The 72,089-nt window shown below is 41.7% G+C and overlaps 2 protein-coding genes and 1 long non-coding RNA gene across 7 annotated transcripts; 1 reads left to right on the top strand and 2 right to left on the bottom strand.

Annotated features, from left to right (window-relative positions):
* Nucleotides 1-12,989: 12,989 nt before the first annotated feature.
* si:ch211-1e14.1 (UPF0606 protein KIAA1549) lies at nt 12,990-50,649 on the bottom strand. 5 transcript variants are annotated; one of them, XM_052061596.1, is made up of 24 exons: nt 50,432-50,649; nt 49,552-49,810; nt 36,880-38,868; nt 36,661-36,749; nt 35,904-36,063; nt 35,674-35,804; nt 29,092-29,281; nt 28,885-28,944; nt 28,627-28,772; nt 26,120-26,297; nt 24,753-24,937; nt 23,368-23,520; nt 23,005-23,247; nt 22,159-22,382; nt 21,044-21,153; nt 19,026-19,040; nt 18,529-18,725; nt 18,209-18,438; nt 17,992-18,136; nt 17,533-17,859; nt 16,522-16,574; nt 15,939-16,087; nt 15,250-15,404; nt 12,990-13,908 (listed from the first exon to the last, which is right to left on the bottom strand). In XM_052061596.1, exons 2-24 carry the CDS (start codon nt 49,682-49,684, stop codon nt 13,726-13,728), a joined length of 5,445 nt encoding a protein of 1,814 aa, XP_051917556.1. In that variant the 5' UTR covers nt 49,685-49,810; nt 50,432-50,649; the 3' UTR covers nt 12,990-13,725. The 5 variants fall into 5 exon arrangements, with proteins under 5 accessions (XP_051917556.1, XP_051917557.1, XP_051917558.1 ...); XM_052061597.1 differs by having other exon boundaries at nt 18,215-18,438; XM_052061598.1 differs by lacking the exon at nt 19,026-19,040.
* LOC127598204 (uncharacterized) lies at nt 38,265-45,433 on the top strand. Its single transcript, XR_007961871.1, has 2 exons — nt 38,265-38,402; nt 45,016-45,433. It is a non-coding gene; the product is annotated as an uncharacterized LOC127598204 (long non-coding RNA).
* A 2,440-nt stretch (nt 50,650-53,089) lies between the features above and the next one.
* On the bottom strand, nt 53,090-64,773 carry LOC127598137 (homeodomain-interacting protein kinase 2-like). Its single transcript, XM_052061749.1, has 5 exons — nt 63,869-64,773; nt 62,939-63,262; nt 62,199-62,446; nt 61,968-62,122; nt 53,090-59,153 (listed from the first exon to the last, which is right to left on the bottom strand). The coding sequence occupies exons 1-5, from the start codon at nt 64,012-64,014 to the stop codon at nt 58,689-58,691; spliced, it is 1,338 nt and encodes a 445-aa protein (XP_051917709.1). The 5' UTR covers nt 64,015-64,773; the 3' UTR covers nt 53,090-58,688.
* Between the last annotated feature and the right edge of the window lie 7,316 nt (nt 64,774-72,089).

Below are 72,089 nucleotides of genomic sequence, written 5' to 3'. Positions count from 1 at the left end.
TCACAAAATTCACAGTCATCACGGCCCTCCAAGGGAAACCATAACTCCAATGCGGCCAGCGACAAAAATGAGTTTGACACCCATGCTTCAAATGAATGAAATTAAGATATTGGATTAATTCCCAAATGGGTTTGTTTAAAAAAATAGCTTTTAATAAAACATTACATCATTTTTGATCAACTCAATCAGCTGTTTCAAGGTTGTACCAATAACTATTGTACAGTCATAGCTCAAGTCAGTGCTATAAATTATGCAAGCATATGATTCTATAGCTGTGACTGAGTACTGGTACTTGCATCAATAAAACATACACTGGCCTCTCAAATGCTATGTTGTCATAAAAACCAGCTTCGGTTTAAGTTGTGTTAGCATGAATAATAAACCATCTTATTACTTGTTTGCTGGACTAACCAGCAGTTGTAGAGATACAAAGGTTACACCTATTTATTTTTTTATAGTTTTTAATGTCCTTTCATCAAACAAGCAGAATAATTTGGGCTGGAAATCCCCAGTATTTCTTTTTTTCCCACCAAGCTATTGTCGTTGGTCCAAAGATGAGACAGATGGATTTCTCATTATTATCTGAAGTGCAAATTTCAATGCCGTTCTCCTTCATTTGAATATGGAAATCATCTTTGCTCTGGTTGGTTGAATGCTCTATCTTGATTATCTATGGTAAATTACCATCATGGTAGATGAGGTGGGGGAGGATGAATTTGTGAATTTTAATTGCATTGGAAAAGTTACCCCTGGGATAACTGATTTTAGTGCAGACACAAGTCTTGATACAACTCTTCAGGAATTTGTTTGATCTTCACTCACGGTCGTGAACGAAGCGGGGTTGAAGGTGGCCCAACTCTCTGCTTCACAGTGTAGCTCATTGATCTCTCTGGCCAACTTTACACTATCCACCCATGGAGGTCTGCCAGCAGTTCTTTTCAACGTAATTTATGCGTGTCAACCTCCCGCCGGACTCGAGCAAATCCATTTTTTCTTCCGCCACGTAAAAGACCATCAGAGCGCCCCTCACACACTCCATTTAGAGCAGGGGTGCCCCAACTTTTTGGACCAAAGATCGACTTTTCGATCAACCAGCCTCCCGCGATGGATCCTTTACCGCGCACACACATATACACACACTCTGCGATGAGCAACAGCCTGAAACAGAGGCATGCAACACATTTTTGCAGCCTGTTAACTATCATAGCTCACACGTACCGTTTTAAAGTGCTTCCCTCGGCCCTCGAGATTCCTATTCTTTGCCCGTGCCCTCGGTGAATTGTACACGAATGAGAATAATGATAAAAGATATAGCGCAACAGCTCTGATCACAAGCTGCAATTGCAAACGCAGGTCACGCGCCACTGTAGGTCAAAGATTTACCTGCCTTATTTTATCATACGTTTTGTGAAAATGAGACTGATAGGATGATTGGGATACAGTGTACATTAACACAAAAAAGATATTACTCACATGCACTAATGCACACAAATGGTTGTTTTTTTCTCTTCCTCACCCCTCTCGATCGACTTGGGACCAGTCCGCGATTGACCGGTCGATCACGATTGACATAATGGGCACCCCTGATTTAGAGGGAATGAGAGAAGCCGCTTTGATTTCTGGTGAATCAAGTCGGCGGTATTCATGGAGACAATGGCACAAACTACTACTTTTTTTAATGAATAGGCGCAGTCAGATTTACACGTATCAAGAAAATTGTGTTTTGCATCACTCCATCATGATTAAGTCATGCTATGTGTAGAATCTGTGGTTAAGATCAGTTTCTTTACATTGCACTTTGGTACAATAAACATTTTGCACACGGAAAAAGGGGTGTGGATTTGGTCAAGGACTCAAAGGGGCAGAGCGTGTAGTGGAGTGAGGCTATATTCAAATGTCAACTGCCATTAACCTACCCTTATCCACAAATTAATTCAATGAAGTCTTGGTTATGAAAACAGGTCAAATTACACTGCATTGATGAGGTCGACTCAGCGTTTCTGCACACGCCACACTTAGTGATGCACTGACACACTGAAGGTCAGATCGAGAAGACAGGCTTTTTACTTCCATCAGGCACCACAAGCTTTAGGATGTGATGGATGAGTACAGTGGTGTTCTTAAGTGATCTCATCATGTTCATGGTTGGCCGTCATTAGCTGTTATGGGCCAGTGGAGAGACAAAGTGCACTGGAGGACAGCAACAGCATCAACTCTGGCATCACTTTGCATGACTGCACCCAAAACATAGATTCGCCATTCTAATACATTATTCTCATCCAAAAGCCTTAACCTCCTGACTACCAGTAGTTCAAATTTGTCCTCTGTAGAGAACATTTGTGAACCTAAATATCTCCTACCCAGTGCATCCAATTGCATTAACTCCTTTTGTTACTCTAAAGAGGACATTCAGTCCTTTTCAATGATACCAAATTTGTAGGGGTTAGAAAAAGTAAGAAAATGGCTTCCCTTAGTGCAAGCACTTTTTATGGGAAGAGGAAAAGAAATACTTTTTATCAAACACATTTTGTCTTGAAATGCTGTTGGTATTTTATTTATAAGACTCTTATGTATGCGTTGAGTTGTTTTAAGTGTATTTAAGCCTAGTATTCAAGTGTTTTAAAAATGTAGTGGAATTTCAAAAATTTCTTTTGGAGTAGTCCAATTACTTCACATAGATTGGGGAATTTCAAAATAAATGTGATTGGACAACATTTTTTTCCTGGTAGTCAGGAGGATATCAAAATGGCTTTCCGGACAAAGCTAACAATGCTTAGTTTTGACTGACTCATGCACAATAGTCCCAACTCCAGTCGTGAAAGGGAATATTTTGTGACTGTTCAAATGAACACTGAAGGCCTTATTTTCCTAGACAGAGAGACGTGCCCTCGACATAAAAAGTGGCACATTTTGTTTTTCGTGCTTGGGCATGTCTAGTTTACCGTGTTTGGGAATTTGCCAGACCTCGGTGGGCCGAGGACATTTTTCTTTTATACTTCCTTGCCAAACCTGACAATTTGATGACTGAGAATTTTAGATGAGCTGAAACCAGATCAAAGTTGTGGTGCGGGTGATGTAACCCGATGTTGGTGAATTTAATCCTAGAGCAAGTAGGCAGATTCTGTGCTCTGCTGATATACATGGTGGATGTCAACATATTTCATAAATAAACAAATAAAATACACCTACATGCATCGAGCCCCCTGAATCATTGTAGAAATCATTTTATTGAATGAATACCTTTAACCCTTTCTGCGACAGCGGTTACTACAGCATGTTATCAGATTTTGGGGGCAGAGAAAGGTCCACCCAATTTGCCCTGGAATAGAATGCACTTTGTTGCTAGACTTGCGCTGGGCACGAAAATAAGGCCCGATACCTCTGTGTTTATAAAACGCATCAATTTCTATTACATATAGGTCTACAAATGCTTGAGCTGTCAAACACCAGACCTTGAGGTATGCAAACCTGCATGTTTTAGATGTTTTCCTGTTCCAACACACCTGATTCAAATCATCAGTGTTGCTATTAGGCTTCTCGGAGCTTGATGATGATCTGTTCATTTGAATCAGGTGTCTTGGAGGGGGGAAACATCTAAAACATGCAGGATAGCGGCCCTAGAGGACCAGAGTTGAACACCTGTGCAGTTTAGCTAGTACGCAACTTCATGTTGTGGCCACTAATTTCTTATAAATATTTAAGCATACTACAGACATTGCAGAAAAAAAAATCCCACCACAGCCATAACAACATATATCCTGGTAAAAAGGCACAATAGACTGGTTAATCAGCACACAAGCAGGACGGATTTTGAAGACTTTTTAAAAAGGAGTACGAAATGCCTCCCTCCAATCAAGTCATCTTAAAAAGGCTCTTCCCGGAAAAACAAAGTAATACTTTATAAAACACAAATCCAGCCAGTGCTGTAAGGTAACTGTTTCATTTCCTACAGAATGACAAGCACTAACCCTATGCAAATCACAACCAAACCAGGGATAATGGAGTGCTCCAGAAATGATTTAGAAGAGTCCAGAGCATTGGCAGCGTAGGGAATATAAAATTAGTAGACAGAAGTCACTTTGTGTACACCAAAAGAGGCCATGATAGGGAGAGCAGACATAAGAGCAAAGTCTATTAAAATGGAAAAGATAAACAGGTGTCCAGTTTTATTGTACGGTATTTGCTTGGCTTGTCATTGGCTTTCGTTTGAGTGTCGTGTTGATGTGATATATGGAAATCATTTCTGAAGTGTGGGTGTGGTAACTGTGAAACATCACACCTGATGAAGACTTGGTTCTCAATAGGGATGAATTGGAAATTCATCCAGCAAAAATTTGGGGCAGAAAATGTCCCAAAGTGCATTTTCATTTTCATTCTGAAAGACACATCGAAGCAAGATGGCCCAAACATTTATCTTCTTATTATAGACTGTGTGGACTGAAACAGTAACCGTGGTCAGGGTGCGGCCACACTGAAGTTCCATTTTCTGCATCCTTTAATTATTTATTAAATTATTAAAATGATTAATTAGTTATTGAGTAGGATTGAGCAGAAGCCGCAGGATGTGCACCGCTGCAACAGGAACGGGTAGAGGCAACAGGTTGTGCGCCGTCGGAATAGGAAGCAGTGAAGGAAAGAGAACCCTTCTGGTGTGTCAGAGTCTCAATTAGGCTTCCGTCAATGGCACTTATTGGTCGGTGTGAGTCCGGAGACTGGCTCCTGTAGTTCCAACGGGATTCTGTCTATGACTTGGACTCGCACAAGGAATTGGCCCTCCTCTCTGCACTTCCTCAAAGCAAGTTGATAACACAAGCCAACTGAGCGCAATCGTCCAAGTAGGTTGCTGTTCGAAGACAAAGGAACAGTTCAGCAGGAATCAGCCCATCTCCCTGGAATAATGTTCTGGTGACGGAATGTTTGGTCCCCAGTAAAAAGGCGAACCAGTAGCCAGTGAGTGACTCTCATACTGACTGGAAGTGAAGAGATGGGTTGGAGGAAGTGGTGACGTCTGCGGGAAAGCGCATGGTTAATGGCCGAATGACCATCGTGTTAACCATGGTGGAAAGGTTCTGAATAGATTTCATAACCTCCTCCAAGAGTTTCTCATTTCTGCCGAGCAGTGCTCCCTGACCGTGGAATGCTTGGGAAATTGTGTCCGAGTCTGCTGGGTCCATGTGGTGAGAACATATTGTCACATGCGGAGCAGAATGGGGACCTTTGATGGAGACAGGGCACGGAAGTGGTAGTAAGAGTAGTAAGAGAGTGGGGCTGGGTGCATGCAAGAAAGCTTGACAATCTAACCTTATGCCACTGATCCCATTTAGTTTAACTACTGTAGCACGGGGAGAGCATGCAAACTCCACACAGGGAGGCCGGAGCTGGAATTGAACCTGGTACCGCTGCACTGTAATGTGGACGTGCTAACCACTCGACTACCGGGCCGCCGGTATGATACATCTTTGCTGAAAACCTTGCGTTCGAATTACAGAATGCGTCATCTTGAATGGAAGCAACATACCATATTGTTATGAAAACATTTAAATTATCACGCACTTTTGAATAAGAAACAGACCAACCAAGAATGCAGCAATTCTCTGACAGTATTAGACGAGAAAATCACGTCAGGGTGAAGCTATTTTAGTTATTCCAGTTTGGAAGAATGATCTCAGTGAAGTGAAGAGGCCTTTTATGGTGTGTGTCTTTTCCTGATGAGCTCCTGAAGCACCGAGGTTATGAAGCAATTCTTGGATGTACAGAACCTAAGGCCAAATTGATTCTATCCAGCTTTTTATAATCATCAAGGACCACTAAAGCGCTGTGAAAATGTTTCCAATGAGGAAACCTCAACTAACCCATCGGTTTAACAGATTGGCTGCTGGGTTTCTTTTCTGCATAATAGTTAGCAGGCTGGTTCATGGGAAATGCCATTTGGATTGTGTTCCCTCTTCTTCCTTCGTGGAGTGCTCTGGTTTCCTCCCATCCTCCAAAGACATATTTTTTGCTTTAGTAATGTCCTCAAACACATGAACTGCTATTCTTTAATGCTGCACATCGGCCTCTTGTATGTGGATAAAAGTTGGATATGTATGCGTGCAGGAGCGAGTGCTTGGAAGGGAGACTATGCAGGCAATCGTTCTTGAATCTGTAAAGTTGATTTTAGTAACATGTTGAGCAGTGTGAACGTAGCCATAGCTATATAGATCGTGCGTGTGTGTGTGTGTGCGCGCGCGCGTTTACACGACAGCATTATAAAGAGGTGGAGTCGATCACTAAATACCGACAGAAGGCCCAGGTCCAAAACATAGTGCTCGTCATTACGCCTTCTGAGGTTTACTCTTTGACACATTCTTCATACAAATGAACGTAGCTTGCTATCACTGATATGTTATGAACAAAACACAGTCGATTGATTAAAACTGTCAGTTATTGTCATATGATAAAATGGGATAAATACAAAAGTAAATCACACAAAGAATCTGAATCTTTTTTTTTTTTTCCAAAAAAGCAACCGATATTACATTGAATTAAAATTGTCAATTGCTCACACCCACGACACAGAAGAAGATGAGGGATGCATTAATACTGTAATTATGTTTCCCACAGGAAATGATTCAAGCACAAAAACAACTTTGCTTATTGCTTCATACAAATAATCTAACCAGGGATGCTCCTCACTAGGAGCAACAACAAAACCAGTAAGAACAAACGCTCCACCCATGTGAGCATATTCCTAAATTATCCATCCATCTAACATTCTCTGTAGCGCTCGTCTGGTGGCTGGAGTCAATCCCACTGTGGACTGATCTCCCATTAATTTGCCGCATGAATATAAACAGCATATTCATTGGGACTATATTTCATGCCAGCTGAAAGAAAGTCAATGTGATGCAACTGCAATTTGATTGAATTACACTATCATTTGCATTTGTCCTAATTAGGGGCTGTGGGTGTGCTGGAGTTTTGTGTATGACCTCACACATTTGTTATTCTTCATCTTGATGAAAAGTTAGTTATCCTTTGTAAAGGAAGAAAATTGTGTGACAGTGTAGGCCGACAGGTGATTAAACAAAGAAAATTGATGAACAAAATAATACAAATGGCTTGGAATCCTCATTCTGTTCTATTCCATTACATTCCCTCTCTCAGTTAGAAGTGGCGATCAGCAGTCAGATGAAACCGACTCGAGTGGGTCTATCACCGCCCTTTAGGTCCCTTATTGCGGTTTGTGTGACATTGAGTCAGTCTTGCCAATTTCTTGAAAATAAGCATACTTGTTTTGCCTCCAGTAGAAGTTACAGTGCACAAGTCTGGATGTAAACCAGAGGAATGACACCACCATCGGCGTCAGCATGTATTTATCATCCGCCGTGGGTGTAGCGCAAGTTGAGTAAGTAAGTATATAAGTGGGGTGTGATTAAACGGATGACAGTGGACTGTGGATGTCAGCTTATTTTCATCCGAAATGTGGCTCCACAAGGTCTGCTGCAGGCTGCTATCACCCTGATGCAATGTAACTTGGAAATGTGCAGTACAGTCGGACACAGGGATCAGGGGATTGCTGAGGAAGAAAGAAAAAACAAACCGGACCACATACCGGATGTCCAGCCAAGACTTTAAAATATAACAGAGAAAATGAGATTCCCACAATCAAAGAGGGAGATGGTCCATGATTCCACTTTTCTCCTGCTGTGAACTGCCAATGTTCAGCTTTGCCCGTCCGTCAGGTGAGGAGTGCTGTTACGACAATGCTGGACAGTTTGGACACTACTGCGAGCTGAACCACAATAATAAACATTTTTACATAAATATCTTTCTGACAGTGTCACTCAAAATGCAACATTGGTCATTATTTAATAATCCATTTGTTACAAAGTGTAACCGACCGTGGTTACAAAGTGAAGGTTTGAAAATCCGCCGACAATTGTAACATAAAGACATCAGAACAAAGTTCTCCTAAATCAATCATGTTTCTTTAACAGAAGGATGAAACCAAGAAGATAGAAGCCACATATAGAATAATAGCCGTGCCTTGAAATAAACTACGCTACTCTACTGTATGTGTTTGTTTTCGTGGCTGATGTTTGTCGAACTGTACAGAGAGGTTCCCGATCTTGATGCAGTTTGTCTACTATTTGTCTTGGGAGATCACTTTTGAGAACAACAGAAAAGAGATGGTGAGCAACGATTTGCGCCTGTGATCTTTCACAAAGTCTTCTGAAAGTCTCCATATTCTGTTTCAATTCATGCAAAGTGTCTGTCTATCGACTTCAACAAAGAACCAAATCAGCTCATTACCACCTGATAAACAAGATCATGTTGTACTCAGAAAAGACCATCAGACAAAACGGCCTCCCGTAGAGTTAATCCACTGAACAAGTCATCATCATAGTTATACAGGATTATTTGCCCAGCCGAAGGGTTTGCATCAGAAAAAAAAACTTTGGTGTCAGATGATGGCTATTTAAATTCCGATTCAAGAGTTATGTGTGTACTCTCTCTCTATCTCTCTTTCTCTCTTCCTCTGTGTGTGTGTGTGTGTGTGTGTGTGTGTGTGTGTGTGTGTGTGTGTGTGTGTGTGTGAGCATGTTCACTGGCTCACTGAGAGGACAGCAAGAAGAGGGCTGGAAGCAGCTGACAATCAGTCGGGAGTCATTGAGTGAAGTCAGAGCAGAGGGCAGCTGCCCAGCAACCGGGCCCTCTGTTGTGAATGACAGCCATTCATCCCCCTACCCTTGTCTCACTCCAACATCACATGAGCTTAACCTCCTACTCAGCAGAGCCGAGTACAATCTCGCACTGTGCCCCCTGACACAGAGTATGGGGCGGAGAGGAGGGATGGAGATCACTTGTACCGTGACCTTGAGGATGGCAAGTGGACACACAACACAAGGGGTGAGTGACAGTTGTTTTACATGATGCATGACAATATGCTTTTTGGTTCTGAGTGCTGAAGTGAAGAAGGATTCAGTGGGGAACACCCATACAGATTTTTAAGCATCTCCATACTGCTTGAACCCTCGTAGTGCACCGCTTGCGATAAATGTAAAATGATGTCTTTGAATCAAAGGCAAAGGCATTCAGAAAAACACGAGAGAGCTGGAACTTATGGAGGGGTTCTAAAATGGCCTAAATTTCATGACATCACCGGCTGATAATTCTCAGGCATTGCAGCAATAATAAAAAAACGTTTTGATACCTTAATCTTCACAATTTACATTTTTGCACCATAGAGACCCATTATAATTCATATTTTTGAATGCATCGTAAACCTAATGTGTAAACATGCATTTAACGCGATTTTTACGTCAATCGCTTTGTTTTCGCTTGGACAGACGTATGCATGCCACATTGTTGGGTTGAGGTCATTCCAATTGTGCAACTTTTAGGTGGCGCCAGAGGATCACAAATGAGTTTGCCTTTTTGCAGGCGGCTTCAAACCAATGCATTTTACATGAACACGTCCGGTCGGGATTGTTAGTAGGGCTTGGTTGGGACCTCTAGACACAATTTTTTTTTCCTTTTGCAAAAAATAAAGAATAAAAAATCACAAAGAACTAATAAAAACTATATATGTATGGATAGCACAGATGCCTCTGAACATTTTGAGTGTTTGAGTTTGTATAACACAAAATACATAATTACAAAAATTGTAATATGCGTAACTTAAGGCCTTTTTAATTTGGAGCACACAAGGGTTAATCGGGGAGCACACGATGACAAACACAGAAGACAACACACATCTTGACATCTCTGCACATACATGCCCAAACAGATTTTAAAACAGCTGCTGCATGGTGCCAGAGGGCATCCAGACTGCCCGAAAAATACAAAGAAGAAAGGGCAGGACAGGACAATCACTCCTACCACAAATAGCAAAAAAACAAACAAACAAAAAAAATCCCGGAAAAGATTCATTCGTCTTATACAGTAGTTGCCACAATATGGCCAAGAGCATTTCTTTCCTATTAGACAGGGCTATGCGTTGCCTAAATGATGCTTCTCCCTTTACTTCAAAATAGTTCCTTCGCACCAAGATGGCTCCAAAGCAATCATTTTATTTCAGATAAAGTTCTGGCATGAGCACAAACACAGCAAATGTTCTATTTTTCAGCACATATGAGGATAGTTGTCCCCCACTGTCAAGCTATTCAAGGGCAGGAGTGTCCAATATGTCAATCGCAATCGGCCGGTAGACCGCAGACCGTTGCCAAATTGATCTCGAAGTGTGGTGCATATAAAACATCTGACTAGCATAACGGGTGATGCCAAGTACAAGATGAGTGTCAGGATGTGCTTTCCCAGAAGAGCATCTTCTCCTCTTCTAAAACGGGAACCCATCCAGTGGCAGCCGGCCAGCAGCTGGATACTGCTGAGTGTGGCCGTAGATGCTGCAGTGGCTCCTTTGACTCAACAGCACACAAACTAAACTGACATTTAGCCTCCACGGTAGCATTGTGTAATGCTGTGAGTTGTCAACAACAGGAATAGAATATAATACAAGAGTGCCAGCCATTGGAACTATAATATCAGAAGTCCAACATGCACATTAATCAAAGTGGAAGCCGTTTGCATTTCTTGTCAAGACAAATAAAGACAACCAAGAATGTCATATTTTGGATTGTAATGTCAAAAAACAAAAAACAAAACAAACATCCCTGTTAACGCAGTTTTAAAATCAGTTCCTATCGCGTTCATAACTCCATTGATAAGTAACTGACACACACACACACAATGAATCTCTACTTACAATGCTGGATTGTTGCTGGTCTGTTGACAAAAGCAAGAGCTGCCGAACTCTCGGCAGGACTTCACACCATGTAAATTCCTTCCTCCTTCCCCAAGCTTCCTGCTCCAAGGTCAGTGGCTGGAAGTGCTTATTGAACTCCTCCTTCCCACAGTAGACAACCACTAATGTCCTGGTCCTCCACCCTCTCTCCACCTCTCATTGGCCGGCCACCCAGGCTGTAATGACCATCATGATCCAGATTAACCCTCAAGTGTGTTTTTGTTGTGTTCCAGTATGAAAGAACTGGAGACCACAGATGGGATTAACCAAGGAGTCAGGGGTTGCTTGGTTTCAACAACAAAAAAAACAAAAAAGCACATAAATGTCACAACTGAGAACGTTTAGAGTTGTTAACTAAAAGGAGGATCCAATTCTTTGTTGTGTTCATATTTACCATAAAACACAAGAGGAGATAAATCCATATGGTCTTCACCTCCACTGTAATCCCTTGAGACTGGGCCCAGTCTGACACAGAGTCAAGAGGAAACAGAAGACAGGGGTTAAATAGCTTCAAAAAGTAGAGAGTGTAGACAGAGAGTTGCAGACACAAATAAATTATTTGACATATTTATATAAAGATCATTGAAATTAATTTCCGTGCACGTCATAAAATCGGGGGTAAAAAATCTTTTTGGGAGGCTTGACGTGACGTTCACAGCATGGCCCCTTGCAGAGTGGAGTTGGCTGGGATTTGCAGTGTTTAGTTGCATCACTCAGTGGATTTATAGATCTTCTAATGCGATTACAGGGAAGAAGCGTCTGATGGGATGAAATACAATTTGAAACGTGCAGAGAACATACACTTCACCATGAGGGCACACACACACACATATATATATATATCACCGAGGGGTGAGATGAGGATTTTTTTAATATATTCTTTTTTTTTTTAATTTCTCAACATGTAGTCGCCATACAGTACATACATAGTAAGTGACCAAAATTTATCAACTGAATTGTCCTTGATTTGTTACATCACAGAAGAAAAATGGAGCAGTCACTTTTTAGGATCGGCTTCCCCACCGTGGCCATTTGTGGTAATTACAGTAACTGGAAGTCATATGACGTCATGCTTTCTTTGTTATCGTCATCGTGTATTTCAGCGGACTAAAATTATCTGACGTTTTTGTTTATGGTTAAAAAATTGGCATTGACCATTTTTGTGGTGATGAGCATTTAAAAACACAATTTTGGGGATGTTCGTGTGTGTATTTTGATAGTCGTCCATTGTTACGATAACATCTACCACAAGGAGACAGCGAAGAATTGTTGCAGTAGGACCGTAACCTAAGTACACACGCAAAATAATATACAGTTGAAATAAATACATTACAAATACAATATAATAAAATACAGCAGATAGAGACAGAGTACGAGGTACTGAAAATAGAGGTCAAAATTAAACTGCCTCAGTCTACACACACACACACACACACATACACATATGGATGGATGTTTGGGCAGATTTTCCCATCCAAAGTCAGCAGAGCCACAATTACAAGTGTCTCTAAAGTTGATTCCATGCGATTATCGTCTGGTAGGTTGAGTGTTTTTGTTTCTATTTTGGTCCAGGCCAAATATTAATTGTCAAAATCAAATGATGAACTATGTACCTTTTAAAATGTGTTATTAGCCTGCCGAAAATTCAGGAATTGCTTTTTAAACCCTAATCAATGTTTCAGAGAAAAGTACAGAAAATCTTTGTTTTCTTCGTTGTTTATTATTTATTGTTATTTGTTTTTGCAGGTCTAAGTCTGGTACATGTGTCAACTTGACACATGTACCAGACACTGTCAATGCACCCTCCGGCCTTTTTATGTTCCTTATGGTTGAGCACAGCACACACTGTAAGAGCAGGAGGAAAACATACATTTTACATACATTTTTACTGTTTTGCTTTATTTAAATAGAACAAAATTTCAGGTCAGACATAATCTTGACGTGTAAGGGAAATAAACCAGTACTTCAACCTGTTCATGGTGCATACAAAACAAGGCAAGACCAATTTTTTTTAAATCCTTAAAAGCACATAAGCATGACATGAATTATAAATACAGTACCCTGTGTTTAAATGCCATTTAAAAAATCAAATACTGCAGGAAATAAAGATGGTGATTTAATAAACGCATTGCAGGCCTGTGTAACCTCCATCAACTGCGATCAACCGCTATTTTCTTGTTTTCTTCTTTTAAAAAAAAATAAAATAAATCCACCAGACCTGAGCATTATATCAAGTAGTCTAGTCGTCATTCAGTGCAGCAAAACACAAGCCAAGCACTGAGCACATGTATGACGCGTTGCCAAGTAAATATATTTTCTTCCGTTTGATCTACATTTGAAAATGGATGATTTCAAGGCATTTCAAAGCTTCACATCTCTAATCACAATTACTAAAACATACAAAACTTGAAGGACTTGAATGCAAATAGTCCAAAAAGGTCCAGGAGTAACAGCTCTGACTAATTCTGTCTCAGGTACATGAAATAGGTAGCATCATGGGTTGATGGTGTGTAAAGTATTATAGACTCCTTTGAGACTGGACTGATTCACTGGCTGTGAACTGCGACTTCACTATGGAGCCAGATCAACGTCTACAAAGTGTGAAGGCAAAGCATGGCTCAGATGAGATGGAGGTTTACCAGTTCTTTAAAACAATGTGTGCATGAAAATCACCACACTGAATATCTAAATCTAATGTGGGTGTGAATGCCGAATCTCATACTGTTCGTCACGTAAATAACACTGTCCCATAGTGACATACTGGAGGTGATTTCATTCTCAAAACACCCCCTGGCTAATTTCAAATCTCCAAAAGACCATCCAGAAACATGAATTAGCTACCTCAATAATGACGTGTAGCAGGACAATCTCTCTGCTTTGCTTCTTGGTGGGCTTCCACAGGAAGCATTGTCACATTAGCAGGTGGGGTCAGAGCTCCCTCAGCTATGGTAACTCTGTTTCTGCGACAGGCGCAAAAGTTCCTCACGGATGGCCTTGATCAAGGAGGCGGATGACTGGGTGGGAGGGCTCGCATCAAGTGAGAGTGGATCTGACGGGTAACCCGCCCCGGCTTCCAAGTGGGTGGGAGGAGCTGACGGCTCCCTGATGACACTTCTGGGAATCTGCGAGATAGACGAGGAAGAAGTCAGGACAAGACAGGAAGTGTCGGATACATATTAAGTTGGAGCGGCTCTCGGGCGACTTCCCATGCATTTAATAAAATGTTAGGTAGTCAAAAACAGTGTTTTTCAAACCCTGTGCCACAAGTGGACACAAGTGTGCCACGGAAAAATATCCAATCTGTATGCCTGTGCGGTCTATCGCCCAGAAATTAATCATGTAGTACCCTCCCATATCGCTAGGGGGCAGCACCAGATAGCCAATTGCCTTGTGTTAAAACGAGAGACAAGCAAATTTGTGACGCATGAATGCAGGACGACGGTGTAACAATAAATATGAAAGATGATAAAATACGTTTTTTTGTGTTCATTTGATTCCAATTCAAGCTGTTATAACGTCATTCTTCAATGTTAAAAATGGTTATAGTAACAATACAACACGTTAATTGTTAAAATAAGCAGGGTTTTTTTTCACATTTTCAGTTCGTGGTGTGCCGCGATATTTTTTCAATGACAGAAGTGTGCATTGGCTCAAAAAAGTTTGAAAAACATTGGTCTAAAACATATTTGTGGTTCACCAGTCACAAATTCACTCACAGTATTTGTGTCTTTTCATGTGGAACCGAAGCAATCCTAAGCAAAATGCTGACAAACTCACCTATTTGAACTTTTTGTTCTCTTTTTGTTTTTGTAATGAGGCACAAGATGGCGATAAAGCCCTGCCTAAATAAGAAAGCACAGTAATTATGTTGAAGTGACTCATCTCAACTGAAAGACAAGCTTCGTGGGTTGAGTTGAAGCCAAGGCTCACCTTAGTTGTTAAAAACACAGAGTTTTTACCAATGCGTTGTTTCAATGGCATACAACCTTGATTAAAATAACCAAAACGATCAAAACATTACCTCCACCCTCATGTGATGTACACTCGGCAAAGGTAATATTGCTGCGTTTATTATTGAAGTGCATTGCACCATACGAGCTGTCTCTAATACTTTGGTCACCCAATTTGGCTGCAATAAACATCTGTCAGTATGAAAAGGGAGGTTTAACAGTACTGTGCTCTACGCTACTGCAATGGCAAACATCTTTTTGTAAAAATAAATAAATAAATTTCAGGGAAATTCTCAGTCTAAAATAACAAAGTGCAGGAACCACTGAAGAAAAGTGTACAGCGTTTCTGTTGCAACGATGAAGATATCCCAGTGAAAACAACCAAACCCACTTCAAATGACAGTTGAGAAAAGGAATTGTGAAAGGAATATTGAAACATGCAACACACACACACACACACACACACACACACACACACAAAGACAAGAGATTTATGTAGGTATTTGCACTCACTGCACTGTTATCTGGTAGGGCTCTGCAATAAATGTCCTCGTGGTAGTTGTTCCAGCCGATGCCTCCATTCTGTCCTGGATAGCCCCTGACCCCGGCGGGATAACCATTCATACGGCTGGATAAGCCAACCTGTGTAAGTTGATGAAGCTGGGCGCCTGCACACGCATCAAAACAGACACATCAAGGCTTTATTATGTTACATCCTTCTTGTGTAATAAATTTTATTTTGTTCCAACGTTTGTTGCGTGTCTGTCTCTGGCTGCCTGAGATTCACTCGTTCCAGTAAATGCCTGACACCATTCATGTAAGCCTCACTCTCAACGCCTTTAATAATTGAAGAGAGTATCAGCCTTTCGGGTTGACTTGTAACCCCCCCAAGTCAGCAAAGGTCGCATCGTAATTCTGCTGTTGCCAGACTGGTTGTGCTAAGTGCTTGTATAACGTGCCTCTCATGTCATCTATCATAATATAATTGACAAAAGGTGTGTTTGTAAGTATTAGTGTAAGTATGTTGGTAAGCGTTTGCACTATGCAGTTTCCAGATAAGCTAACCGTTAGCGCAGCGCGTCCTAATATTAGTTCCGTAGACGTTCTTTGTATTTTATGGTCGTCTTGATGACCCTTGACTTTAATGATTAAAATGGATGTAAATATGAAACAGGGGATTTTTAAAAGGATTTTAACTGTACCTGCAGTGCCCCCGACTGGCCGCGGCCGAGCCGATGTAGGCAGCTCATCTGCGTAGAGTCCCCTACTGGAGTAAAAATTGTTGAGCTGGAGTTGCCCCCCGGGCCCTGGTGCCTCTTCTGGGGAAAGGTAAGTCAGACCACGATCCTGCCTGGAGAATACAAGACTTTCACTGAATCAAGCCTCCAAACATTGAGTCGCGCAATAGAACAAAGACTTTGCTGCAGTAAGAGTCCGACTTTTTTTCTAATGGAAAACATGACCACTTGTTAACTTATTTATCTCAAGTAGATTGGGCACAGTGCTCTACTTTCTCGGTGTGTATGTGTTGTATTCATTTGCTAGAGTGCCTGAGTGTTTTGGGGGCTAGCTAAGAGAGGAAGGCCGAGACCTGTTCCATTAAACCAAAAAAATAAAAATGATCCCTTAAATTATTCATAGTCTGACTGACTGGATGATGCAGGACACGAGGCAACGTGGGTATTTTTCAGCACTGATCAATATCAAAGGACTTTGTTGAGGACAAAAGAGAATGAAAATCCACATGTGCTCAAGTACATGGTTTCCAATGAACACTTTACTAACCTTGGCATTAAGCCTTGAACCAGAGGGGGAGACACACTCAGGTCGCCGAATCTCTGAGGGGAGCATAGAGAATGGAAGCAGTGATGAAAGACAACAACAGGAGACAATGAGCTTTATGAAGCAATGTTCTTAGATTTGTTCTTACAATTTTAAAAACACTGCTGCTGCTTATTAGCATAAATAAGATGTACTTGCTTTTCGTAATGACTGATTTCAACACCTTATACTCTTACAAGATGCCGTTTCGTATCCAAATTCAAATACAGGCATTGAAGTGTAAAAATTGAAATAAATTAAAAGGTGTCTCTGAACAACTTTATCCCCCTCTCCTCCCTCAGTCTTATTCCATTGTCTATGGCTACACAATGCAAGGAAATTTATATTCAAGTACATCTCAATAAATATGAATATTGTGGAAGGTTCAATTTAAAAAAAAAGTGATAGTCAAATGGAGATTATGGACATTACAAAGAATGAATTGTTTGATTTAATTTAAAATCAATGATGATATATCGAACAAATATCCCATATATACCATCTCAAGAAACTTCATAAGAAATCATTAGTATTTTTATGTTGTTGAATGAATCTTTACGTCTGAGTTTCACTTTTGATTTGAACAGTTGAAATAAATCCAATTTTCATCTACAGAATTATTTTTTGACAAAACATCACACAGAAAATAAGTATCACCTGTGATTATCTATACAACAGGCATCTATTTGGGCCGCCTCCGACAAAAAGAGCTCAAGATCAAGCCTATGCAGTGAACATTAGTGAAACGCCTTAGCCATAGAGAGAACTGACAGCGTTGTATTGAGGGCCACCAGATGGTCTTCTGTACTTAAGAGATTAGTTGAAAACGATTACACTTTGAAGCTATTGTACATACAAGTGAAGAAAAAATGAAAGGGAATCTATAGCATACACTTGTTTTGTGATTTCAAGACAGATCAATTATTAAAATTGTCATGTGGTGTTTTTATCGACCTCTAACAATAAGCTACTTACACCAGTGTAGGGGCCAAAACCTGGAAAGGATGGGCCCCAAGGTCGGAGGCCACGGCCCGCAGGACTGGAGTCAGACGTATTGGCATTGACCCCTGGCAGAGTCACCCCAGCGGAACTGCCCTGGGAAGTGGGTGACACAAGGGCAAAGGCGTCATCCAGCAGCGAATGCATTTGTTGCCGCGCCTCTTCGATGGAAGGCTGTGGAGGCATGTAGGTGGGCGGGGGAGGGGAATGTCCAGGAGGTGAGGAAGCGGGACCTAGGAAGACCTCATCTGTGGTGGGTGACGGGCATCTGTGGGTCAACCCTGGGGCTTGGTCAGGATCCGACTGAAATATACCACAAAAAAATGTATAAGCCACCAAGTAGTTCCATTCAGTCTGGAGGCTAAGGCTCCACGAAAAGTTGTGACCTTCCACGCACAGACGTCTTCATGACCAAGCCACCCACATTAAACTTACCACATAAGCCACATTGTTGACCCCAGGACATTTCCTACAAACAGCGTCAGTGTCTTCGGTGATGAGATGATCTTTGTCTGCATCTGTCATGCCTCCATTTGACTGCCCCTTAATCCTCTGTTTGGGAGAGCGCCTCCCTCGAGCACTGGATACAAAATGACATTTTATCTCATTACATATAAAAAAAGTTTCCACAATTAAAATAAATGAAACCTACACCAACTTTTTGGGGGGTTCCTTGAAGACTGAGGGAACCTGCACATTTTGATCTAAAATCTTATCCATTTGCAGCTGTGCTTTATGGTAAATGTGATCCTGGTCTTTGGGGTCCACAAGGTCGATGTCATTCATTGCAGGAAAGTCATAGTGGCCCTTCCTCTTGGCACGCAGGCGGATCTTGTTTCGATGATGCTCAATCTCTGATTTCTGCCTCATTGCTACTTGGATCTGATGCGAAGACACATCATTTCGAAAGTACATGTGAACTTTGGACCGATCAATCTGCAAATGTGAAAATGAGGATCAAGAAAGGCGAACCTCCTTGTTGGTATCGGGCAATTTGCCAGTACCAGGGTGGCTGTTCAGGGGTGGGACCGTCATGGGCTGCATAGCAATTAGCTGCACTTTGTTGGGGAGTCTTCGGCTTACATCTGTGGCCCGTGACATCCGATCAACATGTTCAAATATGGAAGCGGATGACATCTGTTCATTGAGACCATTTGAAGGAGGCGGCCCTGTAGGGATTGAAATAACAGTTTAAAAGTCTTGAACACTGCAGTTCATGAATGTAAATGACCTCATTGAGTCAAACTAGGTCGTCTTGTAGAAACGATGATTAGGGTCATGCCCCCCCCCCCCCAAAAAAAAGGTAAAGATTTTGTGGAGACCGTAACAACATTTCATTTAACTCATGTCGCTGACAGTTGGGCTGACAGTGATGAATGGTAGGAACAAGCAAAGAATAAAACTATCACAGAACCAAACAAAATAATTGGAGATTCACAGATGCGGATGGAAAGAAGACAAAGTCTTACCAATTATATTTTTGCCTGCACCGCAATAGAAAGGAAAGACAGTTTTAATGGAAAAGATCAGTCCTCGGTAAAGTTCAAAGACCACAAATCGATTGCGACAAAGGGCATTCAGATGTGATTCTAAATTGAGAACAGTGATGGTCAACTGGTGGGTCACACATATTTTATACTCTGTCATGAAGCAAGGATCCCCGCACACAGCAGTGAACAAATTAACATGATATATCAAGCATGCAACAGGCACATGCCGGAAATCTTACAACTTGAGAGGAGAAAGGTACATTTTAGGGCTGTTCACAAATCAGTGGAGATTTAAATGTGGATCTTTGTAAAGCTCAGCAATGCAACATCAAAAATATTCCCTTTCAGATTAATATGAACTATCAATGAACATAACTTGAATGACATGTCCTGCTTCCAAACAAAATTAATATTTGTCCCTGAAAATGTCAACAAACTCCTGAAAATGCAAGGAGTATTTAGCACTCCGGGTTACATGCCAGGTAGGTTTGAATCAAAAACATTGTTTGACAAGTACATATTGCATGGCCTGTCACAATTTCACCGCTACACTAAAAAGCATTTTTGATGAGGGCATTGCTGCTGTCATGTGCTGTTTGAACCTGCACATGATGAGTAAAATATCTGTAGTGTACTGATGAGTACAAATACAACAGTGTTAAACAGAACGCCAGTAAATGTGTGATTCATGTGGATAAGTTTATCACAAGAGTTTCACCCACTGCTGAATTAGATCAATGTCAGTATGTGGCTTTCTCACTGTATCAACGGCCAACTTTACATCCTGCGCAAGTGGGGATCTTTTTTTCTTATAAACGTATTTTGCATGTGCCAATCTCCTGCGCGGATCCAGGGAGTCCATGAACCTTTCAACCGCATGCCTCACCTGCGCTGAAGGGGAATGAGGAGAGCCACTTTGATTGGCCGGGAATCAAGTCGGCCGTGTTCAGTCCCATAATGACGCAAGCGCCCATTTCTAACTGTGCCCATGAATGTACGAAAATAGCAAAAGAAAGAAAACATCACCCATGTGCGCTGTTATACCATATAGATTTGGGCTGGGCATGAAAATAGGGCCCCACATGTTAAGGTCATTCATAGTTCCCATGAATGATAGCAGCTTTCCCACAGGTCATAATGAGTTCATTTAACCCTTTCAGGGACAGCTTATCATGTTATCAGTTATAGGGTGCATGAAATGGTTAAAAGTGATGAAAACTTCTTGTCTCTACTTCAAAAATACTGCGTCCACATTGTGGTCCGTGTTATCTCGTACACAACAGACTCTATTCACAAACACCATGCTGATCGTTACAGGAAAAGATTTATCAGTAAAAAAAAAAACCTGAAAAAACTGAGGTCAGTCGAGTGTGGGCGAGATCAGGCAGGCTGCAGTGTGGTAGATTAAGTTAGTATGCTTGAATGCTTCTGGCTTCAGTGCGTCTCAGAGTGGCGCTGCAACCTTCAATCTGTCGACATGCTGTCAAAATAACTTCCGCTTTTTGTTTCCCTTCTTTTTCTTTTTGGGACTAATTTTGGACACAAAATAAGGATCCTTCATGTGTCCCGTTTCTCCCTGTAATGCCGTACACCCTGCTCTTAAATTTAATAAGATGTTGTCCGAAAAGTAATGCCCTTTTCTGACAATTATAATTGATAAAATGTTTTGTTTTTCCAACAACAGAACATGCGATAACCATGCTACATATGCTAATCCCACACAATTTAACTCAAAATGTAGGAGTGCATGCTAAGTTGTTTTTTTTTGCCATATATTGCTAGAAAGTTTAATTTAACATTTTTGTACACTCTTTTTTTAGTTGGTACTTTTCCAACGAAATTCTCGTGAGACACAGAACATCATCTCACTTAGTCACATAGCCCGGTCAGTTCTTTCCAGTGTTTTTCTTCCCCTCCCCCTCTTTTGCTGTGTGTAGAAAAATGGCTTGAGTGTTGCCAGGGCCACTTGCCATTTAAAACATTGATGGGGATCTTACTCGTCTGTTTGCTGTCACTAGGTGTGGCCTGGGCTATCTGGTTCATCTCAGTTGACTCGCGCCCACTGGAGCGGTCACTCACCATGGAATCGCCGTCTGACGGAGAGATCCTAAGCACAAAATACACACTTGAATGAATAATTTAAGCATGAGGATGGAGTTGCGTGTTGGAATAGCGTGCATAATAAAAACTAACAGTTTAGTTTAGAGGTCAAAGCTGGGAAGTTTCTAAGATAATGTGTTTGGTTCAAAGCTTGTTAGAATAATGAAATTCTTAATGTATTCTTCTTGGCGAGATTGAATCCCCACTGGTGTATGGGGCCATATTTGGACAAACTGAGGACGAGGGAGACAAGAAATACATAAACAAATAAATAAATAAATAGCCCTCGCAGTCTCGTATATCAATTATTGATCAGCGAATCTTTGTGAGTGTTGCTGACTGAGAGAATTGAGTTTACTAATCTTATTGACTTTAGATTTTAAAGTAAAAAAAAAACAGCAACAAAATAAGCACAGTACAATCAGAATCAGTGGTGACATTATTATTAATACTGTTGAGCCTATTTCTGTTAACAGAATGCAAATGCATTAACATGACCACTTAACAACATTGCAACCTAAAAAAGATAAAAACACTCACTGGAGGTACAGTGTGTGTGTGTGTGCGTGTGTATAATGTAAAAATAACATGCAAGGAAAGCTGACTTTCTCGCAAGGAGGTATTCCTCTTTTTTTGTGCTTTAAATACAATCGCTAAACCTTAAAAATCAAACTTACACACTAGGATGGTAGTTTAAAAATTTATATCGATGTGAATTTATTTCTTTGGCTGGATAGAACCGATAACGGAAGAATATTAATCTTATTTTTAGCTGTGTGTGTTTTTAATGCACTGCATGTTTGGACTGTGGTTGAGAGGAAAGAAATTTCATCTGTGCTGTATGTCGTACACAGAGCATATTTGACAATAAAGCCGACATGGATTGGCTAATGGAGAGAAGTTTCGATCTGGTTCTATCATGCTATTTTCTTTCTTTGGTTTCATAAAACCTTGAACAGAAAAACTGTAGTGATAAAAACCCCTCCTCCTTTGCACTGCCAGGAGCACTGACCTTTCTCGTCTTCGAAAGCTGCGGGATGCTCTGGTGGAGGAGGCAGAGTTTTTAGATTTGGGGGTGGGGACATCCCCGTTCTGGGAAGAACTGGGGCCTTCCTTATCTGAGATGGGCAGAGGCCCCGCTGGGATGGATTCTTGGACCACCATGACATCATCTCTATTCTGCTGGCCGAGATGCAGCTTAGCAAAGTCAAAGCCTTTCACACTGGGGGCCTGTAACTGAAACAAGAGACATTTACTTTACGAGTCTGCTTTCAAAATGTGAATGCTTAAGTCAACATCAGGGTTACAACTTGGTTCTGGCTTGGCATGGATGCCTTGGAAAAAAAAGACTAAATTGTGTTGTCACATCTTCAAATCAAGTTATGTTGGATAAGAGGTTTGTATGACAGTGATGAGTCATGTGTGAAATTGAGGTCAAAGAAATTCTTTATGTTCTCAACCCTTGCCTGAGAAAAATACAAACACACCTACTGCTTGTAAGATGGGTGATGTTTATTTGATATGGTGTGGATATCTGTGCAGTGTGTCTGTCATACAAACACTGGCAGCCTTCCAGTGATCCCAAATGTACACGATTGGAAATATTGACCCTTTTTTTTTTGTAACCCACACCAAAACTGAATGATAGGATTGAGGAGGCTAATTGGTAAACTAAATAGCTAATTTTAGCCACAACAAACACACACTCTAAACATAAGCTCTAAATCTAATACTTCAACACAGAGATATTTTACGCCCCTACAAATCCAAAGAACAACAACTATTGGGGGAGACATGACACAGTTTACAGATGGCAAAGCATGAGCCAAACAATCTGTTTGGCTACTACAGCCTGTACCTCCTTCTTGACCCGCCTTCCCTTTGGGAACACTGTCATTCGCTCTTCTTTCTTCATCCCCTCTGTTCTCTTTTGTGTTGCTTTGTTTTTTTGTCCATGCTTTTCTTCTGCTTTGAATGGCTTTGTTTCAGGCTGCTTAATTTCTTTTTCTTCCTCCTCTTCCTCGTGATCCCCTTCTTCATTGCTTTCTTCCTCCTCCTTCTCACAGTTTGTACGGTCTTCGCTCTTTAGAGTGATTGTTCCCTGAGCAGAAGCAACAGTTGACAGGTGGATTCGTCCCATCTGTAGCTACGCAATCTTTTAATAGGAAACGTCTTTTAATAGGAAACGAATAAGTACTACTCTGCAACTCCTAAATGATACCTTTCTGTCTTTAACATCGATTTCCTCCTCATTCTCTTCCTCTTCATATTCCTCCTCTTCCTCCTCATAACACCACTCTCCTTCTTTGCTAAGCTCTTTACCCATCTCATGTTGAGGTAGTGCCCAGTGAACGGGGCTCTGTGAGGTAGCAGACTGTGAGCAGAGGGTGAGTGGTATTATGTGACAGATTATGAAGTCAAATTAGTCTCTTTTGTACATGTAACCAAATTACAGCAAGATGAGTTCATGAGCTTGAAAGCAGAGCATTTACTGGTAGAAGAGGGGAAAAACTTGACAAAGACACATCAAACACTGCCTAGTAAGACAGGAAGGCTAAAAATACATTTAAGTACCCTATAATGATGTCGGGAGATGGGACTTGCCTAAGGAATGAGCATCTGAGAAACAATATTGGTGTCTGGTGCTGTTTTAGGACCCATGCAAAATGCTAAGCTATGTGTTTCTTGGAAGAAAAGAAACAACTTTGTTGTACAGTAATTATCTATACAACTTTTTCTGTTCTGGCTTGCAGGAAGATGGAACCTATCCAAACCGATGTAAAGCCACAAGTGGAGTCCATTCAAGTCAATAATGTGTACATATAGGGACAGACAACCAGTTAACATTTGCATTCACACCTTCAGTGAGTGGGAGCTGCTGCTGCACATGCTGTCTGCATGGAAGTCAGGCCAGTGAACCATTCAACAGTGACACTATGTCATACTGTTCAAATATAAACCCAATTCCAATGAAGAAAGACGCGACGTCCACAATTTCCAAAAACAATTTGAAACGTGGACTCATCAGACCACAGAACACTTTGCATCAGCCCATCTTCGATGAGCTCAGGTCCAGAGAAGCCTGGTCCCACATGGCCTGTTCACCTGTTGGATGTTCCAAACAGGTGTTTGATGAGCATTCCTCAACTTTCGCAGTCTTTTGTGCCACCTGTACCAGCTTTTTGGAACGTGTTGCAGCCGTAAGATTCAAAGTTAATGATCATTTGCTAAAAACAATTTTAAAAAAACCTGATCTGATTTTCAATTTATCTTGTCTTTGGTTGATCATGATTTGGAATTCATTTTATTCTGTTTTTCTTTATGTTTAACACACTGTGCCTACTTTTTGGGAATTGAGTTTGTCCTACAGATAATATCGAAAAACGTGGAGAAAAAAAAAGTACAGTACTAAATGGTACAGTCCATTCCAATATTACATGACCAATCCAGCTCATGTTATTTCATAAAATCCCTGCTGAAATAATGCTGTCCTGACAGCTATAATCTCTTTCTTTGATTGTCATAAACAATAAGTAAGAGGACAACCTGAAATAGGTTTAAATAAGTAAATAAACCTTGATTCCAGAAAAGCGCTGCAGTATCTACCTTCTGTCTCTGCTGGATGGACGTCATGGCATCTGGCTGGAACTCCAACTTGTCTGACCGGCACAATTTCCAGTAGAGGATGGCAATAATGACAATGGCCACCAGTAGAGGAATCACCACTCCGATGATGATCCAGATTTTGGGGTTCTCAGTGTCAGAAGGTGACAATGGCACCTTCTCTACAGCTGAAGTGTAAAAGACAGGGGTTGCACAGATACTGTAAGCTTTCGATTCTATTTCTCTTAACTTATGCCTCACACACGATGGAGATGGCGTTTTTCGTCTGAGAATCGGTTCTTGTTTCTTAGCTGTAATTTTAACAAAACATACCTTCATTACTTGAAATTACCTTTTGCTTCATCCCTTGGGGAAGTTAATTAAGCAAAAAGAGTCAGCACGAGGAGGGAGTTCCCTTGAGGGACTCTCATTAGCCTGTTGTCCCTTCTTCGGAGTCAGAGTGTACATTGCACGCAAGGGAGAGTAATTAACTAACATGAAGGATCACATGGTTGGAACTTTGGGCCATTATTCTGTAGACATGCATGGACAAAATAAGATATTTATTTACGATGTGCTTTTTGTTAAAAAAAAAAAAGACAACCCCACAATGGTTGCTAATATCACTGATAAAAGTAATCAATTTAATTTTTTAAAAAAAATCACTGAAAATCATTGCTTTTTGTGGTCCGCAATAATTAAAAAAACTGATTGAAATGGCTTTGACAAAAGAACTTTGTTGCACAACATTTTGATGACTGTAATCAAACATTTTCGTAGACTTGAGACTTATGCACCTGTTGACCCAAATTTGTGTTCAATAGGATATAGGTCAAGGCTCAGAAAGCCACCTCACAATAATCCTGTGTTTTGTTCAGGGCCATTCTTGGATATTTTTAGCCGTGAGCTTTGGGTATTTATCTTGTTGGAAGACCACCGCGCTGCCCATTTTTTTTCCACTCCGGCATCGAGTGTTCATCGCACATGCACAGATTCAGAAACCCTGTGTCATATGAAGGAAAGCAGACCCAGAACATTAACAGAGCCTCCTCCATGTTTCACAGGAGGTACGATGTTCTTTTTCAGTCTCCCAGAAGCTTTGAGGCTTTTTAATATGCATTTGGCAAATACTACTATCGTCAGTTTTAAGTTATTTAAATTACCATGGCTAGAGATTTTCTTTCTTCAATGGAAAGGTCACAATAATTCATTTCATTTGTGTGTGTCGCTTCAAAACGATCATAAATAAGACATTTAATAATTATATACAGTGAAACAAACAATTTGGCTTTAAAAAAAAAAAACAGCTTGAAGTTAGCTTACTGGTAGGCACCACAATATCAGCAAACTGTCATGATGAAGATACTCACGTTGTGCTAAAACGCCCTCAACACGATAGCCCAAGATGATGGCGGCCTTTTGGACATCAAGGCTGTTGAGAATGTTGGACGTTTCAACAGCAGGGACCCTCTGGCCATCAGGACGCTCCACAAAATACACAACTTCCAAGGGATGGTCCACACCTACAGGTCGGTTCATGCTCACAACCTATGAATTGACATAAAGCAGAGTTCACTTGAAAATCAGCTAATTGTGCGATAATGCGAGGTACATCATGGGTGCATTACCGGTCAATCAAAATACTGAAAATAGGGCTCTGTTATTGTGGCCTGTGAAGCACTTTGTGTAAATCTGCAGGAAGCATATTAGACCCGGTGTTGGTAATTTTGCAACCACATGCAAGCCGACGCATTAAAAAAGGGCATTTTGTACCGTGGAAATGAACACAGCCTCTTCCATGCATTGACATTCAAAGCATCTTTTACATCTCACATGGATACGTCTCATAGCGACAAAGCAATTTGTGTGCAACCAGAACATTGTCACTGGGCTTGGCCGGTGTGGCAACAGACAATGCAAGCGAATAACACTCGTCAAGTGAGCAAATGTTAACCACTGGCAACTTAAATAATGTAATCCATGGCCTGAGGTATCACCACCCTTGATTGTTTGTGTGCACCGCACCCACACACAGCTGCATGCTGACTCGTGGGAACATTTCACAACTATAATAACAATATTAATAACAATAAACATAGGCGGCATGGTGAGGCACTGGTTAGCACGTCCACCACAATGCAGAGGTGCAGCGTTTGATTCCGGCTTCGGCTTTCCTGTGTGGAGTTTGCATGTTCGCCCTGTGCCTATGTGGGTTTTCTCTGGGTACTCTGCTTTCCTCCCACATTCCAAAAACATGGCAGGTGTGATTGTGAGCGCGGATGGTTGTTCGTCTACATGAGCCCTGCGATTGGCTGGCAACCAATTCAGGGTGGATCCCGCTTACTGCTCAAAGACAGCTGGGATAGGCGCAAGCACGCCCGCGACCCTCGTGAGGATCAGAAGATTAGAAAATGGATGGATGGATCCATTCAATTCGCCACAATCAAGTTTGATCACATGTGCCACGATCTATCTAGAGGTGGTTTGAACAGGCACGTTAGACCAACTTTCTGTCACTCCGTCTGGGTTATCTTCAAGGACACACCTTCGCCACAGCGGTATGCACACCCTGGCGCAAATTAGGATATCTCAACATTTCTATGTGTGCCATATACTAGAAGAGAGCCCATATACTCTCAACAGACAACTATCCACACTCACATTCACATTTAAGAACAATTCCAAGTTGTCGATTAACCTGCATGAGTCTACATACAAGAGCAAGAACATACAAACGCCACCCAAAAGGCTCCAACACACGGATTGAATCCAAGACAAAAACAGTCAATAGTATAAATGGGATTAATATTACCAAAAAAGGTTAGCCGAATGGTGTCATGTTTGAATAAAACCTGACATAATAAACTCAAATTCAGTAATAATCGTATTTTCATGATAACATGGTTCTACCTCACGGCTAAGTCAATTAATGCAGTGTGTGAGATAAAACGAGTTTTGTGTATGATATAAAATATAGATATGTTTTTATATACTTCAAGCCAACTCAAATTGCTTATTTTATTGCAATTATGTGTTTGTGTATGCACAAAGTCCCTCTGAATGCTCAGAGGCAGAAGGACACAGCACATAATGCTTAGCACTGCTCCTGAAATGCTTTCTGTTTTTATGACACAAGACAGAAAGGTCTGGCGCAGTTAGGTTGCTATACAGTCAGAAAGATAGGTATCACTCTGGCAGCCTTCAAGTTTCATCACTTTCTGTGTTGCATTTCCCTTTCTTCTGATGGCTAAATCTTTAACCAAGCACCATTCCATGGCTCTGTGGATGTCTACCTGCTAAAAAACAGACAATGTCTTCATCATGCAAAATGGCAAGTGTAACAATGAATAATTTATGTGATTTGTGCAGCTTTGCAGCTCACAGGAAGCATCAAGTGGGGCTACAGAGAAGAAGAGGAACAACACTTGGTGCAGTTGTGATCTTGTATGGGATGCTGTTGCCATGGCAACATATTCCCATCCAGCGCCACGTGAGGCTGATGAGCAGGTGCAGGGCAACCACACAAAAGCTGGAGCCTGATTAGTAAAGCTGGAAGGCTTTCAGTGGTTACACGAACACTTCGCCTCAAATGAGGAGCCCTCGGTAGTCACTTGAGAGCAAGGTAGTTAGGACTTGAATCAGGCGATGGCAATCAGCAAAAGGCAAAAGGAAGAAATCTTTCTTAATGATCAGTCATCTATTTACAAACAGAGAAATGTGCAAATATCAACAACTCCGTAAGCATCACAATGTTCTAAAGATAGTCACTGAAACATACCGGTAATTGTTTGCCAAATCAAGAAACTAATCGTGAGATATTCACTCTGACACAGATGGGTCACTGTCACTTTAAAAATACACTATATCCACATGGTACCTGAACGCTACTGTTGCCAACATTAGTGGCTCTCTTGACACGTCTGACTAATCCCATGGCTTCCCCAAGTAGCATGGCCACCCTCCGCTCAATGTTCGCTTGAAAGGTCCTCTGGCCCACTTCACTGTCCAGCACTCCCAAGAGAACTATATTTTTGAAAAGCAGAAGTAAGATATGCAGAATAAACATTTTACTCAAAAATTGCACAAGTTGATTAACATGATGGCAGATCATCACAATTAACATAAACCATCTTACCTGTTCTCACCCAGGAGGAGCGAAGGGACTGGCTTGTGTTTAACTTTGGATAATGAAATGCTTTTGATGAAGAGGGAGAAAAAATAATCATAATGTCCATTTGTTCCAGCCACCATCGGAACAAATGACAAATAAGAGAGATCACTGCTGTACATTTAAATGAAAAATACTATAGCAATAATGTTTAAAAAAATCTTTAAGACTTACGCTCGGCAATCTGCAGGGCAGGGAAGCCCATGTAATAGCTGAATTCCACCTTAGTGAGCTTCATGAGAGCAATGCTAACCTCTGATCCCATGAGATAACCCTGGGGGCTGTGCACAATGAAGGTGATATCCACTGGATACCTCCCCAGTTGTTGCCTTTTTTTTGGAACTGCCATGGTAATGTTGATCATCTGCAGCACAATGTGACAATCCTGTTCAATTTATAAAATCTACAGGCCAAGGTCATTATCAGCTTTACTTTTGTAGAAAATCTTTAGTTAATGAAAAGTAGGGCAAACAATTGGGCCGGGGCATTTTGATTTCTTTATTTATGAAATGATTCCACACTGCAACAAATTCCGAAACAATAGTGAAATATAGAGCAGCCACAAGATTAGGTTACACAAAATTCAACACAGGCCAATTCTGTACCTATCAAAGTAAGTACTTTATTAACAAAAAAACCAAGATCCTATAATCCTCAAATATTGGAGCATGAATAAAAAGAGTGTGTTTGGCTGACGATAGGTAATTCACAGATATTTGCTATTTACTAAACAGGAAGAGAAAGCTGAAGGATTTTCAGAATCAGAATGTTGAGGTGAAGATTCTCAGACATCTAGAGGACCCTTTATCCGAAATGTGTGTTTGTTTTGATTTTAACTCATTCATTCACAAAGACGTTTTTAAACGTCTTTTCAGACTTGGACTAGAATTGGCTGGTACTGAATGAGTTAATCAGACAATAGCTGTCAAGAGCATTACAAAAAAGAAAAATAAATCCAAGACAAGTCTGAAAACATGACTACTTTCTTTTAATGAGTAGGTGTTGCTTTCTTGTCAGAGTTTATCAAAATATGTTTCATAACGGATACAAATTCCCCCCCAAAACATCTCTATAAAATGCCAAGAAAAATATCTGTAAATCTGACACTCAAGAGAGAGGAGAGAAGATTTTTAATAACTGTGCCAAATTTGAGAGATTTAAAAAAAAAAAAACTTGCCCCAAATATGGTACGTTCTTTCCTCTCCGAGACACCCCAGGCATGTTCACTGAATGTGATGAAACCACACAATGTTTAACCGTCAATTAAATACCGCATATCTTTCTTATGCCCAAAGCCCTTTTTACACCGCACTTGGTTTTCTTGGTGTTTGTGTGGAGCATTGCGCAAGTGCAACAGCACCCTAGTGCAAGCCTGCCCAAAGTTGGAGCTGCTTGCATCGCAGCCTACCAGTAACAGGGAGGCTTTTCCTGCTGGTTGGTCTACATATATATACACATATATATACACACATATATATATACACATATACACATATATACACATATATGTATACCATATTTTCACGACTATTCGACGCATCGTACTAATGGCCGCAGTCTCATTAATGGGTGACATTTCTGTATTTTACACATACACAGGACGCACCGTACTAATGGCCGCAGTTTTACAGTGGTAAAACATACGCCAGCTTAAACATACGGCATGCATGCGCGCACTCTAACACGTTAGCTTGAAGCATACGGTAGCATGCCAAGGCATACGGTAGCATGCCAAGACATACAGATAAGCTAAAAACACGTTTTTAAAAAGGCAACGAAAGCAGAACTGAGTTGGGGTGTATTTTATTTAGCCATCGTACAATGTTCTCACGTTTTTCGATCAATCATCACCCAGAAATCCATCAAAGTCCTCATCCTCTGTATCAGAAGCAGAGGACTGCACATCTCAGTTGTCATTGAATGCATCACATGCTAGTGTGAGTTGCTACGCATTGCCGAGCGGAAAGAAGGAGTAGCAACAGCAAAGTCAAAATTTCTCTCGTGTGAAGCTTTCCCACATTTGAAAGTAAAGAACAGAGCGAAACATGGTGGCAGCGCGCGTGTGTGTAGAAAGAATTGAACAATTGTGCAAGTACCGTAATCAATCAAAAACGCCGCGTTCCCTCTTGTTGTTGCGTATTGTGTGCGTAACTCGCCAAGCGCTGCCTCTCACTCTTTGTAAAGTTGTGTTTGCCACCGATCATCCATTGTTCCCATGCCGTTTGCAACTTTACTTTGAACGCCCGGTTGATGCCGATGTCCAGCGGTTGGAGTTCTTTAGTCAAGCCTCCGGGAATAACGGCAAGCTCAGAGTTCATTTGCTTGACTTGTTTTTTCACCGCTGCTGTGAGACGGGCACGCATGCCAAAAGCATAACCGGTGGCTTTAAGTTTGAACTGAGCTTCGTAGGCGTGTCTTTTTGTCGAATTTATTTTCAGGGGTTCTTAGAAACCAAAACCGGAGTTGTTTTGCAACAATGCATATTGCCACACTCTATACAAGTGTTGGTACTGGCTTGAGGCGTCCACTTACACGCCCACCCTTCACCATTGGCGGACTAGCTTGCCTGTCCTCTCTCTCCCTCTCTCTCTCTCTCTCTCCCTCTCCATATATGTATATATACACGCCCACCCTTCCCTGATTGGCCGACTTCTTTCCCGCATGCCTGGCCACAGTCACTTCCGCCTTTTCTCTATATAAACAGCGTGTCGGCTGTCAGTCAGATTTTGGAACTCGGCGCATATAAAGGACGCTCCGCACCATAAGGCGATGTCCATTTTGGAGAAAATTTAAGACTTTTAATGGCGCCTCATAGTCATGAAAATACGGTATATTAAAAAAAAATAATCCTCATCTCACCCCTCGGGTGGTGTCCGTCCCTCATTCAGCTCGGGTCCTCAACCAGAGGCCAGGAAGCTTGAGGGTTCTGCGCAGTATCCTTGCTGTTCCCAGCACTGCACATTTCTGGACTGAGATGTCCGATGTTGTTCCAGGGATCTGTTGCAAACACTCATCTAGTTTGGGGGTCACTGCCCCGAGTGCTCCGACCACCACAGGCACGACTGTCACCTTTACCTTCCAGGCTCTCTCCAGCTCCTCTCTGAGCCCTTGGTATTTCTCGAGTTTCTCATGTTCCTTCTTCCTGATGTTTCCATCACTTGGGACCGCTACATCCACTACAACGGCTTTCCTCTGCCCTTTATCTATAATCACGATATCTGGTTGGTTCACCATTACCATCTTGTCAGTCTGGATCTGGAAGTCCCACAGGATCTTCGCTCTGTCATTCTCCACCACCTTCGGAGGTGTTTCCCATTTTGACCTTGGGGTTTCCAGTCCATACTCCGCACAGATGTTTCAGTAGACTATGCCAGCCACCTGGTTATGGCGTTCCATGTAGGCTTTCCCTGCCAGCATCTTACACCCTGCAGTTATGTGTTGGATCGTCTCAGGTGCCTCTTTGCACAACCTACACCTTGGGTCTTGTCTGGTGTGGTATATCTGGGCCTCGATGGCTCTGGTGCTCAAGGCCTGCTCCTGAGAGGCCAGGATGAGTGCCTCTGTGCTGTCCTTCAGGCCAGCCCTCTCTAGCCACTGATAGGACTTCTTGAGATCAGCCACTTCAGTTATGGTCCGGTGGTACATCCCGTGTAGGGGCTTGTCCTCCCATGATGGTCCCTCTTCCAGCGCCTCATCTTCTGTTCCCCATTGTCTGAGACATTCTCGGAGTACGTCATCCGTTGGAGCCTTCTCCTTGATGTATTCATGGAGCTTGGATGTTTCATCCTGGACAGTGGCTCTCACACTCACTAGTCCCCGGCCTCCTTCCTTTCGGCTTGCGTACAGTCTCAGGGTGCTGGATTTGGGATGGAACCCTCCATGCATGGTAAGGAGCTTTCGGGTCTTAACATCCGTGGTCTGAATCTCTTCCTTTGGCCACCTTATTATTCCTGCAGGGTATCTGATCACTGGCAGGGCATAACTGTTTATTGCCCGGGTCTTATTCTTGCCATTGAGCTGGCTTCTTAGGACTTGCCTCACTCGCTGGAGGTATTTGGCCGTAGCCGCTTTCCTTGTTGCCAGTTCGAGGTTGCCATTGGCTTGTGGTATACCAAGGTACTTGTAGCTGTCCTCAATGTCTGCTATTGTTCCTTCTGGGAGTGAGACCCCTTCAGTGCGGACTACCTTTCTTCTCTTAGTCACCATCCGACTACATTTCTCAAGCCCGAATGACATCCCAATGTCACTGCTGTAGATCCTGGTTGTGTGGATCAGGGAATCTATGTCCCTTTCGCTCTTAGCATACAGCTTTATGTCATGCATGTAGAGGAGGTGACTGATTGTAGCTCCATTTCTGAGGCAGTATCCATAGCCTGTCTTGGTGATTACTTGGCTTAGGGGGTTCAGTCCTATGCAGAACAGCAGTGGGGAGAGTGCATCACCTTGGTATATGCCACATTTGATGGACACTTGGGAAAGTGGCTTGCCATTGGCTTCAAGTGTGGTTTTCCACATCCTCATCGAGTTCGCAACGAAGGCTCTTAGGGTCCTGTTCCCGGCTTAGGGGGTTCAGTCCTATGCAGAACAGCAGTGGGGAGAGTGCATCACCTTGGTATATGCCACATTTGATGGACACTTGGGAAAGTGGCTTGCCATTGGCTTCAAGTGTGGTTTTCCACATCCTCATCGAGTTCGCAACGAAGGCTCTTAGGGTCCTGTTCACCTTATACAACTCCAAGCATTCAGTGATCAATGTATGTGGCATCGAGTCATAGGCTTTCTTGTAATCAATCCAAGCTGTGCACAGGTTGGTACGTCGGGACCTGCAGTCTTGTGCGACTGTTCTGTCAACCAGGAGCTGATGTTTGGCTCCTCTGGTATCTCTACCAATGCCCTTCTGTGCTTCGTTCATGTATTGATCCATGTGTCCATTTATCTTAGCCGCAATGATGCCTGACATGAGCTTCCATGTTGTGGAGAGACAGGTTATTGGCCGATAGTTGGATGGGACTGCACCCTTCGAGGGATCCTTCATGATCAGGATCGTTCGCCCTTTGGTTAGCCATTCTCTGTGAGTTCCATCCCTCAGCAGCTGGTTCATTTGTACTGCTCGGCGCTCATGGAGTGCTGTGAGTTTCTTTAGCCAGTAGGTGTGGACCATGTCCAGGCCTGGTGCTGTCCAGTTCTTCATATCTGAGACTCTTTCCTGTATGTCTGCCACTGTTATGGTAACTGGGTTCTGTTCAGGGAGGTTGCTGTGCTCCTCTCTCAGGGTCACCAGCCATTGTGCACTGCTGTTATGTGCAACCTCCTTCTCCCATATGCCTTTCCAGTACCTTTCAGTTTCCAGTCTTGGTGGGTCAGCTCTGTTGTTAGGACCCTGCCACTGAGCGTACACTTTCGCAGGTTGTGTTGCGAATAGCCTGTTTATTCGTCTGGCCTCAATCTCTTTCGTGTACCGCTTTAGGCGACTGGACAAGGCTTGGAGCCTTTGTTTGGCAGTTTTGAGTGCTTCAGGTATGGTCATCTGGATGTACCTCTCGGGTATCGGCCTTTTCATCACACCTCTCTGGGCCTCCGTCAATTGACTCACATCTTTCCGGGCCGCCTTGATCTTAGCCTCCAACCGTCTTTTCCATGGTGGGTAACGTATCTCATGGCTTCCATGGTTGCTCTTATAGCCCAGAGTCTCCAGGATCACTGATGCTGAAGCGTATATCAGCTCATTGGTTTCTGTGATCATTGGGGTAGGGATCGCCCTCAGTGCTGCATTCACACTTTCTATGAGACTTTCAGATGGTACTTCACATAGCCGTTGTAATCGGTTTCTAGGTTGCCCAGCTTTCATTCTCGCCATGATCTTAGCTTTCAGGTCAGTTGCTGCCTCGCTCAGCATTTCATTCATTGGGGCTGGCCACCCAATCTCGTCTTTTCCATGGTGGGTAACGTATCTCATGGTTTCCATGGTTGCTCTTATAGCCCAGAGTCTCCAGAATCACTGATGCTGAAGCGTATATCAGCTCATTGGTTTCTGTGATCGTTACGGTAGGGATCGCCCTCAGTGCTGCATTCACACTTTCTATGAGACTTTCAGATGGTACTTCACATAGCCGTTGTAATCGGTTTCTAGGTTGCCCAGCTTTCATTCTCGCCATGATCTTAGCTTTCAGGTCAGTTGCTGCCTCGCTCAGCATTTCATTCATTGGGGCTGGCCACCCAATCTCATCATCTGCATTCATTGGGGCTTGCCTCCCAATCTCTTGTATGACCTCCTCCTCTGATCTGGCAGCCTGAGGCCCTTCACCATGGAACCTGCGTTGTACCTCATCAATCTAAAGTTGTGACAGCAGTTGTCGTTTGTGGATGTTGGATCACTGAGCTCCTAGTTGTTTCGTGGTCAACCGTGACTGTGGGTTTCGAAGTAACCATTTAGCCCACATTCTCTGCATGTAACCCCTCTGACTAGGGTTGCTTGAGTACAACAAAGCGTTGATTATATATATATATATATATATATATATATATATATACACACACATATACATATATATATTTTAGTATCCACAACACTTATGTTCTGGCAACCCATAACATTTGCCAGCCCTAGATTACACAACGCAGATTTTGCTTGCAAGAAGCAAAGGAAAAACTCACCAAACCAAACTGCTGTTTCTTTAATTTTTACTTCTGGTATGAAATACATTTTGAAAGTGCAAGGTGATAATTCACATTTTCCCTCCATTTTGCTGCACTCACATGCACTGTGAAATTGGTTGATGCCTTGGAGCGCTGGCGCACTTCTGCAAAGGCCCTTGTCAAACCTTGCTCAATGCGCTCACTGAAGTTGCAAAACCGTACATCAATGTGACCTGGAACAAACTGCAACACTGCACATAGACAGGATGAAGGAATGTGAGAAGACTACGAATACAAATATTATGCTGAAAAATATATTGAATATTTGAATCATTTGAAGGCTAACTCACCTGTATGTACTTGATATTTATTAACTTGTGTCATCCAGTCGGGCAACATAAATAGGAAGTGGCGTCCTGAACTTCGCAAGGCGTTGATGACAGATATGGCTGTGTACACAACTGGATCGGATACGACCCGAAATACAAACTTTGGTGGTGGCTCGATAACCTTAACAAACAAAGCAATCAGGTTTACTCTTTTGAAACATTTGCATGGTGCATTCACTGCAGTAAAAATACATAACTGTACAGTGGTATCTCGACTTATCATTTATTGGGAGACAGGAGCCATTGCTCGGCCAATGTTGTTTGTTTTTTTTCCTTGAGTTACAAAAATTTGAATTGCAAGCACTAAATGGACGAAGCTAACTTCGGAACATGCAGCAGATGATGACCAATTCTTTCATTGTAATGTTTGTTATTATCTCTTTGACCAGGATGTGCACACCAAAGGGAGCATTATGTCAACGGGCTGTGAAACCTAAAATCATGATGCAGAATCTGTTGAAATCCTCATATCATATTTAATGATATTATTACTTTGTGGTAAAGTGCAATACTTTTTATTTGGGGGTGGGGGGCTGCAACAGATCAACGGTGTTTCCATTAATTTCAATAGAGAAAGATGATTTGAGATAGGAGGTGGGGGGGGTGACAGTGGGGCAAGGTCATGAAACAAATTAAACTCATAAGTCAACACACCACTGTATTTATAGTACAAAATCTATAAAGCATCTTTCACACTCCACTGTAGAAAAGCATGTACCTGTAACTCAAACGATTTGTTGAATTCCTGCTTAAGGATCTGTCCAATCCGAGATTTGGCATCTTCATCTTTGGTCCCAGATGGGAAACCTGGACAGTAAAGTATTAAGTCAGGTGACCGAATAGCCATCAAACATTCATTTGGAAATGACATCAAAATGTAATTTACACATACAGTCTAGATTTGTGAAACCTAATAAAGGAGAATTCAATGACTTACCTATTTTAATTAAATACTCAGGCTTCGCAAGGTTGCAGAGGTACCGTCTGGATGTCAGAGTTGTAGTCTGCCATTCACCATCCGTGACAGGGATAACGTTGACGGTTTGATGAGAACTTGTGCTGGCACTTGGAGATGTGGCTATGGGTGAGATGGTATTAGCTTCACTGTTGGTTGGAAGCAAAGTCATTGTGGCTGGGTTGTCAAATTCATCTTTTGTCACTCCTTGATCACCCAACATAAAAGTGGAGGTCAGAGAGCCATTGGATGAGACTGAACTGATATTGAACATTTGTTCAGATGAAGGATTTCCAGTAGGACCATCAGAGAAAGCCGTCGTTGCAGTGAAAAGTGAAGTAGGGTGCAGTGTAGTACTTTGTTGGAAGACCTCTGTGACAAACCACTGGACATCAGTCAGAGTGAAGGAAGACATTCCAGCATCTGGCAAAAAATCTGTAGGACTAGGTAGTGTAACTACAGAGCTGTGCAGGCCAACAGTATGAGTACCTGCAAACCCATCTGCAGTTGACATGTGAGTGGCCCATAAGGAGGACGGGGCATCAAGAAAGGGTGTTGTGACAATGGAATGGTATAGAAAAGGCTTGGAACTATTTAATATCTCTGTTGTTCTTATGATAGTTGTTTCACCGTGAGGTTCAGAGCCTGAAAAATCCCTTTCGGAGTCATCCTCAGTCAGTTTTACATCTCGGGGGATGCTGGTGATGGGGTTGTCTGAAGAACTGATCGGGAGCACAGTGACATACCCTCTTTGTTCAGCTTCACTCCCTGAACCAGATTTCTCTTTAGTCAGCTGTGTGGTGTAATACTCCAAACTGTTCATGTCAGGTAATAAGGCATCGGTTGGTTGAATACTGTAAGTATCCAACCAGTCTATGTTGTCCGATGCTTCTAATGTCTCACTGTTAATTGTGGGAGTAAGCTCTTGCATGTAATATCTTGTGGAGTGAACTGGGGAAGTATATGAGGGTTCAATTGATGTTAAAAGTAAATGTGTTGAGTAGATGTTCATCGGGCTTGAAGACGGCACGGTATGAAGATGACGCAAGGACGAAAGGGACGTTCCCACCCTGGAGGGAAAGGCTGTATCGTAATGTTCTCTATTCTCCTCTTGATCGTAAGTGTCGGGAACCTTGGTGGCCAGAGAATAGTCCTCTTCCTCTGGACTGAATGCTATCGTCTCCAAATAATCTCCACTTCCCCAGTCGAAGTCCATGCTTTTTGTGGGGTAGAGGTCCTCTGGTGGCGCATCAGTCGGTTCAGATGATGAGGAAATGAGATAAGGGCTGATGAAAGGCACATGGTAGCTTGGCGATAAAATCTCATGTCGATTGGCGCGAATGTTCACTTGTTTATTCTCTGGCATTGAGGAACCGCTTGTGTGAAGAGCGTTCCCATGCTTTATTGTACTTGGAGCCTTTGTAGGGACATGACCTAAAATGTCAGCTTTGTCTGATGGAAGATCACTGAAATCCAGTGGATCACCGGCTAGTAAGGTCACTGTTGTAAGTGTTTTTTCTGACTCACTGCCTCGAACAACTTGAGCTTCTTCTTTTGTAAAACTAAGTGGTGGCACTGTAGACCTTTCAAAAGCAGGAGGCCTTGACAAATTTAACTGCAATTGCATTTGAGATATTGAAGGTGTTTTCAAGAGAACTGTTTGTTTGGCAGAATTAATCTGAGCCACTTTCCAGGCTATTGAAAGTTTGGATTCTTCTAATCGCGGAAAGAATCCCAGAACATGTTGAGATGGATGAGTAGAAAGAGGCTGTGAGTCTCTTGCACCAAAGTCACCTAGAGCGAAGGATTCATGGCGGGGTTGAGGAATGAGTTGTTGAGTGCCAGGCATGTTTTTTTCCTCCTCCAAGACAGTAGTGAAAAAGGGTGGCGAGGGTGATAACGATGGCCTTGTTCGACTTAAATCTTCAAGAAATCCATTAGTATGGTGTGCAGAGGCTGACAGAGACTCATCTACGGAAAAGCAAGGAGAAAGTTACGCTTAACACCGAGTAAGGCTAGATCAAGGGCGAGAAATAGGAACAATAATGAGGTTAACAAATAAAACTCAACTTTAGTGAGAGTACTTAAAAAAAAAAACTGCAGCTGAAACGAAGTTCGATACATAAATGAAATTTAACATGGAACATAATGATAAACAAATACATTAATATTCTTCATTAGGAAAACAATAACCTATACAAACATAAAACCAATCAGTGACATTGCGACAATCCTGCAATGTCAACTCTGTGTCTTTCACCAAACTGTCACAGTCCTACTGTTGGCCGCCTGCTTCGACCAAAAGCGTGTTGGTGGTCTCACGGTCTAAGTTGTGGTGACACTGCTCAGGGGAGTATACCACGTTGGCATACCGTATATAGGAGGTCAACATTCTATATCAGGCACCTTCTATTAAAATCAAGACGCTAATATTTGTCTGCACCATAAATGTAACAATTTTGATCCTATTCAAGGACAACTATGCATGAAAATGAATAAATCATTCCCCAAAACAGAATATTACGACACAAAGTGATTTTTAAATGCATCACAACCCTAAAACAAAAAACATTTCAATACCAAGAACATCAAGAACATAAATATCCATGAAACAGTAACAAACACGTCATGCTTACCTTTCAAAACAAACGGTATTTTGATATTTGGTCCTGACTGGATTGCGGTACACAATCATAATGGACATGACATCACTTGTGTGAACATCAGCTAATGCTTGAATGTAAACAAACAACTGCCGTTTTCGAACAAAACTTGACCTCTGTCACTGACGACTATGGTAAATGGAATTCTATATTCCAGATCAACCAATGGTGATGGATGAATTTGCTGTTATGTTCAAATACCAATCTTTAAAATCCATAGTAAAAAACTGTGATATAATGATCATGTGATATGATGCTATTAAAGTCGCCATTCCATTAGGTTAATGATTATTCCTAAAATGCACTGTGTGATGCATTTTATGAACAGTTTAATGAACAATAAAATGTACTGTTCTGCCACTATGTTTTGCGCACTACATAAGTGTACTTGGTCACGAATAAATAACAAGCTTGTGGCGTGACTGCTCTTCTATCTAATAGTCAGTTTGCTCCAGTGACAATATTATGGATCCATGAATGGAGGCACTCCATGGATAAAATATACAGCTTGTATGTATGCCTGAGAAATAGGTCATACCATGGTGCATGACCTGAAAATGTCATGTCATGTCACTTCTCCCCTGTAGTGGCACAGTAACACACTTGCAATGTTTGTGACAGTTCAAATAGCAACATTATAAAATATCAGTATTTGAATAATCATGATACACATGAAGACGGTAGTAATTGTTTTTTTTTCCTGATCTAAAGGAAAAAAAACACATTGAACGTTTTGCTTTACCTTTAAAATGAGTGCATGACCTGGCAGGTAATTATATATAATTACAGTAATCAGCAGAAATGTAACAACTGACAGTGAATCAGAAATGATGCTTGGCCTCGCTCTATGTGACAGACAGAAGTTATTCATTGGGCCACAGAGACAAATATGATGTAGGTCTTGAAGGCTAGATCTGCCAACTGGCAAACGGCAGTAAAATTTAAATCGCTCAGTATTGCCTTTTATATCTCTCGAGTGTAAACTGTTGTCATTTGCTCCTGTTTATATTTATCTCAACCCCACTGTGATTTATAATGATGACAATTTTGCTTCCGATAATCATGATTTTAAATGTTCACGTTTTGCCTTTAGACTTTAGCTGCACCAAACAGAAAAAAGCAGCTCGCAGAAGCCTGATACTGTGACCGGCTGTTCAGCACATATTCCCATTGATTCCATAATGAAGCATATGTCTAGAAATGTGGAACCATCTCATTAGTTTGACAACACTAAAGAATTAATGCGAAGAAATCTAATTTATGCATGGTTTGACAAGTCACGGGCTAATGAGATTCCATTTCCATTCATCTGGCCATGTGTCTTCATGTGCCTTGTAGACCTATCCTGATGAAGAACTACTTTGTTTATGCACTGAGTGCGCAACGGTTCCATTTGGTGAAATTCCCAAGTTTGACAGTCAACAATTTTCCACAATAGTGTTATCATTTAAAATATTTAAATGCTTCTCGGTAACATGAAACTCGCAAATGTATATGAATACCAGCTGCTAGAAGCGCGGGGTTCCAAGTGGTCTTGAGAGCTCATGTTGATTAATTTGTTGATCGTCTCTAAATCCACCAAATGTATCTAAAAGAAAATTGATTACTGGATTGTAGAAATAAGCCAACCTATAAGTATAACCTCCATCACAGTAGGAAGTGTGTAAACACTGCAATAAATGATCGTCACCAGTAACAACAGCATCTGCTAGATGTCACTTGTCTGTCAAAATGCAGCAGCCATTTGTCTTTAGTTAACATGCAAATGGATTTACATACTAAGGGAGACATCCCTCAACCAGGATTTCATTTTGCATATATTGCGTTCAAAAACCTGAACATCATAGCAACAACCACCGCTTTGGACTCGTAGCTAGATTGCTTCATCACATAACTCAACAAATGAGTCTAATATTTTTGAACCTGCAAACTCTTACTACAAACATAGAAACACAAGTTGTCTAAAATGTCTATGAAAAAAAATTAATACAACTTGGTCCAGTCTTTAATACCATCAAATGTTGCATCATAAAGCTGTTTTATTGTATAACTTCATGGATATTTGAAACATATGGCAGTGTATTGAGGATGGGTAGGCAAAACTGAATATTTAACAGGTGCAAAGTGGGAGATGCCTCTGACATGAGTGAGGTTGTGGTGCCGTAGAAAGATATGATGAACTGTACACATTGATTCTAGTGTGCAAACAAGCAATTGATGAGTCACAGAAAATGATCGGATTTTGACTGCTCAAAAGATGAGTATGCAATTTGCCACTGCCCAGCCTGATTTTTCATGTGTGCATAAGAAACAATGATAGGACGGATGATGAAATTGTTGCAGTAAGTCGTCCAATGCATTAAATAAAAATAAAAAAAAGAAGTGACATGCGCTACATACAAAACGAATCCTATTTAGTTGTAGATCGGGGAAAGGTACTTATTTTACACTAATACTAAGGTACACTAATACTTGGTGGAAGGTGACATTTTTGAGGACTAAAATGTATGACTGAGTTTCTTGGCCCATGCTCCACCTCTGCAGTACTCTGAGTGTTCTTGTTAAAATGGATTTGAGATGTAGCCATGATTTCTGGGAATCAATATTACAAAAGGTCCGCTTGCCTCTCATGGAAGCCCAACCCTAAAAGCTAACCTGATAACACTTCCCTGTAGACAGTGCTGGTGACGTCGAGAATTGAATCAAAGAAAATACCCTGCCCTTGCCTTCCTTCCTTGAGTACTCTTGGGGTAATTTCTGCCACATACATACTGTACATACATACATACTGTATACACACACATATATGTATATACGTCTACACACACATATACAGTACATGTGTGTGTATACAGAGAGAGAGAGAGAGAGAGAGAGAGAGAGAGAGAGAGAGAGAAGGCTCCAGCACCCCCGCGACCCTTGTGAGGATTAAGCGGATCAGAAAATGGATATATATATACATATATATATATATGTATATATATACTGCGCGTCGTCCCGCACGTGGTCTGTCCTTTTGTCTGTCCCTTTTCAAAGCGTACCTACTTCATCGCGCCGCTGCGCGCCGCCACTGCGCCGCTCAGGCAGTGGCTCACTACGATCGCGCGGGCATCTTAGCGAAAAAATGTTGTCTACCCACAAGCATTGCAATGAAATTGTTAGTTATTTAGTAGAGCTAAACATCTCTTTATTTTCGCGATAAGCAATGAAGATGAACAAAATGTTGAACCAAGCAACAACACTTTTGTGGGCCGAAGGCCCACCTTACCAGCCTTCCGCAGGAACTAGCTGATGAGCCGCCCGGAGGGCGGCGAACCAGCTAGTATATATATATATATATATATATATATATATATATATATATATATATATATATATATATATATATACACACTACAAAATCCATCCATCCATCCATTTTCTGCCTTCCAATCAGCCTACCATGCATGCATGTTTTTGGAATGTGGGAGGAAACCGGAGCACCCGGAGAAAACCCATGCAGGCCCGGGGAGAACATGCAAACTCCACACAGGGAGGCCGGAGCTGGAATCGAACCCGGTACCTCTGCACTGTGAAGCCGACGTGCTAACCACTGGACTACCGGGCCGTCCATCCATCCATCCATCCATCATCTACCGCTTATCCGGGGCCCGGTCGCGGGGGCAACAGCTTTAGCAGGGAAGCCCAGACTTCCCTCTCCCTAGCTACTTCTTCCAGCTCTCCCCGGGGGATTCCGAGGCGTTCCCAAGCCAGCTGGGTGACGTAGTCTCTCCAGCGTGTCCTGGGTCTTCCTCGGGGTCTCCTCCCGGTGGGACATGCCCGGAACACCTCACCAGGGAGGCGCTCAGGAGGCATCCGAATCAGATGCCCAAGCCACCTCATCTGGCTCCTCTCGATGTGGAGGAGAAGCGGCTCGACTCTGAGCCCCTCCCGGATGACCGAGCTTCTCACCTTATCTCTAAGAGAGAGCCCGGACACCCTCCGGAGAAAACTCATTTCGGCCGCTTGTATCCGGGATCTCGTTCTTTCGGTCACGACCCATAGCTCGTGGCCATAGATGAGGGTTGGGACGTAGATCGACCGGTAAATTGAGAGCTTCGCCCTTTGGCTCAGCTCCTTCTTCACCACGACAGACCGATACAACGTCCGCATCACAGCAGACGCTGCACCGATCCGCCTGTCGAGCTCTCGCTCCCTCCTGCCCTCACTCGTGAACAAGACCCCAAGATACTTAAACTCCTCCACTTGGGGTAATATCTCCTCCCCGACCCGGAGGGGGCAATCAACCCTTTTCCGACTGAGGACCATGGTTTCAGATTTGGAGGTGCTGATTTTCATCCCAACCGCTTCACACTCGGCTGCGAAACGCTCCAGTGAGAGTTGTAGAGCCCCGTTTGAAGGAGCCAACAGCACCACATCATCTGCAAAAAGCAGGGATGTAATACTGAGGCCCCCAAAACAGACTCCCTCAACGCTTCGGCTGCGCCTAGAAATTCTGTCCATAAAGGTTATGAACAGAATCGGCGACAAAGGGCAGCCTTGGCGGAGTCCTACCCCCACTGGAAACGGTTCCGACTTACTGCCGGCAATGCGAACCAAACTCTGACATCTGTGGTATAGTGACCGAACAGCCCGTATCAGGGGGTTCGGTACGCCATACCCACGAAGCACACCCAACAGAACTCCCCGAGGGACACGGTCAAACGCCTTCTCCAAGTCCACAAAACACATGTAGACTGGTTGGGCGAATTCCCACATACCCTCAAGGACCCTGCTAAGGGTGTAGAGCTGGTCCACTGTTCCACGGCCGGGACGAAAACCACACTGCTCCTCCTCAATCTGAGGCTCGACTTCCTGACGGACCCTCCTCTCCAGCACCCCTGAATAGACCTTACCAGGGAGGCTGAGGAGTGTGATCCCTCTGTAGTTGGAACACACCCTCCGGTCCCCCTTTTTAAAAAGAGGGACTACCACCCCGGTCTGCCAATCCAGAGGCACTCTCCCTGTTACCGGGCCGCACACGACAAAATGTATATCATTTATTGTAGTGTACTCGCTTGACGAGTGCATTTTAAAGACCTCTGAGTAACAAGCAGTGTAGAGTGGAATGGGGAGCTCCTGCGATTTCTGCTTTGTGCTAAGCCCCCACACGCAAAATGGGTGGTTTCCACTATCGACTTAGTTGGTGATTCACGAGTCTCTCCCAAATGCAGACATGTAACATGAGAAGCCCAGAAAACTTCAACCAGTCTGAATCCTCCTACACCGCTTTAATTGTCAGTAACTCTCTGGCTGGGCCTGTTCACTGGCTAAGATCATTGACTCCCTTTAAACAAAACTGTCAATATGAATCACCTTGCCAGTTCCACAAAAGCTGCTGTCAAGAATTGCTCAAATAAACAAAGGTGAAAGCTTCGTCTTTGATAAACATATGACTAAGAAAAATATGTTTTAGGTCACTGCTTGCTGGAGCACTCAAGAGTTTAGCTTTGGATGGGATCTAGCCACCATTGATCTGAGACTGTCCCCCTGCTATGATGAAAAATGAATGGCCATGTTGTCACCGCGCACGGATCCAATTTCACTGCACTGGTGATTACCCCCGTCTTCCCTCAACTATTGCTCCGTGTTCTGAACTTGCCAGTCACCGTGATAAAATCAACTAGTGATCTTGTTTCAAAATATTTTTTAGTTGCATTGTTAAGTAAAGGAGTGCTATGTTGTCAAAGCAAAAGCCCAGTAATACAGACAGAAGTGACACGACAAAGGAAAGTGCCGCATCATGTCAATCTGGAAGAGCAATTAAATGCAAGTCGCCATACCCTGCTTGACCTAGAAACTAGAAATAAACTTGTCTGGAAATGGGGAAGAAACCTCTTTATGTCTTAGTGTTCAGTGTCTTGCCCTGGGACATTCAAACCTTCGATCCTTTTGTCAAACAATGATACAAAACTCATTGTTTCGTTATACACATTTCTACGACATTAAACAACTGGATGATGTTTGGTCGGATACATTTAGGTTGTGATATGAGTATACATTACTAGCTTACCCTCTTTTTCTCCACTACAGATCCACGAACAGGACGTGAGACGGCTCTTCAAGCAGCAAAAGATCAAAAAAGCTCCGGGGCCCGACAAAGTGTCCCCCTCCTGCCTGAAAGTCTGTGCTGACCAACTGGCTCCGGTCTTCACACAAATCTTCAACAGATCCCTGGAGCTGTGTGAGGTCCCATCCTGCTTCAAACAGTCTACCATCATCCCAGTTCCCAAGAAATCGGCAACATCGGAACTGAACGACTATAGGCCTGTCGCCCTGACGTCTGTGGTCATGAAGTCCTTTGAACGCCTTGTGCTGAATCACCTAAAGAACGTCACTGGACCCCTGCTGGACCCTCTCCAGTTTGCCTACCGGGCAAACAGGTCTGTGGAAGACGCAGTCAACATAGGTCTGCACTACATCCTCAAGCACCTCGAAAGCACAGGGACCTACGCAAGGATTCTGTTTGTGGATTTCAGCTCTGCGTTCAACACCATCATCCCGGAACTCCTCACCCCCAAACTACTCCAACTCGGTGTGTCCCCTACGATCTGCCAGTGGATCCTCAGCTTCCTGACGGGACGGACACAACAGGTGAGACTGGGAGCAACAACATCATCAATACGCACCACCAGCACTGGAGCCCCACAGGGATGTGTCCTCTCGCCACTGCTCTTCTCTCTCTACACAAACGATTGCACCTCAACAGATCCAGCTGTCAAACTCATAAAGTTCGCAGACGACACCACGGTCATCGGTCTCATCAAAGACGGCGACGAGTCTGCGTACCGCCAACAAGTGGAGCAGCTGGAGCTCTGGTGCGGCCGACACAACCTCGGGCTGAACACGCTCAAGACTGTAGAGATGATCGTGGACTTCAGGAAACATTCTTCTCCTCAGTTGCCCCTCACACTATCCAACTGCCCTGTGTCAACCGTCGAGACCTTCAAGTTCCTGGGAATCACAGTCTCCCAGGACATGAAGTGGGAAGCCAACACCATCTCCATCCTGAAAAGGGCCCGGCAGCGGATGTACTTCCTGAGGCTGCTGAGGAAGCATGGCCTGCCACAGGAGGTGCTACGACAGTTCTACACGGCAGTCATCGAATCAATCCTGTGTTCTTCCATCACGGTTTGGTTTGGGGCCGCCACAAAAAAGGACAAAATCCGACTTCAACGGACAGTTAGGACGGCAGAAAAAATCGTTGGCACTGCCCTACCCACTCTTGAGGACTTGCACACTGCAAGAATCAAGACAAGGGCACGGAAAATCCTCCTGGATCCCCCGCACCCTGCCCACCACCTTTTTCAGCCACTCCCCTCAGGCAGACGCTACAGATCCATGCGCACCAAATCCAGCAGACACTTAAACAGCTTCTTCCCTCTAGCCATTAACTCCTTAAACAGTCACTGACATAGTCACTCTTCTTGCACCACAAAATGGTACTACAAAACTACTGGTTACTCTAAAATGGTTCAATGATTTTGTTGTTTACGATGATACTAGTGCAGCGTGTTATACCGGAGACAAATTCCTTGTGTGTTCTACATACTTGGCCAATAAAGATGATTCTGATTCTGATTATAATGTTCAGCCTGTTGTCATGAGTCATCCGTGTGCTGCTCATACAAAGACAAAGAGTTCTTAAAATGACACTGGCCGATTTCTAAATTGTTTGATGCCTTTCCAAACCATAGCAATGCAGTTATTTTGCGCTCTATGAGAGAACAGTCAATGAATCAGAATCAGAATCATCTTTATTGGCCAAGTATGTAAAACACACAAGGAATTTGTCTCCGGTATAACATGCTGCACTAGTATCATCGTAAACAACAAAATCATTGAACCTTAAATGAACCATTTTAGAGTAACCAGTAGTTTTGTAGTACCATTTTGTGGTGCAAGAAGAGTGACTATGTCAGTGACTGTTTAAGGAGTTAATGGCTAGAGGGAAGAAGCTGTTTAAGTGTCTACTGGATTTGGTGCGCATGGATCTGTATCAAGTGCTTTATCGTGGGAAGACAGATTGATTGCAAGTCAGTAATCAGAGAAAATGAAGGTCATTATAAAATATGTCCACTGCCAAAACACAGACTTCAAGGGTAATGATCGAATTATGGAGTACGTGACCACACGAAGCCAAAAAAATAAATAAATAAATAAATAAAAACAGAACAACTGGGGTTTCAGGCCAAGTACATGGAAAATTATACACAACAATTTGGCCGGACATACATGGACGGCAATGGCAGGGTTTCTGTTTATGAAATACTGTACACATATAGTATATACACCATAAAACTCTGAATTATATGAGAGCTTGCAAACTCCACATAGGAAGGCCGGAGCTGGAATCGAACCAGGTAACTGCACTGTGAGGTCGACGCGCTAACCACTCGACCAACGGGCTGCCCAACTTTGATTTTATAGTTGATAAAGGGTTTATCATGGCAACATCATGTATATTTCCCCAGTGTGGGACAAATAAAGGTTAAATGGACGCTGTAACAAATACGCCAAAGCGAGTTTTTCTCACCGCTAAATTTTATTCTGAACGTGTACCAAATTGAAGGTCAACTAGCATCACAGTAAAGACCGTGGTCAATTTGAGAAGTCCTACACTTAACGTGTCAAGGGAAGAATGCTGAGCGTTCTCATAACAAATATAGCTGCAAACAAAGGTGCTATTACATCAACATGTTTTGGATTAACTAATTCTCCACTTCCGGACAGCCAGCCAGTCACAATAATCCTATTACCACATAATATCATGGGTTTATGACTCCCTTTAGCTGGTTCTTTTAACTAGGCAATATGATGGGGGATGGGTGTTAGTGGAACACTGTCAACATCTATGAATTAAGTCTGGGAAAAACTCCCACCTACTGCATCGATTTAAAACCCTTTCACTATATTCTGGAAAGTAGATTACTTTTCACCCAGTTTAGTGATTGCGCCACTTGTGAGTAATCATCCTTATGAAGGTCATGAAGCAGCTAGGACTGAGGAATTATGGGGGTTGTTGAAGAAGACTACAACTGGTGGGAAAAATTTCCAAAATATATACAGTATATTTTTTAAAACATGACATTTTCATCAGTCTTTATAGTCACTTAAAATTTAGATTTTTTTGTTGATGTACATATTTTGTCATTATAAACACTACAAAAACATTCACGTTGCAACTAATGCTCTAACACTGGCATTGAAACAGAGGAATTCATAATGTTGAGCGTAAAATCCAATGAAAAATCCAATGCGGAAAATATTAAATGTTGCTAATTTAAGCATACATCATGGTCACAGATATTTCACTTGTGGGGTTTTGTGCTGTTGATTATTCGTATTGTATGAGGGAAGAAGCTGATGATGCTGGATCTAATAATGCTGTTACACGGTCATGATCTCTGCCACAAATTTTAAACTTGTTTTTTTATATACTGTAAATCAGGGGTGCCCAAACTTTTTGGATCGAAGATCTACTTTTTGATCAACTAACCTCACGGGATCTACCCTTACCGGCGCGCGCACGCACACACACACACAAATTTAAGATTTACCTGCTTTATTTTATTTTTTAAATATTTTTTTTGTGAAAATGAGACTGATTAGTGTGCAGTGTATATTAACACAAAAAATATATTACTAACATATACAAAGACACACAAATTGTTGTTTGTTTTTTTTCTTCTCGACACTCCTCGGATCTACTTGGGACCTGTCTTAGATCTACCGGTAGATCAGGATCTACCTAATGGGCACCCCTGCTGTAAATACTCATATTCAATCAATCACACAGTACACAGAATCAGATCACACAAATGCAGGCATGCAAGGACAGATGTCAGAGTGAAAGTGGTGCACGGCTTGAGCTGGTGGGGGATCAACTGCCTTGCTCAAGAGCACCTCGATAGAAATATTTGATGCACCTCAGAGACAGGTGTTCCCTTACCTGCAACAGGTGAGTCCGCTACTATCATGTTTATCAACAGTATCATCCCCAGAACCACTGCGCCAGGGCCACGGGCATCCATGTAGGTCTTGACCATTGTCAGCAAACCCACAAAGGAGACTAATCCTGCCATTTTATGGTGGCGGTTAGGTCAAGGCATTTCAGACGGTTATAAAGAGAAGATTCATCCAAGAGACAGGCCAGGCCTTGTGGGGCTTTAGGTTGCAGTCTTCCTCTGCCAGCACATGTGCTCATCTTGCTGGGTGTGAAAGAAACGAAAATGTGAAAATTGAAAGATTAACTCCTGTTTGACCACTGTCTACATATTTGAAGTTCATAACAATGGCCACAGCTGACAGATCATAGAGGTTTCGTCGCGACTTCATTCGATCAACAGTATTTGCCATCGTGCCCAAATGTGGACATAAACGGCACGCGAATACCACATATCATACAACCTCTTGTGGTTAAACTAATCTGTACTAAACTATACACAGCACGTGCCAATAATGGTCTTCCATAATTTCTATGGACACAGTTTGACTTTGGGTTGAAGCATCACTGCACCCATTTATAATGACCTTATTTTACAATAAATGCATGAATAATCCAATACAGACATGTAGTTAAAATCGGTTAAATATGACTAAATTGGGATATTGCTAGCTCCCAGTGTCTCGTGCAGTGACAGTACAGCCGCCCTCCTGCCCGACATCCCTCGCAAGCAAGACTCGTGCGGTAACATTCAATACAACTAAATGCTCGCTCATGTGGAATAGCAAACAATGCATCGTTACCACTAGATCAGAAAGGCTGCTTTAAGAGCAGAGACAATGCGACCATTTGATTAGGCACTTTATAGCTGCGCATACAGACTTACCAAAAGCACGGTGACCGTGAAATCCTTTGTCTGTATTCGGAAACATTAAAATGCATAAAGCAGAAAGTAGCCTTGGGAACATCGGCGTGCCAACATGACTACGCCAAAGTTAAATAAATAAAACAAAAACACCGAACACGTTGGCAGCTAGTATGATTTTGAGACCTTTGTGATTGCAGTTACCCTCTAGAGTCCTGCCGTCCAGAGCTTGGATTGCGTTAGCCCCGCCTTCTAATTGGTCTGATTCGTCTATTGGCCTTTCCATACTGGCTTTTATTGGCTGAGTAACCCGTTTGTCAAATGTTTTTTTCAATTTAGGTTGGCCATTTTTGACAAGCGTCTGCGGCTTCCACGGCAACCTCGTCTACAGCATTCATTCATTCATCTTCCTAACAATGATGCGCAAAAACACACACGGCCGTACAGAGACGACAGTCAACGAAATTTGTCTTTTTTTCTATAGGGTCACATAATTATGTGTGCATATATTTACCAATAAACGTCTTATATTAGCAGTTACATGGTTCGATTGAACGAACCTGAGGCTTGAAATGTAGCCATTGGGGGAGGGGGGGGGACTTCGGTGATTTAAAATCTATGATTTATTCATCAGCTAAACGACGTCACCATGTCAATAAATTAAAAAAAGATTACAAGCCAGTGACCTACCTGACGTATGCATGCGCATCTTCCTGGCGCACGTATCCATCTAGCGGTAGAATCAGGGGAGTGCATGATGGAGGTTGACAGTCTACTCACTCTACTGTACTCATCCTTCTCTTTTTCAACACACTGCTTATCCTGTTCAGGGTCGCGGGATGCTGAAGCTCACGGAACTGAACCCACACTGCCTGCGCTGAAGCCAAACTCATGTAGCTTGTGAGTGGGTCAAGAAACAATTAATTACACTTGTGACAGTGACTGTGTTCTCATGTCACAGTTGTAATCGAGGACAAGAGAGCTATATAATATGCATTTTCCTCACCTTGAACAAAGATGAAAAGAGACTGTAAAATAAGTTGGAAAAAAAATCTGAATGATTTAAAAGTTACACGCACGCACACACACACACACACACACACACACACACACACACACACACACGACATGCGGGATATTAGACTTTTGAGTATACATATACTCATATATATATATATATATATATATATATATATATATACACACACACACACACACACACACACACACACACACACACACACACACACACACATCCATCCATCCATCCATACAACAAACTTTTGAACCAACACTCTAAAGGAATTAAACATTTATTCATTCATTCATTCATCTTCCGAACCACTTCATCCTTACTAGGGTCGTGGGGGTGCTGGAGCCTATCCCAGCTGACTTCGGGCAGTAGGCGGGGGACACGCTGAATCGGTTGACAGCCAATCGCAGGGCACACAGAGACGAACAACCACGCACCCCCACACTCACACCTAGGGACAATTTTGAGTGTTCAATCAGCCTGCCATGCATGTTTTTGGAATGTGGGAGGAAACCGGAGTACCCGGAGAAAACCCACCCAGGCCCGGTGAGAACATGCAAATTCCACACAGGGAGGCTGGAGCTGGAATCGTACCCGGGACCTCTGCACTGTGAAGTCGATGCGCTTACTCTTGGACTACCAGCCCCCCCCCCCCTCTCTCTCATATATATATATATATATATATATATATATATATATGTATATGTATATGTATATATATATATATATATATATATATATATATATATATATATATATATATATATATATATATATATATATATATATATATATATATGTATATATGTGTGTGTGTGCGTGTGTGTGTGTGTATATATATATATATACATATATATATATACATATTTTTTAATTATCTCCTGGACTCCTGTTATTGATAATGCATTAGGACAGACTGAGGTTTGACATAGGACCAAAATAGAAGAAAGAAAAAAAAACGGAGTAGAAGGAATAACAATGAGGGCACAGCAACGGTAAGACTAGTAAGCATTACATGGGAGATGCATTTTGGATCCTGTGCAGCGAAGCAAATCAGATACAAAGGGATGTCACAGGACAGGGGTGTATGGTGGGGAGTCTTAATACAGTGCCAATTACTCCTGTGCAGCATTTAAGTGCAAATGAGATGCATTCTTGGATGAAATCAACAAATGGACAGTGCAAAGCAGAGGTCCCTTACGCCAGTCCTGTGACGTGTGCAATGAGAGATCATCAGGTCTGGACTGACTAATTTGTAACAAAGTTCATATTATTTAATAATTACCAATATATCTTTTTTAATCTTATCTATGCAAGCGACATTTAGCGACAGGGAGAATAATGAAATGCTTTTTCAGATGTGAAACAGAACAACAAACCTGGATATTCACCCAGGTTACATACAATAGAACAAGTCAGAATCTCTCGTTTAGATTAGCTTTGTGTTCATTTCAACAATCCCAGATTTTCCTCTGAAAATTCGGAGTAAAATCTTTCGGATTTATATTGTCTTTTTAAATTTATTTATACTTGATGGTGTGCCTTGAAATCACGCTGTTCATCCAAGGTGGACCCAGACAAGAGGATACTACCCACACGAGTCCCATGGTGGCAGCTATAAGTATAAAGCACATGCAACAAACTCATGTGACTTAACAGTTTATTGTAAATCCAGGACAAAGTGTGATTACATTTCTACACATATACAATATGCATATGTGAGCATACAAAATGTCATTAATAACTCAATTCACCTCGAGACCGAAAAAATGATCAAAAACAATAGTGAATAGCAAGCTATGTTACCAGATTGTGCGCCCCCTCTATCCTACTGTTAGTAAAGAGGACAATATTCAAATAACTAGTCTTCTATTCGACCAACCTGCTTCTTGGCTAGCATGATCCAGTCAATTCATGACAAGACAATTATAGTTTCCAATAAGCCTAATAGAAATCCACTCCATTTTTCTACAACGAAAATGATTAACACAAGCACACAATGTCATAATAGGAACACAAGCGCTGAGTAGCAAGTTAAGGTGTTTAAATGAATCCTTCTTATTGTCATTATATTCCTTTGAACACTCGATAAAGCCAATAAAGTATCCATCCTAATAACATACTTAGAACAGGTTAGAGGGCAGGGCATTCACGAGAACACGACATCAACAGGTAATAATAATAATAATAATAGTAATAATGAAAAATAAAGAGACAGCATATCCCAATAAACAAAAAACAATAAAAAGAGAAGTGTACAAGGAAAATTGCAGCACACATGAGCTTCCAAACAGAATTATTTCATTGACCGGACAAAAAGTAGTCTGATGCTTTCAGAAAATAAACTAATAATGTGACAATATTGTTGTTTAAGTACCTTATGAAGAATTGTGTGACTCTGCTCTCGAGGTGTGTCATCATTTTCTCATATAACGCCCAAAAAGTGGGAAATTTCACTTTGCCGGTTTTACTTTTACCTTTGCCTGGGAAGGGGAGTGGGGGGGGGGGGGGGGCAATTGTAGGCTTGACATGGTTTTACAATTATATTATTGTCGAGAATTTTAAAATCTGAATTACAGATTACAACCAACCCATACAACACACAATTTAACAAATAAAGGGGACTCTTCTGACTGTTCCCATGAATTTGAATAGGAATATAATACTTATACATTGGAATTGGTTTTAATTTCTTTTGGTAATTTCACACACTGTAATCATGTGACAAAAAATACCTGCATTGGCACTTAAAATTGCTGAATTTCCAGCTTTTGTCAATTTTACTGATGAAATGAGATGTGTTACACAATGGAGTATGCCATCCCCCTGGAATGTTTCTCAGTTTTTCGCCAATCCTTAAAATGTGTGTTAAAATGACCTTTAAATCAATATTTTTGACAGATGACATGGGAGTAGGACAAGGTTAGAACCCCCCCCCCCCCCAAAAAAAAAACTACCTTCTACAAGTGTTTCTAATTTAAATGACACTTAAAAGCTTTGGAGGTATGGTTGGTTATTTTGAAGACATTATTATCAAATCAAGACTATGCTCACCTCAACAATATAAAACATTTGCACTCTACTGAAGCACATTTTGGTAATCATAAGGTCACTCAATCTAAGTTGATGTTCACATTTCTGACCCTCACTTCCTTTTTTAATAATACACAAAACATTGGTTATGTGAAACAAAATGATCAACAACAGCGTCATACACCAAGTTATTTTCCACAATGGCTTAGCTGGCTATAGAACTTGAGAAAATATAGAAATATAGAAGTGATATTTTACATATCTCACAAATGCACACTTGCTGGAGATTGGGTGTATAATTATTGCAAAATGGACACATAAAAGCTTTTTCAGATGTCAAATGTGACACATCCATGTTGTGCACGTACTCATGCTTTTAAAGGTAATGGCCATTTTTGTAGCTAATTGATTAACCCCATTGTACTCCATGGTATGGTGTGTATAAAAATTTGCGATAAATGGCAAATTTGGAGGTTAAATTATGAACTTCATTTTAATATTGGGTGGGGCATAGGGCATGAGTAAGGGGAATACGTTAAAAAACCAAAACAAAAAATCTACAACTCTGATTATGTTCTGTGAAATTATGGCTACACTCATGTATCATGTGTATCATTGAGTATGTGAGGGTGGTGTCAGGCGAGTTGAAATGTCCATAAAAGCACTTGTAAAGCATTTCAACATGAAATTAACGCTTTTGCAAGACTGAGTGAGTGTCTTGCAGTGGCTGTGCTTGCACATTGTCAATGTGATCTCTTTGGTGGGAGAGGCAAATGTCTGAACAGTGGAAACTCGAGAGGTGAGATGATGATGGTAGTGGTGGTTGTGGTGGAGGTGGTGGGGTTTGGAGAAGGGCAGCAGTCTAGCAGAACAAATGCTAAATTTGCAAGCAGTGGAATGTTTCAGTAGTCTGTCTCATAACAATTTCAGTGGATCTCCCTTTTGCCCGTGTGCTCAGGCCTAGATGGCCATAAGTAGATATTCTAAAAGAAACCAACAGAGAATAACATAATATATTAACAAATGGATAACCAGCATGCTGGAACCAACGGGGTCTGAGGAGAATGTTGACGAAGCAAGTCCGAGGATGAAAAAAAAAAGCATTTCTTTGAACAATGGTTTACTTTTGACCCAAACAGTGGCCCTCAAATGACAAACATCCCATATACTGGAGGGTCCCATTAGATTATTGACACAATTTCCCACTCTTTCACTGAATATACTAAATATACGGGTACTAGAAATGAGCAAAACACACATTCTGATCCACCATCAAGAAGAATTATTGCAACAATCTCTAATCAAAATAAACACACGTACAGCCATGTTAAGAAAAAAGCTTCAAACATCGTTAAATAAATTGAAAAAAAAATCACTTATAATGCAAGTACTGTGGCGTGAAGGAAAAGAAAAGGAAAGCTTTCACTAAACCACCAGGAGTTCTCATGTGGCCACTGGGGACTTGATGTATCGTCAGCTATGACAAATATAAGTTAAATAAAGCAGAAAATACAAGCGACAGCCCTATGGATTCTCGATGTGTTTATCCCATTCGGCTTGATGGTGAACCTGCTTTGAACTAAGCTTGTTTCGACTTTAACCTTCCAGGTGCATGCCACCCTTTTCTTGTCACGAAACAGTTCTTTGATCTCGCTGGAAAACGTAACTGACAGTAGTAAAAGGACCCATCTAGCTTTAAACGTGAGTACCGTAATCGAGTGAAGGCTCCTACCAACTACTCGGCCTCAGTGTTTCTATCAACCTGCTCAGTGCCAACTTGTTATCATTGTACAGTTCCAAAGATAGAGTCGCCCTCACTCTATCCAAACAGAAACAGTGCTTTATAGCTAGCGACTCTCGCCCCCACCCCAACCCTTCGCTCGTGTCTATGCAGTACCCTTCCATACTTCATCTTTTGGCTGCAGCTGAGACTAGTTTATCTCTCGCCCTGCAAAATCCCGCCTCACAACCATGGCACAATCACTTTCTGTCAGGCCCCTCTCGGGCTAGCTTTAAAAACGCAGAGCGACCTCTCGCGTCTTAACTCTGACCTATTAAGCGAAGAGAAGAATGAGAAGAATCATTATGAATACTCCTGTGTGAATTAAAAGAAGAATTAAGCACATTTTAGGTGCCACATGAGATCACGTTTACATGAAGGCATACAAAACCATGAAGTAGACTACTAATCCCTTGCAGTGATTCATTTTGGAAAAAATATTATACATATTGCTGCACACAAACACAACAAACTATATTTTGCCACAACAATGGCACACTGAATGGAAGTCTTTTGGCTGGAAATACAAGAAAAGAAAAAAAGACTAAAAACTGCTGTGATGAAAATTGTAGAAACAAAACAAAACAAAAAATAAAATAGATTATTTTAAAAAAACACTCAAAACCCTGACAATGGTTCCTAAAAGATTAATTATGAAAATTTATCCAGGGTAAAAACAAGAAAAACACAAGAGCATATCAATGCATGAAATTTAGAGTTCATCCGAATGATTATATCCTCGGTAATGTAAGAACGTACCAAGATTCCGAGGAATGGTGCAAAAGATGCGGTTCCTCAGAATTGTTCAGAATAATTTGGGATATACAAAAATCCCTGCAAATGGAGACTATTCCTAATTAATAACAATGTTCTTATGCAACTGCCTTGTGTCATTTCCAGCTAAAAGATACACACTCAACAAAATTTTTATTTTTTTTTTCACGCAAAATTTGGCCAGGCGGCAGGGCTTGGAGGAACTAATAGAATAAATATATCAACTTGTTTTTTTCCAGTTTCAATGAACTACTTCGCAGAGATGTTTGATTATACACAACCAACTAAATTCTTTTGAGAACACGCTGTTACATCTACACCACATACATTATTTGCATTTTAATTCAGAGAGATGCTGGAAGAAGAAAGAGCATGAATATCAATGACTTTGGTAAGTACCCTGGCAAGTTATCTCATGCACACATAATAAAAGAGCTGAGCTCCATCAACCCGATGACATGAAACCTCCTCATCTTAGGTATGCTGTCTTTAAGGACCACGCAGACGCAGTGGGAGCAAAGCCTACACCTGGAAGAGAGCTACTGTGTCCCATCGACAAGCCTTTCAAAGCAGGACAACACAACTCTTTGCTTTTGTGTTGCGTGGCTTACCAAGTGGAGTAAACGGTGTTGTTACATCTGTAAGGCACTACGAGGGAACAAAACTTAAAGGAGGTTGACTACACACATGGCTGACAGGAGCACAAACACACACGCACACACGCGCACACACACATACACACACAATCACATTGTACATGCCTATGTTATAATGTTAACCAGTTTGTGCAATCACATTATAAAAGAGGAACAAATTAATCTATAGGTTTGAGGAAAGAGTGTTTCTTGAAAGTTCTTGAAACAAATGGGTGCAGACTGCTACATTCTATGAATGGGGCCCAGCTAAGACACCTCTAGCTAAAACTGAAGTTTTGAGAAACACAAAAGAAATCGACCTATAAATACATTAGAAAAGTTTGTTGTCTTCTGTTGGTTATATTTCCAGAAGCCTCCGGCTTGGGGAGGTGGAGTGGAGTAAGTCGCCTCTCTTTTCTCTCAACACCAAAAGTGTGGAAATATTAAGACAGTTCAAGGCCATCAATATATATATCTAGATATATCTATTTTTTTTTTATCTTTGAAGAGCAGCAGGTTTCCGTATTTCACCTTCTCCCAATTATCTTGGGATTACAAACTTCCAGTCTGTAACCCCTGTTCAGCAGTCCCTTCCCACAGTTAAGATGGGCAAATAAAAGAGAAAAAAACCCAAATGTGAAATCCTCAACTGTCCCAAAACATTTAAAACCTCCCTGTAACACTAACGATACACTATTTTCCACATAAAATAAAGCAAACAGAAATCAAAGAAAAGCTAAGCTGGCCCTTTTCAGAGAAAAAAAATCAAAAGAAATCACCTTGAAATGGGAACACTCTAATCTAACTCCTGTCTTTCCCTCAGAGAACGACTGTCAATCTTTTTTTTTTCCCTTCTTTTGCTCCGTCATATCTTCAAGTCATATGGGGCAATTGGATGAGGATTGCAAAGTCCTCTGTCTCTGTTCACAAGTGGGGCTGAGGGTATATGGAGAGTGTTGATGGGACGAAGGGTGGTTGGTGTGTGGAAGCAGCAGTGCCAGGTGAGCCTCTCCAGTGTCTTCTCTAGAGGTAAGGGTACTGGGTGACCTTCGTGGGGCTCAGTGGGTATCCAGTGTAGACGGTGGAGGCAGGCGACGCGCTGATGTAGGCCTGCTGGGCAAACTGGGCCTGGTACTGACTGTGGTGCAGGTTGGGCGAGGGCAGTACGCGGTGGCCCATGCTGACTGGAACCTGGTGGACAATGCTTGGTGGGTAGCTCGCATGCTGGACTGTGTGGCGAGCCGAGCCCTGTGACGCCACCAGGTGAGCCACTGTGCCGCTGGAGCCCAGAGCGGCGGGTGCCGTATAGGTGTAGAGGTGAGGCTGGCTGGAGAGGTGCGTGGCAGCCAAGTGGGGGTGCATGTTGCCTGTGTGGGAGGGGCTATTGTGATGGAAGGAGTATGGGGCCTGAGTGGCAATGGTGGGAGCAATGTAGGCCTGCTGGCGGCGATGACCTCCATTTCGGTCTGCTACCATGTGCTGCTGGGCCTGGAGGAAAGAGTGAAAGATGACACGGTTGCATTTATTTTCAGCTTTCAACTCAAAATCTTTGTGCTTTGCAGTTAGAACATCTTCGAGTCATGTTGTGGTATCATACATTTGATCCACCTGGTATGTAAGGTTTGGTATTATTATCCCCCCCCCCCCCCCCCCCCCCCCGCACCCCCTGGCCTCGGTCTACTACAATTCTCCCCTCCTAGGATGTTTTGTCGGTACTAGTGTCACAATAAGGTTGGGGTTGTTTAAGATCTACAGCCGAAACGTGTTTTTCATACAAAACTAATCTCTGTAATTGCGACTTCACTTCTGTGTTTGTAGGGGTAGGTAGCAGACTATGGCTCATTCTGACATACAGGCTATGTTCTCGCGTTGGCACGTAGGTCCTCTTGTTGCACCCGCTAAAGTTCACTTTTAATCCATGAGTATTCTGCTGCTCATACATCTGACACACTCACGTACACATAGAATGAGTGCGCAAACACGAAAGTGGCGTGATTCATTGAATTCGGAGGCCTGGCTGTAAATCATCGAGCATAGAAATTCTCAAAGATTGGTAAATGTCATTGAAATCCATGAAAAAGATAAAGCGGCATTCAAATTTCACAATGCCTTATGTACAGTGGGAGATGTGGTGTGCAGTCCGCCAGTTGGGAAGACTCCACTAACACTAAAAGTTTGAAGGAGCAGATGATTTTTTTTTAAATTCTGTAAGAAACAAATCCAACAAAAGTATTGTTAACCAGAATACTATGTTAACAAACTAATCTGTTTGGAGAGCCATAAAAAAAATAATAAAAAAATAAGGTGTGCCTGTTCTACTACAGATCAGTGGTGCCCAAAATGCATCGCGCCGCTGATCGGTCGAGTCATTTTAATATCGCCACACAGTATTTTGACCCCCAGGAAAAAAAAAAAAAAAAAGATTGTGATACCAAAAACTCCAAAGGCTTTTCTTTGAAGGCTCGCCTCCGGCACCATGTGTTTGAAGCATAATTACTCCTTGCAGTTGTAGGTCAGCGGAAGTCAGCTGCCCCTGATATTCTCCCGAATAATTATCCTGGCTGACAGCACCTCTTTGATCAGCTCAGTCTGATATTTTTGTTCATTTTCTCTCCATATGTACATTCGATGGCTTTCTGGACAATGTGGTCGTGACATATGATGTAACTGAATCCAAACTGCGCGGCCCGGTAGTCCAGTGGTTAGCACGTCGCCTTCACAGTGCAGAGGTACCGGGTTCGATTCCAGCTGCGGCCTCCCCTGTGTGGAGTTTGCATGTTCTCCCCGGGCCTGCGTGGGCTTTCTCCGGGTGCTCCGGTTTCCTCCCACATTCCAAAAACATGCGTGGCAGGATGATTGAACACTCTAAATTGTCCCTAGGCGTGAGTGTGAGTGCGAATGGTTGTTCGTTTCTGTGTGCCCTGCGATTGGCTGGCAACCGATTCAGGGTGTCCCCCGCCTACTGCCCGAAGACAGCTGGGATAGGCTCCAGCACCCCCCGCGACCCAAGTGAGGATCAAGCGGCTCGGAATGAATGAATGAATCCAAACTTTAAGGGCAATATATTTTGTCACCTTCACGTGGTGTTTGAACGTACTATAGCTTCTGGAGCATGTCAGAAGAAAAGTGCTTAAGATAATCCTCTTTCATCTCCAGTATTACTGCTTCAAACAACAACGTGAATGGAGGAAAAGTGGTTCAGATGGCACGACTGTCTGTTTAATGTGTTGTGTTGTATTCTTTTGTCATTGTATGTTAAGTGTTCTTTTGATGGTGGCGCGGGCACCCGCAGTGGCTCCTCTTGTTGTCTGTTGTATATTTAAGAGGGAGGAAATTTCATATGTGCTGTATCCACATACAGCACATTTGACAATAAAGTTGTACTTGTTACTTGACAATGGGAGAATTCGCAGAAAGCCCGATTTGACATAAAACACCTACTTTTTAGAGATGTTTCAACCTGAGTTCATGTCTGGCACAAAAGTACCGGTACTTGAATGACAGAGTTAAATGTAGAGGAAAATCTGTACAGCCAGAAAAGTTCAGAGCTGCAGGCTTTTTCTGACTTGGGGATGTTACACTGCACATTGCACAGCGTTCGACCGTGGGGTAGGACGCAGGAAGGACAGTGGCTATACTCAAGCTAGCTGCAGTGGTCACAGGTTGCTAAGCGAGCGGACAGGATGTAGCCTGTCATTGAAATCCATTAAACTTTCACAATGTGAAAAGATCGTTAAGCACTTGGGAGAATATGGTCCTTGATTCCTGAAATTTGGATCACTTCATCGCCTCAGGAAAAGAGGACCCTATCATAAACTGCGCTGGTCCTCACTTTGCAGATCTCACAACTTCCACTCTGAGGGAAACACTCTTGACTCTGTGGCTTGTTGAAAAGCAACATTTGTCCAATTAATCCAGAACAGGGTTTCCAAAATGATGTGAATCTGGATACATTTTACTCTGCACTTTGACAGGTAGGTGCAGCACAATAGATACTGACACATGACCCATTTTGTGTATGAAACATGAAATTGGAAAACCTCAACTGCGAGGCAGATTTGTGAATCACAGACTACCAAAATGTCCTGCTGAGGCAGAAAGTAGTCTTGCCCAGACCCTGACTGATTTACCTGAATTCATGGTCATTAAAAAAAAAAAAAAGTATAACAGATGAGGCATCCTCCAATTGATTATACGAGTGTACTGTAGATACTATTTGTGCAATTGGTATCATAAAAGTTGTTCAGTGCAGATGTCAGACTTGTGCACGGCAGTGTCGTGTCGTTTGATGTGTCTTTATACCTGGCTGAGATTAAGAGGCTGCTGCTGGAGGGGGTGTGGCCCTGAGCGCTGCTGTCTATATGATGCAGTCATACCACCTGGGATATGAATGTTGCCCGAAACCATTCCATTAGAGAACTTGAACTTGTAAGCGGAATTCTGATGATTCACTGTATCTGCACAGAAGGAGGCGAAAGCTATTTCGAAATCTTTGGAGAGGCATGAGGCTGTGTTCGTGTGACTTGGCATTACCTGGCATCAAGCGTTCACACTCATTCACAACCTCGCTGGTTTGAGTTTTAAGAGGGGGGATGATGATTGTGCGTGGGTTGCCATTGTTATAGTTGTCCAGTATGGTGGTCTTTGTGTCGTAGTTGTTGTTGTTATTGGCGGTTCTAGACTCCACAGTGTAAGGGCTGTTGTTGCTGGAACAGTCAGTATCCGGTGAATCGTGGACGGTCACACAGCTGATCACATTCTTCCTTTGCTTCGACGATGCACTGGAAGGCATACAATTTGGCTACGGATTATACTGCTTGAATTGTATGTCCAAGTGATAAATACGGTGAATTGAAATACTACACGGTACGCACGGAAAATAAACTCTAAGCTCTTGTATCGGATCCCATCAGGTGTACTCCAAGTGTACATTATTGTTATTTCAATACATTAAACATTTCTGAATTATAAGAACAATAGCCAACTAGCTTAAACCCATGACATCAGGCTCGACCCATAAAAAAAAGAAAAAAATAGCAGCATTGTGTGCTCGAAGTCAAATCAGATTCATGTGGCAGTTGCGATAAATAGCTTTTTTGGGAATGTCCTCTAAGAATGCTACAATTTGGGGTATTTTATGATGCCTATAATCAAATAGGTACAATTGCACTCAACACACACAACTATGATCAATTTTCAAAAGCAGCACTTGTAGTAAGAAGGAAAATATAATTGTAGCAATTATTCAATTTCTTCCAAAAGACAGCACTGACCCATGATTATGTTTGCGGTCATCTTCCTCATCTGTGTCACTACTGATGGTGATGATGCTGACCGCAGGGCTGGGTGTGTCGGGGATGATGATGGTCTGTCTGGGAACGTGCTGCTGGTTTGGATAGTTGCGGGTGGTGCTGGAAGCCTGCTCGGCCTCAATAGTCCCCCAGGCCCCTCCCCCACAGCCCTGCGGTAGAGGGCAAATGGAGGCCGAGCTGCTCTGGAGCACAGCGCACCGTGGGGGCGTGTTCTCCTTCACCCTTTTGGAACGCTGTGGCGACAGCATTGCTTGAGTGGACGATACTTCATAGGCTGAAGTGTTCCTTTAAGATAGAAAGACAGACTGAGAAGTAAGCGTGAAAACAGAAGGCATCATAGGTTTAATTGTGACTACAGTCCTGTGCAAAGCTCTTAGACTATCGCTGGCTTTGTATGTATGTACAGGTGCATCTTAATAACTTAGCATGGAATTTGAAAAGTCACATCAAATAAGTTGTTGAACTCAGAGTGAAACTCCGATATGAAACGGAATCATTTAAGACACGGTAAAAGTACTTTTCAGCATGCCAATGTAAGCCAAATGTCTTTATTCCAAATCATTTTGATTGTTTCTTCTGCATTATTCATAATTCTCGGCATGGTGCATTTTAGGTTTTCGATGTACGGTAAACTGTCTTCGTTAAAACATCAAAATGAGATACATATAAATCATTGAATATTTAACTACGTCATGAATCTAAACCACTTTTTTTTCAAATTGAAATAAAATGTAATTTTCTATGAGAACAAAAAAGTGAAATAGAATGGAAAACTATAAATGCTTGCCACTTTTTAAAATTATATTTCATGATAGCATTTTTAATACAACCAATCTGTGATGCACAGCTGTGCGCTGTAGTTTGTCCGATGTAATTGTTGTTCACACACACCTGGCAGAATTCTGGTGCTGTTTGTTCTTTTTGGAAGAGGAGTTATTATTGGACGAGGGTTGCCTCATAACATGTGCCACTCCAACATTGAGCGTCTGGTTGGATGGGAGAGTGACGTGGCCAGCCAACAAGGCTGGCTGCTGCATGATGGGATTATAATGGCTGCCATGAGGGTGGGAATTCCTGTCGTAGAAAAAAGTTTTCAAACAACACTCTTAAAAGAAGAGCACAGACAAACATGTTTGGCTTGCAAAATCAGACCAGTACATGGAACTGAATTCCTTCCATAAAGACCACAGACAATACAAACAGACATTAAACACCCCCCCACAGAAAATAACACATGTACATTTTGCGGAACAAATTAAGACAAAGTAAAGTCAACTTTGTTTTTTTTAAAACCTCTCACCCCTGTGATATCTTGAAATCTTTAACATTTTCATATGGGTATGATTTTTAAAGTTTGACTTGAAGTGAATTTCAAGATCGCTCTCATATAAGTATAATTTTGCATGAAATGAATAAACGCAGAGATACCTGGTTAAATACTCCAAGTACTGTACTGTGGTATTTTCTCCCCCTCGTGAGCCAGCAGGTGTCAGTAGCAACTTTTTTTTTTTTTTTAAAGGAGACAAGATGATTCGAGGGAATAATACAGGTACGGCATCAAAAGGGAGGGCAGAGGAGCTGACACCAGCTGTGGAGCGAGAGCTCTGCAGAGGAAGTGCGACACTTTCCTGATAGTCTCTCTGTCGACAACAGAGAGGGGTGGTGGGGGTTGAAGCCAGGAAAAGAGGAGGTACGTTGGGAGTAACTGGGGGGTCGTCACAGATGGACTCTGTACAGACACTATAAAGCCAAATCCTGCTTCTTTCCCTGCTGATTGCTTTGTCGCTTCAGTCCATCCATTTGTCAAGGCATTTCACTGAGAGGCAAAGCGTCTCTTCACTTTCATCTCGCCCATCTCCCTGAGGTGAATCTGCTCTTATAACACACTAGCCTGCTTGTGATTCGATAAAGGACAGGCTGTCAAAGGAGTAACTGACTTCTCAGTCAATCATGTTCCGATATTCTTATATTACTTTTGGACGTTTAAAAGCCATAAACAAGATTGTCTTATTGTTCTGAACTGATGATGCCTTTCCGTTCCGAAAGTGACAATGTTTGTAATTACTTTTTTATGCTATTGAAAGTGAAAGTGTGTCAAAACCGTTGACAGCTTCTGTAGGTTCTCTTGCCAAGAGCATGTTTACGGAGGGCTACAGCTAGGGTTGCAAAAGGACAAACGTTTTCCGGGACGTTTCAGGTACATTATTGCCTAGAAGTTGTCTCTTGAGCATTGTGGAATTATTTTTTTTAAAACACACACACACACGCACACACACACACATACGTGTTTTGGTGCATTTTCAGGACGTCCGTTTGTTCACCCGACATATGGGTACATGCCTTTCCCGTGGTCCTACAGGCTCCAAAAAAATATGGTAACCATGAAAAAAAATCAGGAAGACAGCCATCTACTCAGATTTTGGCTAGGACGTAATTTTTTTTTGATTTATGACAAAACTACTACATATGAGGACATTGACAGGTTTTTGTGTATTATGGAGACAGTCACCTCAAACACACTACCATTTCATGTTTTTGTGAATTTTGAGCCCCCTGGATACACATCATTTTCAAGTATATATGACTTATGAAGACCCGCTAAGAGTAAAGTGTGTATTTTTAAATTGACTCATGTTACATACCAACAGTATATGTTAGGCACATGTGTCCAATTGTCATGCTCAGGCATGGGGAGAACTCTACAAAGGAAGGATGCCCAGATTCAAACATTCAAATATCAATTGCTGAACTGTGAGGCGAATGTGCCAAACAGTCGTTATACCCGTCATCCCTCAAATATTCACATTAATAATACAAGATAGTAAAATAAGCTGTGAAGAAGAAGAGACGGTTAAATATGTGGTCAGTCCACTTTCTTATTTTTTAATTGCTGACAATATGAAATTATGAACACAGAAAACATGCCACCTCCTCTCCATGACACAAAGCACTGCAATAGATGAGGGTTGTTTGAACTGAAGAAGATTATGTCAAAATGTGAATACTGCGATGAAGAATTTTTAATGAATCTGGCCATATATTGTGCCATGTGTGTAGCAACTTCTTTAGCTACCGTTAGACAAAAGCAACTTTTCAAAAAGTATTGAAATTCTTGAAATAGGATGAATTCAAATGTTTTAGGGTTTTTCCAAAATATCACCTCAAACCTAATAAGCCTATCTTTTGTGAGAAGTTTGTATATCGTACGTACGTTTATATACAGCAGGAGTGTCCAAGGTCGGTCCTCAAGGGCCGCTGTCTTTTTGTTTTCCAGCTCTCCCAGGATGTTCTAATGCTGCATCAGAGCTGACTGATGAACTGATCATCTGAAACAGGTGTGATGCAGCCGGGAGAGCTGGAAAACAGGCACGACAGTGGCTCTCCAGGCCCAGATCGGAACATGCCTGATATACAGTATAATTTACATGTTCATACATCTTCAAGGATTTTCCAAATTGCTCTTGAAGATCATGAAACAACAAACGTGAAACACAGTATCCAACAACAAATATGAAATCCATAATTGACCATCCCACCCTAAATGCACCATTGCTATTGCTTTAGTTAACTTGAACTGAAATGTACCCAGACGTGCTCGCATTTCAATGGACTAGCCATTCATTTCCCTTTTTAATGCAGTTATATCCTGTTGTGGATGTAGTTTTTGATGGACACCCAGCCTCTGTCGTTCAGAGCTGCTGGCTCTGCGTGGAGACAGGACTCACAGCTCGTTTTACCAGAAACTTTCTGGCTTGTTATGAAATCAAACATATGTCGCTCAACAGCCTTCACTTCATAATCTGTCCACGTGCGTCTCTTATTCCCACCTGTAAAAGAAGGCATTATTTATTAAAAATGGAAAAATAAAATAATCAAAATAAGATATTCCAGGAAATAATGAGAATTTTGAAAATTTGAGAATTTTGAGAATTTATCTCTCATTCCATTCATGGTCTCCAGAGGGTTCAGTCAGGTCACTTGGTGTCTGCAACATAACATTACGGTGTCAAAATATTCAGCATTCTTCATTTTGACCAGTTAAGAAATGAATAAATATTAATTATCATTGAACATTGCTCACGGGAGAGTTTGGGATGAATATACCACACTATAGAAAGTTAACACTGTTCAGTTCTGTGGAACAGCAATATGGGGACATTCGAACACAGGCTCTCCAGAGTTAGGTTAAGACAAAAGTCATGTCACCTGAAACACACTCAGGTTTTTCAGGTCTGAAGAAATATGAGGACATGACGACTGAAATCATGGAGAGTCTATGTTTCTGACTTATAACTTCTCCTGTGTTTGTCAAAGAAAGCTGAAAACTCAAACCTAGTATATCATGATAAGAAGTAGTAACCTGTTGTAAGAATGAAGTGGATCTCTCACTCCATTCATGGTCTCCAGAGGGTTCAGTCAGGTCACTTGGTGTCTGCAACATAACATTACGGTGTCAAAATATTCAGCATTCTTCATTTTGACCAGTTAAGAAATGAATAAATATTAATTATCATTGAACATTGCTCACGGGAGAGTTTGGGATGAATATACCACACTATAGAAAGTTAACACTGTTCAGTTCTGTGGAACAGCAATATGGGGACATTCGAACACAGGCTCTCCAGAGTTAGGTTAAGACAAAAGTCATGTCACCTGAAACACACTCAGGTTTTTCAGGTCTGAAGAAATATGAGGACATGACGACTGAAATCATGGAGAGTCTATGTTTCTGACTTATAACTTCTCCTGTGTTTGTCAAAGAAAGCTGAAAACTCAAACCTAGTATATCATGATAAGAAGTAGTAACCTGTTGTAAGAATGAAGTGGATCTCTCACTCCATTCATGGTCTCCAGAGGGTTCAGTCAGGTCACTTGGTGTCTGCAACATAACATTACGGTGTCAAAATATTCAGCATTCTTCATTTTGACCAGTTAAGAAATGAATAAATATTAATTATCATTGAACATTGCTCACGGGAGAGTTTGGGATGAATATACCACACTATAGAAAGTTAACACTGTTCAGTTCTGTGGAACAGCAATATGGGGACATTCGAACACAGGCTCTCCAGAGTTAGGTTAAGACAAAAGTCATGTCACCTGAAACACACTCAGGTTTTTCAGGTCTGAAGAAATATGAGGACATGACGACTGAAATCATGGAGAGTCTATGTTTCTGACTTATAACTTCTCCTGTGTTTGTCAAAGAAAGCTGAAAACTCAAACCTAGTATATCATGATAAGAAGTAGTAACCTGTTGTAAGAATGAAGTGGATCTCTCACTCCATTCATGGTCTCCAGAGGGTTCAGTCAGGTCACTTGGTGTCTGCAACATAACATTACGGTGTCAAAATATTCAGCATTCTTCATTCTGACCAGTTAAGAAATGAATAAATATTAATTATCATTGAACATTGCTCACGGGAGAGTTTGGGATGAATATACCACACTATAGAAAGTTAACACTGTTCAGTTCTGTGGAACAGCAATATGGGGACATTCGAACACAGGCTCTCCAGAGTTAGGTTAAGACAAAAGTCATGTCACCTGAAACACACTCAAGTTTTTCAGGTCTGAAGAAATATGAGGACATGACGACTGAAATTATGGAGAGTCTATGTTTCTGACTTATAACTTCTCCTGTGTTTGTCAAAGAAAGCTGAAAACTCAAACCTTGTATATCATGATAAGAAGTAGTAACCTGTTGTAAGAATGAAGTGGATCTCTCACTCCATTCATGGTCTCCAGAGGGTTCAGTCAGGTCACTTGGTGTCTGTAACATAACATTACGGTGTCAAAATACTCAGCATTTTTCATTTTGACCAGTTAAGAAATGAATAAACATTAATTATCATTGAACATTGCTCATGGGAGAGTTTGGGATGAATATACCACACTATAGAAAGTTAACACTGTTCAGTTCTGTGGAACAGCAATATGGGGACATTCGAACACAGGCTCTCCAGAGTTAGGTTAAGACAAAAGTCATGTCACCTGAAACACTCTCAGGTTTTTCAGGTCTGAAGAAATATGAGGACATGACGACTGAAATCATGGAGAGTCCATGTTTCTGATTTATAAGTTCTCCTGTGTTTGTCAAAGAAAGCTGAAAACTCAAACCTATTATATAATGATAAGACGTAGTAACCTCTTGTAAGGAAGAAGTGGATCTTCCACTCCTTTCTTGATCTTCAAAAGGTTTCATCAGGATCGGAACACTTGGTGTCTGCAACATAGCAACAGTGCAGTGTCAGAAATATTCAAATTTATTCATCCTGATTAGTTAATAAATGAATAAACATTGTTATTCATTGAACATCGCTCACAGGAAGGATTGGGATTAATATAAGACACTATAGAAAGTTAACACTGTTCAGCTCTGTGTAACAGCAATATGGGGACATTCGAACACAGGCTCTCCAGTGTTAAGTCCAGACAAAAATCATATCACCTGAAACACACTCCGGTTTTTCAGGTCTCAAGAAATATGAGGACATGACGACTGAAATCATGGAGAGTCTATGTTTCTGACTTATAACTTCTCCTGTGTTTGTCAAAGAAAGCTGAAAACTCAAACCTAGTATATCATGATAAGAAGTAGTAACCTGTTGAAAGGATGAAGTGGATCTCTCACTCCATTCATGGTCTCCAGAGGGTTCAGTCAGGTCACTTGGTGTCTGGAACATAACATTACGGTGTCAAAATATTCAGCATTCTTCATTCTGACCAGTTAAGAAATGAATAAACATTAATTATCATTGAACATTGCTCACGGGAGAGTTTGGGATGAATATACCACACTATAGAAAGTTAACACTGTTCAGTTCTGTGGAACAGCAATATGGGGACATTCGAACACAGGCTCTCCAGAGTTAGGTTAAGACAAAAGTCATGTCACCTGAAACACACTCAGGTTTTTCAGGTCTCAAGAAATATGAGGACATGACGACTGAAATCATGGAGAGTCTATGTTTCTGACTTATAACTTCTCCTGTGTTTGTCAAAGAAAGCTGAAAACTCAAACCTAGTATATCATGATAAGAAGTAGTAACCTGTTGTAAGAATGAAGTGGATCTCTCACTCCATTCATGGTCTCCAGAGGGTTCAGTCAGGTCACTTGGTGTCTGCAACATAACATTACGGTGTCAAAATATTCAGCATTCTTCATTCTGACCAGTTAAGAAATGAATAAATATTAATTATCATTGAACATTGCTCACGGGAGAGTTTGGGATGAATATACCACACTATAGAAAGTTAACACTGTTCAGTTCTGTGGAACAGCAATATGGGGACATTCGAACACAGGCTCTCCAGAGTTAGGTTAAGACAAAAGTCATGTCACCTGAAACACACTCAAGTTTTTCAGGTCTGAAGAAATATGAGGACATGACGACTGAAATTATGGAGAGTCTATGTTTCTGACTTATAACTTCTCCTGTGTTTGTCAAAGAAAGCTGAAAACTCAAACCTAGTATATCATGATAAGAAGTAGTAACCTGTTGTAAGAATGAAGTGGATCTCTCACTCCATTCATGGTCTCCAGAGGGTTCAGTCAGGTCACTTGGTGTCTGTAACATAACATTACGGTGTCAAAATACTCAGCATTTTTCATTTTGACCAGTTAAGAAATGAATAAACATTAATTATCATTGAACATTGCTCATGGGAGAGTTTGGGATGAATATACCACACTATAGAAAGTTAACACTGTTCAGTTCTGTGGAACAGCAATATGGGGACATTCGAACACAGGCTCTCCAGAGTTAGGTTAAGACAAAAGTCATGTCACCTGAAACACTCTCAGGTTTTTCAGGTCTGAAGAAATATGAGGACATGACGACTGAAATCATGGAGAGTCCATGTTTCTGATTTATAAGTTCTCCTGTGTTTGTCAAAGAAAGCTGAAAACTCAAACCTATTATATAATGATAAGACGTAGTAACCTGTTGTAAGGAAGAAGTGGATCTTCCACTCCTTTCTTGATCTTCAAAAGGTTTCATCAGGATCGGAACACTTGGTGTCTGCAACATAGCAACAGTGCAGTGTCAGAAATATTCAAATTTATTCATCCTGATTAGTTAATAAATGAATAAACATTGTTATTCATTGAACATCGCTCACAGGAGGGTTTGGGATTAATATAAGACACTATAGAAAGTTAACACTGTTCAGCTCTGTGTAACAGCAATATGGGGACATTCGAACACAGGCTCTCCAGAGTTAAGTCCAGACAAAAATCATATCACCTGAAACACACTCCGGTTTTTCAGGTCTAAAGAAATATGAGGACATGACGACTGAAATCATGGAGAGTCCATGTTTCTGATTTATAACTTCTTCTGTGTTTGTCAAAGAAAGCTGAAAACTCAAACCTAGTATATCATGACAAGAAGTAGTAACCTGTTGTAAGGATGAAGTGTATCTATCATTCCATTCATGGTCTCCAGAGGGTTCAGTCAGGTCACTTGGTGTCTGCAACATAACATTACGGTGTCAAAATATTCAGCATTCTTCATTCTGACCAGTTAAGAAATGAATAAATATTAATTATCATTGAACATTGCTCACGGGAGAGTTTGGGATGAATATACCACACTATAGAAAGTTAACACTGTTCAGTTCTGTGGAACAGCAATATGGGGACATTCGAACACAGGCTCTCCAGAGTTAGTTTAAGACAAAAGTCATGTCACCTGAAACACACTCAGGTTTTTCAGGTCTGAAGAAATATGAGGACATGACGACTGAAATCATGGAGAGTCTATGTTTCTGACTTATAACTTCTCCTGTGTTTGTCAAAGAAAGCTGAAAACTCAAACCTAGTATATCATGACAAGAAGTAGTAACCTGTTGTAAGGATGAAGTGTATCTATCACTCCATTCTTGTTCTCCAGAGGGTTCAGTCAGGTCACTTGGTGTCTGCAACATAACATTACGGTGTCAAAATACTCAGCATTTTTCATTTTGACCAGTTAAGAAATGAATAAATATTAATTATCATTGAACATTGCTCACGGGAGAGTTTGGGATGAATATACCACACTATAGAAAGTTAACACTGTTCAGTTCTGTGGTACAGCAATATGGGGACATTCGAACACAGGCTCTC

The sequence above is a fragment of the Hippocampus zosterae genome, chromosome 3, assembly GCF_025434085.1.
Source record: "Hippocampus zosterae strain Florida chromosome 3, ASM2543408v3, whole genome shotgun sequence".
Classification (NCBI taxonomy): domain Eukaryota; kingdom Metazoa; phylum Chordata; class Actinopteri; order Syngnathiformes; family Syngnathidae; genus Hippocampus; species Hippocampus zosterae.
Note: the sequence above shows the minus strand (reverse complement) of the source record. Positions and strands in the feature narration are given on the sequence as shown.

Bases quoted from the DNA above. Each gene is read 5' to 3' on its own strand.
- si:ch211-1e14.1 (XM_052061596.1), bottom strand. From the start codon at position 49,684: ATGGCAGGATTAGTCTCCTTTGTGGGTTTGCTGACAATGGTCAAGACC. The intron at 29,282-35,673 runs GTGAGTGCAGCA...ATTGTGCTGCAG, and splicing joins CAACCAATTTCACAGTGCAT to ATGATCAACATTACCATGGC. The intron at 16,575-17,532 runs GTAAGTAGCTTA...TGCTCCCCTCAG, and splicing joins GTTTTGGCCCCTACACTGGT to AGATTCGGCGACCTGAGTGT.
- LOC127598137 (XM_052061749.1), bottom strand. From the start codon at position 64,014: ATGCAGCAGCCAGCCTTGTTGGCTGGCCACGTCACTCTCCCATCCAAC. The intron at 63,263-63,868 runs GTGTGTGTGAAC...TCTATCTTAAAG, and splicing joins CAGCACCAGAATTCTGCCAG to GAACACTTCAGCCTATGAAG. The intron at 62,123-62,198 runs GTAATGCCAAGT...CCTTCTGTGCAG, and splicing joins GTGTGAACGCTTGATGCCAG to ATACAGTGAATCATCAGAAT.